General features: G+C 47.0%; 1 protein-coding gene across 1 annotated transcript; it reads left to right on the top strand.

Moving 5' to 3' along the window:
- Nucleotides 1-13,157: 13,157 nt before the first annotated feature.
- Nucleotides 13,158-69,761, top strand: CRADD (CASP2 and RIPK1 domain containing adaptor with death domain). Its single transcript, XM_054386975.1, has 2 exons — nucleotides 13,158-13,472; nucleotides 69,477-69,761. The coding sequence occupies exons 1-2, from the start codon at nucleotides 13,158-13,160 to the stop codon at nucleotides 69,759-69,761; spliced, it is 600 nt and encodes a 199-aa protein (XP_054242950.1).
- The last annotated feature ends 984 nt before the right edge of the window (nucleotides 69,762-70,745 follow it).

Raw genomic sequence — 70,745 nt, 5'->3', positions numbered from 1 at the left:
AATTGTTCACTAGGAGATGGGGGCAGAGTGGCTTAGTTTTTGTATCTGAAAACAATCCAGAACTTGCTCCTCACTAAAAACTGTGGAGCCTTGGAATCTGAGACTCTTTTAAAGTCTTCCCTTCTCAGGGAAACAGAATCTACATGATAGGGAGTTCTGCAGTTGCCTGAGTTGCTGTGTCTTAATCATCTCTCATGTGCTAGCAAAGTGTTCCTGGAGGTAAATCACCTTGTTAAATAGCATAGGAAAACTTAATTTAATTACATGCCCTATTCAAGAGCCTCTTCTTGTATTCCTGACAAAATTCCTATGGATTTTTCCTTCAAAACTAGCAGAAAGTTAGGTGAAGTGGTGTGAGGGCTTTGTTCTCCTTCAGCCAAAACACATGGTGGAAATGGGGTGAGCTACCTTCAGATGAGGGTGTTGTGTCTTAACAGTCATTTCAGATCAAATAAAATGAAACTTCTGCTGGCTTTGCTGTCATTAAAATCATTCCAAGCATCATCTTGACTCTTAAGAGGAAGCAATGGCTTGAGAGATTCTAAACAGCTCCTTTATTGATTCTCAATAGGAAACTTTTCTGTTGATTAGGTTTTTTATAAAAGTGTGCTGGGTTACACCCATCCTTGATGGGAGCTGAAAAAGGAACCCAGCCCCAGGTGGACAAAAGAAACCTGATCCAGGTGGACAGAGAGAGACTTGGTTTTCTCCCTCCCAGGAGGAGGGGTCCCCAGGGTCAAAGGTGCTCCTCTTTCCTGTTCAGCAAAGCCTATTTAAGGAGAGACACATCTGAACTCTTCTTTCTAGAGAGGTCATCTACTGCTCCTGCCTCCTGCATCAACCACATGCTGGAGGCCTATTTTCCAAGCTGCATCCATGCTTTCTAAAGAACTGAATCCACTTACACCCAGGGAATACAAGGCCATCTGGGCTTGGTTCTGTGTATTTTCCTATTTATCCTTATCCTGTACCTTTGTAAACTCTCCCTGTTATTGCTGTATATATATTTTGTTAAAAAATTACCTCTTTTACTTCCAAATCGATTCCAGACCATTTCTTTAGTGAATTTACCTCTCCTTTCCCCTACCTGCTTTTGTTTTACCTTACCAGGAAAGGGAGGGGGGGAGGAATCTCAATCTGTTACCGTTTGGGCTTTTAGACTCTGGTTAAAGCTCAAACCAGCACAAAAAGCTATACAAGGAAAAGAAACTTTTAGTACTTAAACTATAAAGGAAACTTTTAGTGCATAAACGATAACATTTCCAAATAGAATAACTGGAAATTACTGGAAAGGTCTCAGCTGCTTAGTGCTGTGTGCACAAAGGAAGCGAGGATGAGAAGCTCCTTTGGTAGCTCCTGAAAACCACTTCTTTAGCTTCAGCAGGTCTCAGAATTGACTGAAAATGCCTGGAACCAACATTCCTTTGATATATAACAGCTCAGCATGGTGGTTTGCTGAACTGGTCTAATTTCTACAACAGGCTGAAGATCACTCAAAAGAAACTGGGAGGCAGGGTTGGTGCTGCTATGGAGGGCATTGGTGCTGACCATCGCTAGTCCTTTATCTGCTGTCCTACGCAGAGGGCATGCTATGAGCCAGGGAAACACAGCTGTCAGGAAAGCAGAGAAGCTGTTCTGCTAGCTGAGGAGGGATTTTCCTATCCAGCTTTTGGTGTCTGAGAAGGGACTAAAGGGAAAGAACATGGCAAACCCAGTGGCTCCTGTGAGAGGTGGTACTTCTCACAAGGTGTGCCCAACAACTACCCATCAGGGCTAGCACAAAGCTGAAAGGTGCATGAGTAGAGCTTAAAGGTCCAGGAAATTAACTAGGATCAGCAGTTTGAAACCACATACAAAGAAACTCTGGAAATAAAATTATAGCAAAATCAGCCTGTTCTGGTCCCAGGGTTGTCGGGGGTGGGCTTTATTAGTCAGGTCATCTGCCAGTGCCTCAGGAAATCTAGGGAAGTGTTAAAACACTATTACCATAATCACAGTGTGAGGTAAATCGTGGACCTCTTTCTGCTTAAACACCATTGGGAAAAAAAAACAACAAAACAACAACAAACCACTGCACCTGTGTTTTGTTTTGTTTTCCTCCAGAGCAGGAACCACTAATTCCTCAGGAACTGAAAGATGAAATATTAATAACTTTCTCTGCTACTAAGGAGGAATAAAATGCAGGAGCAAACCCTATTTCTAATAGCATAAAGAATGAGCTGGCATTTGATGGGAAAAAGTTCCAACAGCTAATACCCAGGAAAGTTCAGTGCTGAGTGCTGCAAAGAATAAAATAAACTTCAAATCCCTCAAATTCCATGTTCCTGCCTTCATTTTTGTTTCAGTGGCAGGCAGGGTTTATGTAAGTGAATCCTTTTCTTTTCTTTTAAGTCAAATTGTTCCATAATTGATGTTTCCCAGCTGAGGACTGCAATTTGGTGAGCAAATAGGAAATGCAGATGCACGTTCGATGTGGAAAAAGACTCCAAGCCCAGTGCAAATTCTTCTTGTTTAACTTTATTGGGGTTATTTGGGTCAGGTTTGGTAACAACGGTTACATCAGAAACAAGTTGCAAGACTGACAGTGGAAAACTGGGCAACACCTTTTCAAAAGGCTCTGTTACAGTATAATTGCATCTCTTTAGGTTTTCCCCCTGGAAGCAGGATCTGCCTAGCTCAATCTTGGCACCCAGGCTCGGTGGTTCTCAGGGTTTAGTGGGAGGTGTCCCTGCCCAGGGCAGGGGGATGGATCTAGATGATTTTAAGTTGCCTTCCAAACAAAACCATTTCCTGCTCCTCTCCGAGCAGCACCCTGAGATTGCACTGCCACAAAGGAATGACCTCAACCTGCACCAGGGTAGGTTTAGGGGTTGGGAACCTTTTTTTCACTGAGAGAGCAGACAAAGCTTTGGAACAGGCTGCCTGGGGAGGTGCTGGAGTCACTGTCCCTGGAGGTGTTTAAAGGTTGTTTCAATGTGGTGCTTAGCAATATGGTTCAGTGGTAAACTCAGTAGAGGAGGGTTAATGGTTGGACCTGGTGATCTCAAGGGTCTTCTCCTCCTAAGCAAACCCAACCTTCCAGCCCTTCATCTATACAGTTTATAGGCTGCCATTTGCAGACTAAAGTTACTGTGGGGAAAAGGGTTCAGGCTCGATACTTAAATTCTTCTTCTTCATTTGATTTTTTTTCAGGCTAATTTGTGAATTTGCTTTGTTCTCACATTATTAAAAAGAGCTGCTTAGCATTAAAAAAAAAAAAAAAAGGTTTCCTAAGCCTGGAATAAATATGCAGGAAGTTTGCAGTATTTCATCTCCTCAAAGCATCTCTCAATTAAGCTTTAAAAGCAGAACTAAATTAATTCATATATTTAAAGGACTAAAAACGATGAGAAATACTGAATCACATTTTGCAAACATGAATTGTAGGTCTTTTATTATAAATTCACTGCAGAGATTCTTTTTTTCCCCCTTTCCCCCCCCTTTTTTTCCCCCTTTCCCCCCTTTTTTTTCTTTTTGTTTTCCCTCCTTTCCCCCTTTTTTCCTTTTTTTTTGCTTTTTTTCCCTTTTTTCCTTTTCTCTTCCCCCCCCTTTATTTCCTTTTCCCTTTTCCTTCCCCCCCCCCTTTTCCTTTTGTTTTCCCTTTCTCCTTCCCACCCCCCCCTCCCTTTTCCTTTTCCCTTTATTTTCCTTTTTTCTTTCTCCCCCCTTTTTTGGTCATTTTTTCTTTTTCCTTTTTCTTTTTTCTTCCTTTTCCCTCCCTTTCCCACCCCTTTGTTCTTCTTTTATTTCCCTTTTTTCCCCTTTTTCCTTTTTTCCCCCTTTTTTTCATTTTTTAATTAAAAAACAGTCCCTGTATTTCACCTTTTCCCTTATCCTTTCTTTCTCTCTCCTCTCCCCTCCCATTTCTTTTCTGTTCTTTTTCTTTTGTTTTCTGGAACAAATACAGACGTTTCACATTTGATGCCTGCTTCTTAGAACTATTCTGCATTCAACTTTTATTCTGGAGATTACTTGTATCACAGTGGTGAGCATTAAGACTTAATTAATTGTTCATAAACACTTTTTCTTATTGAAACAAATGTGTAAACACTCCAGAGTCACCTCAAACCCCATGGTTTAGGATGGTTTGAAGCTTTGTGCGCTATATTCTACCTACATGCTGGACATGCCTTTTAATGGAAGGATAATTTTAAGGCCATTCCTGATGTGCCACCTACATTTTTCTATTCATTGCTGTCTTTGAACTGCTTTTAATTTAAAGCCTTGTTTATTTCAACAAAAGGGAAGTTGTGAAGTATCAGAATCATCTCAGCAGCAGTCCGGGGGTGACCCTTTTCAGTGATGCACTTCAGTCCTGCCCATTGTTTGTTTTTTTTTCCTCTCAGCAGCAATAAAGAATCAGTTTGGGTGTAACAAAAATGTCACTGTCCTACCTGAGGAGCGATATCCCCCAGTAACCTCAGACCCTACCAGCACACCCAACCTCCACTGGGTACTTTTTTCCCTTCCTTGGCATCAGCCTGGGTTTTGGTGGCTGGCACAGGAGACCTGGATATTAGCATTAGGGAGGGTCACCCTCTTGCCAAGGGAAATGCAGTGGAGACTAGGGTGAGGAGGCAGAGGTGAGGGAGGAAGGGAAGTGATAGCAGTGGATGGCAATGGCTTGCAAAATTTCAATCTGGTTTTCAGGCCACCAAGCTTGGCCCCCCCTGAGATATTTTAACAGCGTTTTTGAGATACATCATATTTAGGAATGTTTTCTGTGCTCTCCTTTCTTGACAAACATAGAAGAGATGTTTCTTTCCTTCCCCTCAATCTTCATTTCAGAGGTTTTGTGAGAGATTTAACCAATTAGATGTGTTTTTAATAAACAGATCTAGAGGCTCATATTTTTCTTTTGTCCTTAAAGTTGGAATGCTGTCCTCCAGACAATTGAAAACAGCATAGGCCTAATAGATTAAATCTGCTTGCACTACTTTTAAAGCCACATTTGGGCTCTTGTTATCAGCAGAAACAAATTAGTCTGCAGAAGCAAAAGAAACTGCTAGTATATAATAATGACTCCAACATAAAGCATCCTCTCAAAAGCTTTTTTTTTTCCCTTTTAAAATCTCATTATGCATCTACAAAGTCTCTGAAAAGATTTGAGACTTTGAAGTGAGCTTTAAAAAAAAGGTCTATGGTAAATCTAAAAATTAGTATTCAGACCTGGTAGAACTCACATGTAAAGAGAAAAGCATTGTCAAAAGAGGTGCTGCTTAGCTTGGTTCCCACAGGCTTTAGCTTGCTCCCCTGAATTCAGCAGCCCTCAGAAGTGTGGCCTGCCAAGCACCGGTGATTTCCCAGTCCTCAGAGCCACAGAGAACAAGGTCTGAAGTCCAAAAGTGATGAGAGTGATGTATGGGATTGGTGGTGGGCTCTTGATCTACAAAGCCTAGGAAATATTATTGTAATCTGACAAGGTTAGCTTTGAGATTTGAGCAGTTAGTGGGGAGCTGAGCTGAACCCAAACTGGCTCAGAGATGTATATCTATAATGTACAGATATCTGTTCCTAAAACTGGAGTAGTACTGAACCAGCCTCCTAAACATCTGCTGAACGTGAACTGGCAGAACTTCAATCAGGGGTGAACCCAAACAGAACTGAAATGAAGACTTTAAAGGCTTCTCTCCAACTTAAAAGTGTTCCCTGTGCACATCCTCATTCTGTAGCTGCAAAGTATAACCAGCACCTGAGGAGTGTCACTGAAGATGAGCCCAAAACACCAGTAGCACATCCAGCTTCTGCAAGCGGATTTGCACAGTCATGAACATGGGAAGGGAAAAGGAATCACCAGATTTTGCCTTTATCAGACTTGGACCTCTGCTGTCAACTTGTTCCTTCCTAGCATTATCTGTTTCCTCTCACTGCTCTCCTTTGCATCTCTGTTTAGGCTGGAAGCAAAGACATGACTAAAGCTGGCTGTGGGACAGCTTCCATTTGCTCCAGTGGGATCTGGAGTTGCTCTGTGCGTATCCATATGTTTTGCTAACTTTCTAAGATGTTCTTGGACAGTATAAAATAAATAATCCTCATTGCCTCATCTGGCAAAAGAAGATCTAGTGAATGCAAGTGATGTAACTGCTTGTCTTGGTTTTCTATTTTAAAATACAGGCATATTATCTGCAATTAAATGCAGCTGTCAGGATGACAATGATGTGATATTTTAAGTCTCCAAGCTTGGTCACTAATTCCAGATACAACTCACTTCCTTAGAGCAGGACTGAAAAGAAAAAGGGAAGGGAAAAAAAAGGCAAAAAAAAGCAAACAATCAGAAACAGAAGCCAAGAAAGGAAACTTTCAGTAGCTGCACAGTGCCGTGCTGAAGATCATTGAGGTGGTTTGTGGTGTCCTCTGCTCCCTGGTGCTGGTTTGGGTTGTTTACAAATGTTTTCTCACAACCTGTACTGCAAACTACCTGTGACATAAACATTGAAAAGCACTGCATCTGTGCTTTGGCTACAACAGCAGCGTGCTTCTTGTCTTAGTTACTGCACCTCTCCTACTAGGACAGGCTGGGAGAGTTGGGGCTGCTCAGCCTAGAGAAGAGAAGGCTCCAGGGAGACCTCAGAGCTGCATTTCAGTATCTGAAGGGGACCTACAGGCAGGCTGGGGAGGGACTGTTCAGGAGGGGCTGTGGGGGTAGGAGGAGAGGCAATGGTTTGAAACTGGAGCAGGGCAGGGTTAGGTTGGACATCAGGAGGGAGTTCTGCACAGTGAGGGTGGGGAGACACTGGAACAGGTTGCCTAGGGATGTGGTTGAGGCTCCATCCCTGGAGACATTCAAGATCAGACTTGATGTGTCCATGAGCAGCCTGCTCTAGTTGGAACTATCCCTGCTGACTGCAAGGTTGTTGGACAAGATGACCTTTGAGGGTCCCTTCCAACCCAGTGCAATCTGTGACTTGCTTGTGTGGTTTGCAGTGTCCTCAAGGTCACAGTAAATATCTTAATACATCCCTCTGAAACAACCCATGGGGTATTTTATCTCTGTTCCTAGTAGTGCCTGAGACAAAAAATATTTACCTTGGCTCACTAAGTGCATAGAGATAAAATATTATTTATCAATTATTTAAAAAGAATTCCTTGTATCAAATTTATTACCTGGAAATAAAAGCATTATGCCAATTAAAATACTGCTTTAAAAGCACCAAATAAGCAGCAGCACTGCAGAAGCTGGCCACATGATAAATGTATTTTTATATATATATATATATATATATCAACATTTCTTAAATCCAGCATAAAAAACTGTGCCTTTTAAGACTGTGAGGTTACATTCTGTGTCCATATAAATTCTCAGCTTTGCTGTCAAAAGTCAAAATGAAACACCAAAAGGATCTAAACTTTCTGAGCATGACTAAGTGTGCATCTCTATGCACAATCCTGTAGCTACACAACAGCTGAAGCACCTGAGCTCTACCAACATTTCTTTCAGTTCTATTTTCCAACGTTAAGTATTTCCTGGGCACTCTACCTAGGAAAGGCACTTAAAGGTTTCCGTAACTGACTTCCAAATACCTTTAAATCTTCCAAATGCCTTTTACATCTTCTAAACACCCTTAAATCTGTACAAGGAGTCTAAACTGACTGTACCAATGGGATCCACACAGTAGCAACATTTCTAGCAGCAGCTGCAGCAACCACCTTTGGCAGAGGGCAGGCGGCAGCAAGTGGAGCAGACGACAGCCAGCAACCTGTGGTTGCCTGCAGCTTCAAGGCTGCATCTTCCAGCTCTGCAGGATCTTTCTTTTCTTTTTCCATCACTATTCCTGACACTGCTCCAACCACCTCACACTGATGTAAAGATGGAAAAAAAGTTCTTTGATGATATGCTAGGAAATGACACTGCACTGTTTTTATGTACCTCTATGAATTTTCTCTCTTCTACCTTACTTTGGCTTCAAATATTTGGACAAAACGATGTGAAAGAGATGGTTTTGTATTCAACAGATGAATAAACCAAGGAGAACGTGCCTAGCACTGTGGTAGGCACAGGCTGGATCTTACTATACTAAATGGTTTTCATCTATGAAAGATTCTTCATTTTCAGGCTGTTCAGATGAAAGTAATAAAGTTAAACATATATATGGTATTCAAAAGAATATTATTGTGTGTTTGATATGCTGTGATAGCAGCAGCTGGATGGTGTTTGCTGCAGCATATCCCTGCAAACAGGAACCAGTATCCCTAGAAAGCAACGAGATCAGCTCTTTCTAAGGAAGATGATCTTAAAGGTCCCTTCCAATCGAAACAATTCTGTGATTCGACAATATCAGAAAAACACCATTTTTGCCAGTTCCAATTTAATTTCAGATACAGCTCCTTCAATCGCTAAAAAAATACCCTTCCCACCCCGCACATGCCGAGAACGCAGCGTGTCCTCCAACCCCCTGGAAGGGACCCTCTCAGTGGGGACCCCTCCTCCGTGGAGACCCCCATTCCTAGCCCCTGCCCGCAGCAGCGTTCAGCTGTGGCCCCGCCGCGGCCTCTCTCCACCCGGGCTGGCTGGGCGCTGCCGCCGGCCCTCCCCGAGCTTCGCCGCCCTTTGCCCGCCCGCGAAGCTCGCCGCAGCCGGGCTCTCCCGCCAGCCCCCCACGGCCGAGGGCTCCCTGCACAAACCCCTCCACCGCCACAGCCATCCCCGGGCCCACCTTCCCTGCGGCGTCCCGCCGCGCTGCCCACAGCTGACATGGCAGCCGCGGCTCCCTCTCCCCTCAGCGGGGCCCTTCCTCGGCCGGCCCGCGGCAGGGCGCTGGCGACGGCTTCCGGAGAAGCCTTCTTGCCTGCAACAAAGATGGTGCTGCCCGCGCAGGCTCCGCGGGCGCCGGGGCGCGCCCTGTAGTCCCCAAGCTCCCTGGTGTAAGTACGGGCTGAGGGGGTTCTCCCCTCGCAGTTTTCACCGCCCTGATCCTTCCTCTCGCCTGCTCCGCAGTGCGGTACCAGCGGCTCGGCTCGGCTCGGCTCGGCTCGGTCCGGCCGCTGCCCCGGCTGTCACTGAAGCAGAACTGAAACCCTCAGCTCGAGCGCTGCCTGAGGGGCCCCGCGGCGGCGGCCCCCAGGGCGGCGAAGCTGGGACAAGGGAAGGGCTTCGGCGGGGCGGGCTGGGGCGCGGGCCTGGGCGGTGGGTACGGTGGGGTGGCGGCAATGTCTGCTGTGGCAGCCGCAGTGTCTGCTGTGGCAGCCGTACCGGGGGGAGAGCCGGGGTGCTGCTGCTGGAGCCTCGGCGGGAGGCTCCCGGCTGGGGGGCAGCAGGGCGCGTAGCCGGCCCCGGGCTGCGGCAGGAGCAGCATCTTCCCAGAGCTCGGCTATAGGGAAGAAGTTAAAAGCAAAACTTAGGGTTTTTTGGGGGGAGTTTGTAGGGATGCTGTGAGGAGCCAGACTCACTCAGGGATTAGGTAGGGGGACCTTACTCTTAGCTAAGCAGGCACATGGGAATGATCTCAGAGCCATGAGCAGTACAGTGCAGCCGGTGTTAGGAAAAAGGCCAAAGTGCTTCTAGCCAAGAACTAAGTGAATGTGCTTTTTAGGATCAGAAGGAGCCTTTTTCAGAGTCCAAGCTTTCAGAAGTCTTATCCCCAGTCACGGATAAATGATGTGTCAGATGCAGGAAAAATGCAAACCTGCCGGTGTTGGTGTGGGATAAAGCAGGGCCCAGGGATATGTTTCTTGAAATTTGGCTCTGCAGTGGAAATGGTGCAGTTTTAGAACTGTCTGTGGAAGGTTTGAGCCATGTAAACATTTCAGTAAGTGGATGGCTCATGGAATCACAGAATTGTTTTGGCTGGAGAAGGCCTAAGACCATCCAGTCCAACCTTCAACCCAACACCACCATGGACACTAAACCCTGGCCCCAGGTGCCATGGCCACAGGGTTCTGAACACCTCCAGGGTTGGGGACTCCACCACCTCCCTGGGCAGCCTGTGCCAATCCCTGACCACTCTTACAGCAAAGAAATTTATCCTCATCTCCAACCTAACCCTCCCCTGACACAATTTCAGGGCATTTCCTCTCATCCTATCTCCTGATAATAGGGAGACGAGCCCAAAACCCACCTCACTGCAGCCTCCTTTCAGGAAGTTTATTTTCGTGTTTACTTTGGATCCCTAGATACAGGCTGTGATTAACATTAATGTAAATCAATAGTATGGTGCACTAAACTCCATCCCTACTCTCTTAGGCACCAAAGTCTGGATACATTTCCATATCTAACTGCTTAGTTCCTGGCTTGGACATTTCCTTCTCAAACGCACAGAGAAATACTTAATTTTTAAGAAGACCTTAAAAATCAATACATTCCATGCTGGAAATTTACTGGGCTGGTAGCCTTGCTGTTGGTGGCCTTAAAATGGGTGTTCAGGGAATCACAGAATGGGTTGTTTTGGAAGGGACCTCAAAGCTCTTCCACTTCCAACCTCCCTGCCATGGGCAGGGACACCTCCCACCAGCCCAGGTTGCTCAAGGCCTCATCCAGCCTGGCCTTGAGCACCTCCAGGGAGGAGGCAGCCACAGCCTCCCTGGGCAACCTGTGCCAGTGTCTCACCACCCTCACTGGAAAGAATTTCTTATTCTTGCTGTCAGTGAGCAAAAAGCCTTTTCAGCAGAAGTTCCCTCTTCAGATTCATGGCCTGAAAGGCATTTTTCAGCCCACAAAAGTAGGATGACTTGAAAGGGCTTTGTTTTTGAAAAGTGTTGACCACTTTGGTCTTTAAGAAGGGAAATACATCAAGTGTTGTAAAGTGGTGGCTGGAGAAGTTGATGTTCCTCATCTGGCACACAGGAGAGGAAGCTCCTGGACAGGGACTCTTGGTAGTCAGTGCAGAATGGAAGCTCAAGTAGAGCCTTTACATCATCTGAAAGAGTTTTCTGCCTTGGTTGAGATAAAGCTCTCAGGGCTGCTGCTGGGTGACTCTCTTGAACTCTGCAAGCCCTCAGGGGCCATCAGGGAATCCTGGAATGGGGAAATGGAGACCTGCTGCCTAAATTTTATCTGGTTTTGCTTTAGTCCAGTAATTGCTCCCAGGCAGTCCATGTCAGAGGCTTGACTCTGCAGCTTCACCTGGCCAAAAGGAGCATCCTGACAGCAAATGGGGAAACCCAGTCCTCTGGCTTGGTTGCCTTTTATCCTTCTTCTTGCTTGTGTTCTCATTTCACTCCTTGGTGTGCTTAGCAAATCATCATTTTTGAAGGACCTATGCCATGACAGCTGTTGTTTGATCCCAAACCAAGTATCAAACAGAAGGGGTCAAAATTCACTTTGGTGTAGGAGAAAGGTACTGAAGAACCCAGGAAAGATGGAGTCCTCCTGGGAAGGTGCCCTCCAGCAATGCTTTCAACACACAGGAAAGTGGCTTTACTGGAGAGTGTCACAGCTGTTGTTTTCCAGACTCTCTCATGGTCCTAGGCTCTTTGCATTCTATCCAGGATGCCCTTTGCATGCCCATATGTTCTGTTGGTTGCCTGCCGTGGATTTTAACAGCCAGACCAACCAACCTTTGATGGGTTCTCGGGAGTCATCTCATGATACAAAGACTTTAGGAGGTTTCTTACAAAAGCTTTGACATTCTCTGCCTCTCCTTGTGTCCTCCAGCTGAATGCAGTGCAGTTTCTGCATGATCTGGCTGTTGGAACAGCAGCATCTCCTTTAATTATCAGCAACTCTCTTGGTAATCACACTCAACACCTGCTGCAGGTTTTTTGACTTCATTATTTTGTCACCAGAAAGCATTTAACTGTATTACTCTGAGATTTTTTTTTCCTTCTCAAGTGCCATGAATGGGTCTAGGGATATGTTTGTCATTAAGTACTAGACTAGACATCTTAATTCTCTTCATAGGTCTGCCACAGACTCTCAGTATGATCTAGACTGACTTGCTTGATCTCTCTGCACCTTGATTTCTCTTCTGTAGAGTGGCTATAAAATGCTTTTCCATTTTTTCTTCCTGTTCAGAGTGTTCATCAAGTGAAATGGAAGCTAGCAGAGGGCATCCTGTGAACACATTAGAAGGGTAAATTCCAGGGAGGGAGAAGAGCTACTTAAGCTGCAGGACAAATAGCTATTAATAGAAGGTGGATACATTTGAGATGGAAATTCAAAGAAAGTTTCTCACCATCAGATCAGTCAAGTTCCAGAGCAGCCTCCCAGGATGAGTCAGAGGGGAAGACAACCTGTTTCATAAGGTACATTTCTACCCCTCCTCAATTAAAGTGCATCGCGTGTGGGCCAAAGCTACCTGTTGAGTCCTTCCCTGCTGCTGCTGCCTGGTTGTTTAGTCTGGAGAAGAGGAGGCTGAGGAGAGACCTCATTGCTCTCTAGAGCTGCCTGAGGAGGTTGGAGTGAGGTGGGGATTGGTCTCTTCTCCCTGGTCTCAGGTGATGGAAGGAGAGGAAATGGCCTGAAATTGTGTCAGGGGAAGGTTAGGTTGGAGATGAGGAAAAATGTCTTTGCTGCAAGAGTGGTCAGGGATTGGCACAGGCTGCCCAGGGAGATGGTGGAGTCCCCATCCCTGGAGGTGTTCCAGAAACCTGTGGCTATGGCACTTGAAGCCATGGTTTAGTGTCCATGGTGGTGTTGGGCTCATGGTTGGACTCAACTATCTTGGAGGTCTTTTCCAACCCAAACAATTCTATGTTTCTATGACTCTATCAGGTCTGCTGCAGCTTTTGTGGTACTGCAAAGAGTCATCAGTAAGAGAGCTCAGGTGTGACATCTCTCTAACTTTTTAGGGATAGAGTCTCTCAAGTACTGGCAAATGCTCTAGCTGCCTAGGATGGACCTTGACTGGTTAGTGAGCAGGATTATTTGGCTTGGCTTTTATTCTAGCAAAGGACTGGTCTGAGCAGAGCCAAAGGTTTTCTTCCTGTCTAATGTTTCCTAGAAATGCCTGCATTTTAGCTCTTGAGACAGGGAAAGAGGAGGGAGTGGAAAGAAGATGGTGGGGGTCATTAAGAGTTTTCCCACCCAGGCTGGTGATTCTCAGTTTGGTTTTCTTTCCAAAGCTTGCTAAGGATCAAACATCACTTCTGGGTGTTCTAACATCACTTCTGGGTATTAAAGGTTGAAGTATTTTAATCTTTACACATTTCCCTACTCCTTTTCTCGTGCTGCAGGTTACCAGATGGATGCCAGAGACAAGCAGCTCCTACGCTCGATGCGCCTGGAGCTCTGCACAGAGGTGCTGGTGGATGGAATTGTGATTCAGTATCTCTACCAAGAAGGGATTCTCACAGACAGTCATGTTCAAGAAATAAAAGCCCAGACCACCACCCAGAGAAAAACCATGATGCTCCTTGACATTCTCCCCACCAGAGGACCCAAGGCTTTTGATGTGTTCCTGGATTCCTTGCAGGAGTTCCCATGGGTTAAAGACAAGCTGGTGATGAAGCGTAAGGAAATGACAGTGCAAGATCCTGCAGGTGAGGCCAGGGTTGGTGTAGCTGATACTTTGAAGCTTGTGCTGAAGCTGTGATTTTGAAAGTATTGGAGATGCCAGGAATTTCAGGTTGTGCACCATGTAGATACTGAGCATGGGGCCAAGAAAAGGGAACAGGCTGAATTTCCTGGAAGCCAGGAAGTGTTGCAAAGTTTGGGGAGTGAGCAGGGCTGAGCCCTAGGAGAAGCTGTCTTGGGGGAGGCTGGGATGTAGGAGGACCTAGGCTCTATTGCCTCAAAGGGAATGGACTATAAAAAGCAGTTTCAAGAAGGTGCAGAAGAATCTCTTCACCATCCACAGCTCATCATTGTTTGGTTTATGTGTGTTTTAGAGTGCTTTGTTTCATAGGCTGGACTTGATGATCTCAGAGGTCTTTTCCAGCCTCAATAATTCTGTGATTCTGTGTCTCTGGATTGTTTTCAGAACTTGTATTTATTTACTTTTATTTAGGTTTTAATATAATTTCGATTTAGTAGCTAATTTAGATTTATTTTGTTTATTCTCTTTGTGGGAGTGCAAATACCTAGGATCATGACTTCCAAAATGAATAGCCCTTGCCTAGTTTTAAAACAAATTTAGGAGCTAACTGATTGAATGGATGTTTTGTAATCTTACTTACTCAAATCTTGGCTTTCTGGCATTTCAGTGTACTTTTAAAATGAGCTTTCTCGTCTTGATGCTCGTTCAGAAGTGGTTTCTTTACCACTATGTCCATGCAATTGTTGAGCAGTTTAAGTCAGCACAACAGGTCAGGCTGCTTGGGGCTCTGAGCAACCTGCTCAAGTTGCAGATATCTCTGCTGACTACAGGAGGCTTGGACTAGATGACCTTTCCAAGTCCCTTCCAACCCCAAACATTCTATTGTTTCTATCATTTTTGGCCTTAAATCCTGGCAGCATGCCCTGGCTGCTAACCTCATGTTACCAGCAAGTCCTCACTTGGGAACATTGTTTCCAAGCAGCTTGATTAACCTTTCTCCAAGCCCTCCTCTCCCCTTCCCTCCCCTCCTCTCTGTTTAAGTTTGGTCATCTTAGAAGCTGGACAGGAGCCAGCTATGGGCTCTGGCAGCCCAGAAAGCCTTCTGGGCTGCCAGTGCCCATTGCCAGAGATGGAGAGAGGGGATCCTGCCCCTCTGCTCTGCTCCCCTGCAGTGCTGTGTCCAGATAGGGGACCACCAACATAAGAGAGACATGGACCTGGTAGAGAGGGTCCAGAGGAGGCCATAAAGATGATCAGAGGGCTGGAGAACCTCTGCTACAAGGACAGGCTGAGAGAGTTGGGGCTGTTCAGCTTGGAGAAGACAAGGGTCCAGGGAGACCTTAGAGCTGCATTTCAGTATCTGAAGAGGACCTGTTCAGAAGGGGCTGTGGGGATAGGAGGAGGGGCAATGGTTTGAAACTGGAGCAGGGCAGGGTTAGGTTGGACATCAGGAGGGAGTTTTGCACAATGGGTGGTGAGACACTGGAACAGGTTGCCCAGGGATGTGGTTGAGGCTCCATCCCTGGAGACATTCAAGATCAGACTTGCTGTGTCCCTGAGCAGGCTGCTCTAGTTGGAGTTGTCCCTGCTGAGTGCAGGGTGGTTGGACAAGATGACCTTTGAAGGTCCCTTCCAGCCTGATGCATTCTGGAGTGATTCTGAGGTGTGGTTTTTCCAGTGTCACTGTGCTTTTGCTTTGTATGAGACTGAAAGCCTATGGAGATGGCTGATTCAGACCAGTTGACCTTTGAGGGTCCCTTCCAACCTGATGCAGTCTGTGACCATCCTCTGCTCCCCTGTCCCAGTTTGCTGCTCACTCAAGAATGTTTTGTCAAGATCTGCTGGACAAACCTGACATTATCTTACCTGTGGAGATTTTGAATGGAATGTGAGTGACAGCTTGTCTTTCTGTTGGGTCTCTGTGGCCATTGCTTTGTGCTTGCTCCAAAATGGGTGCACAACTTTTAGAATTTGGGAAATAAATGTCCTGTGCTGCCCAGAGAGAGGAGTACACAGCAAGCCCTCAGCACAATTGAGTGTGCTGAAGAGACCTCGCTTGCTGTTATGACAAATCCCGTCATGCTAATTCTCTTTATTTGCCTTTCAAATCAGCCTGCTTGTTTGCTAATTGCTGGTTGAGCTGTTGAATCATCCTCCCAGTTCCAGAAACTGCACATGCACAGAACCATCACACACAGTCAGGAGCAAGTGGTTTGTTACTAGAAAAATGGTTTCCCATTGCTGCTCTCTGGATTGTTTTGGGGGTTGCTTGGTCTGGTTCATGAATGGCAGGTAGGATTTATTCATGTCAGGTCTTCTGGCTTCCACTGGGCTTGATAATCCTATTGCCAAAGTTTGGCTGCAGCTTAGGAAAGGCTTCCAGATGAGATCAAAGGTTACTGTTAGTTTTGCTGTGGCAATACAGAGCAGAAGAGCAGGATCAAGAGGCAGATAGCCAAGTTTGTTTGAATATTTAGGGATGTTCTTTAGATGCCAAAGGAAGAGAACACCATCTGTGCCCTAATAAATGCTGAGTACACCATGGAATGAACTGGAAACTGTAAGCAGCAGCATCTGTGCTGATTACATGCAAGGAAATGTGGTTTGGGATGAAAAGCCTCTCTTTGCATTCTAAACAACAAACTTGTAAGCTTTTGTCTCAGCAGAGTGCTCCAGCATGTTCTTGGCCTTAAGCATGGAAAAAGCCATTGGCACCAGGAAACCCATAAGCATCCTTTCAATGAAATGTGTTCTTCAGTGCCATGCTAGATAGCTTCACTTCTGCCTCCCTGGAAGCAGATGATGATTTGTCAGTGACAATGTCCTTGAAAGAATCCATTTGGAGTGAAACAAAGGCTGCCACATGTACACTACCTTTCTTTGCACTTTGAAACTCTTTACATTTGGGTCAGTATCATGGTCTCAGATTTTAAAGTCGTGCTTTCTTTTTTCCCTTTGACTCATCCATAGTTGTGGGAATCTCATGCTTGTTGTTCACTTCTTTATGCTCCACTAAAATTCTCTTTTGTCAAGCAAAATACCCTCAATTTTTGCAGATCTTTTGCAGGACTAAGGGCTGGTGGCAAGTTGTTCCTTGAAGGTTCCCTGGAGGTCTTCAAGGTCAGGTTGGATGAGGCCTTGATCAACCAGGGCTGGTGGGAAGTGTCCCTACCCATGGCAGGGGGTTGGAACTGGATGATCTTTGAGGTCCCTTCCAACCCATTCTGTGAATCTGTGATGGTTTCATTTTATAGCCTTTCGCTTCTCACTGCCTTTAAGCTCAGTAAAAGCAGGCTATTAGTTTTCTTTCTCTCTGGATGTCAAAAAGTGAGGCACATGCACAGGGATTTTTCTGTGTAGAGCATTGGATCATGGTCTTTCTCAACAGCTCTTGCAGAAACAGCACAAACTCAGCACTGTTTGGTGAGAACTGAGACAGAGCAAGGTGCCAGGAAGCTCCCCCACACTGTAATGCCAAGAACAGGGAAAGCACCAGAAGGAAATGAAATCAGATTGGCTTGGATGTTCCTTCCAAGAGGATGGGTGGGACAAAGCTTAGTGTCTGATTTGGGAAGGAAAAGCTGAGAGCAAATGGTCACAGTCTTCATGGGGCACGAAGGTGAATGTCTGCAGAGGGGAGAGTGCCCCTGGCCTGTACACCAGTGGGACTCAGAGGTTGGACGGGGTGATCCCAGGGGTCTCTTACAGCCTCAACAGTTCTATGGTGCATTTTGTTCAAAGAGATCAAGCTTTCCAGCCTTGCTTCAGCTGAGAAATAGAGTTTGTTGGTTCCCAGTCAAAGAGAACAAAAAAAATCAGCACTATAATTCTTAAGCATTTCATTTATTTCCTTCCCTTAGTAAAAAACCAAACCAAACCCAAAAAATTCTAACCCAACCCAACCAACCAAAGACCCAACAAAACAGAAAGAACCCAAGCCAACAGAACCAAACAAACAGCAATTTCAGGACAGATGTAAAACCATTTTTGATTGTGTAGTGTCAATATCATCTGTTGGATGGAACAGCTTTGAAATGGAAACCAAAGTCAGACCTAAATAAGACACTGCCACTGACTCACCAGGAGCCTGTGGGCCGTGGATTTATTGATCCCCAAGTTGTGTAACTGGGTGAAATGGTCATGGAGCAGCTTAGAGTGTAACAATAAATTGGCCCCAGAATCAGCCCAGAGTGTGCTGTTTGGCTGCTTGCAAATAAATGAACTTTAAAACCTGTGATATCCTGAGTTTTATTGCTGACTTAAAAGAAGAAGTTCTCTGCTGTAGCTCCAAGGAGCACAGAAGACCCTAATCCTGCAGAGCACAAGGAACAGTTCTTCCAAGGGAATCAGGAGAGTGATGTGCAGGCAGATAGGGCCACCTGCATCTTTAGAATTGCTGAAGATATCCAAGGTGGAGTCACCATCCTTGGAGGTGTTCAAGAGACGTGTGGGCCATGGTTCGATGGCCCTGGTGGTCTTGGCTTGAAGGTTGGACTTGGTGATCTTAAAGGTCTCTTCCAGCTGAACCAGTTCTATGATTCTACAAGATTCCTTCCCCTTGCTAGCTCACTTCATGCACAGGACATTGCTTTTGCCTAGAGTCACCTTTCTCCTCTCTTATTTGGACCTGTCAGATGGTCACAACTCTGAGGAAACCTTTTCTTAAGGAAGGCAAAGCATCATTGTAAAGCTCCAGAATTTCAAGAAGAAAATGTAAAGTCTTGTGCTTTGGGAGGGAAATATTTCTGAGCTTGACTGATTTCAAGGTGACAGAGTGACAGGGTGCTGGGCCAGCTGCTTTAACTACACCAGCACCTAGAAAGGTTGGACCAGATCATCCTTGGGGTCCCTTCCAACCTGGCCTTCTGTGATTCTATGTGATAAAACACTCTGCAGAGTGGCACTGCAAGACTTAAATCGTTATAAACACCATTCCAAGACTCAAATCATTATAAACACCACCTCAAGACTTAAACCATTATAAACACCACCTCAAGACTTAAATCATTATAAACACCACCCCAGGACTTAAACCTTTGTAAACACCACCCCAAGACTTGAACCATTATAAACACCAACCACAGCTTCAATTCCTGCTTTTGAAGATCAAAACTTCTGCTGTAGGAAGAGTTAATAAAAATAATCTGAGTCTGTTTTGTTGGGGGGAAAAAAACAATTCCCTTTTTTTCTGCCCTAGTTTGAATAAGGTTTTGCCTTTGTCAGGACCATAAATCTTCAGTATAGTATTAGAATTCTTATGAGAAACTGCAGCTGTTGGCACCAGAATTCCATTCTTTCTAGGAACAGCTAACTGCTACCCAGTATTTTTTTGCACCAACTAATAATAATAATAAAATCAATCTATAAGCTTCAGCAGCATTTGTTTATCAAGATGCTTTTGTCATCTCCCCCCATGCTGGAATTTCTCTGCCCAAGGATTTGATTTCTCCCCCTACTGCTACAAATGATTTACTTGTAGAAGTGTTGGTACTGCACCTTTTTGTAGTACAGCTGCTTTCTCCACCCCGGATGAAATCCCAGCCTGTTGAGAAAGAGAAGAGTCTGGGATGTCAGCCTTTGCCTCTGCCAAAGGAATCCTGCAGCAGCCGTTGCTGCCTGGCAAGTGTGAGAGAGTTTGGGGCATGGAGTTGTCCTGGCAAAGCTCTCCTCTCACAGCTAGGCAAAGAGAACCTTCTGCTGCCTGGTTTTCTGTTGTTGTTATGGTGCCTTGTCAGCAGCCTGCATTAAGGACCTGTTAGACTTGGGTGAGTTTGGTTGGGGGTTTTTGTTGGGTTTTTTTGGTGTGAACATATTTTAGTGTGGTTGGGGTTGTTCTTTCTCCCTTCCCTGGATGTGTGGGGAGTGTGTTGTGTCATATAGCTATATAAAGCTTCATGTTGTGTAAGACTTTGGATGAAGCATGCAAATGCAAAACAAAGCAAAAGATGGACTTCTGAGAGAGCCAGCATCCATCCTGCCCTCCCCCACAGCTTTCCCCACCTCCCTTTTCCACAGCTGGCTTGGAGGTTTCTAAGAATTGGGATTCAAATGCATTAGGACCTGGGGAAGTTTCATCTCTTCTTACCTTTTGTTGGCTGGTTCCTGCCCTCTTCCTATCCTGCTGCCTCTCATGTCTAACGCAGTGAGGAAACAGCCTGGTCTCTTGCCTTTTCCATTTGGGTGTCAGATAGGAGAGCAGCTGAGGAATTCCTTCTCTCTCTCTAAAATGGTGGACAGAAGACAGTGTTTTTTTTTTTTTCCCCTTTCTTCTCTTTCCCTCTCCTCTCTTGTACAGTCCAGTGGCAGAAGGAGGAGTTTCCTCCCATGAATGTCTGAAGGAAAGGGATGGGCTTAGCAGCCTTGGCTGCACTGGATTGACCTGGAGGCGAAGAAATGCCCTTGTGCCACATCCCAGTGCCTGGAGGCTATAGAAAACTGTTTCTGGAGAGATCCAGAAGCATCCTCAACTTTGCCAAAGTCTTTTCCACATTCCCATCTCCCCTGAAAATCGAGTGTTACATTTACAGCCTTGGCTTGGTTCCTGGCCACAGAGATCTGTACAGTCTGGATTAGAGGTTTGTGCACACACTCACTGCTAACAGCATGCACCATGGCATGGACAAGCAATCCACCCCCCGAGTCCTGCAGAGCATTCTGGGGGTGGATTTTGGCTGGAATGTGGGTAGAAACCTGAGATTTTTTTTTTTCTCCTACAATTTGTTGTTTTGGTTTTGGTTTGCCACATCAGTAAGCAGCTGTGCTTATGCTGCTTACATCTCTCAGGTGATTCTCCCTCTCTACTCTGCTCTTCTCAGGCTGCACCTGGACTACTGCCTCCAGTTCTGGGGTCCCCAACACAAGAGGGACCTGGAGCCTGTTTAACCTTTTTGTTAGTCAGCTGGGTGCTGAGAGGGGCTGGATCTTGAGGAGGTTTGTAGGTGAATATACTGTGCACAGTTGTCAGTTTGTATTCTCAGATCTGAACTAAAGCAGGAAGGCAGGATGAGCCCAGACCTTGGGGATCATTTGACCCAGGAGAGCAGGACTGCTTCTCAGAGGGATCTCAGCCAGCAAGAACCACTTGATGTTCAGCAGAAGTAAGTGTAAAGTCCTGCAGCTGGGCTAGAAAATTCCTGCAGAAGAGCACAAGGTGGGCACTGATCAGTTGCAACTCTGCAGAAAACAAGCTGCATGTCTTGCTAGGCAGAAAGTGCATGGTGAAGATTAACCACACACAGGACTGCAGCAGCAAGAGCAAAGCCAGCAGGCTGAGGGAAGTTGATTATTCCCCTGTGCTTGGTACTAGGAGGGTGTATTTGAAATACTGCCTCTAGCTTTATGCCACTAGCACAAGGGAGACTGAGAAACCAGAGTGTTGTGCAGCACCCTTGAAGTGGTTAGCTTAACATGAAGTGCACTGCTAGGCTGAGGGAACAGAGTTTGTTCTTGGAGAAGGCCAAGCTGACTCAGAAAAGGTAGAGTAAGACTCTTCCAACAGGTGCACAGCAAAAGGAAAAGGAGTGGCAGCCACCAGTTGTAGCAAGGAAAATTCTGTTTGGGTATAAGAAAAAAAGAATCACAACACAGGTCAAGCAGTGGCCACCAGAGGTTTTGGCCCAAGTAGGGTTCATAGATTCATAGAATGGCTTGAGTTGGAAGGACCTTAAAGATCATCCAGTCCAACCAGCAACCCAACACCACCATGGCCACTAAACCATGGTCTCTGGGGATCATCAAGTCCAACCCCCCTGCCAGAGCAGGAGCACCCAGGACAGGTCATACAGGAACACAGCAAGGTGGATTTTGAAAGTCTCCCTATAAGGAGACTCCTCAACCTCTCTGGACAGCCTGCTCCAGGGCTCCAGCACCCTCACAAGAAAAAAATTTCTCCTCATGTTGAGGTGGAACCTCCTGGGTTCCAGTTTGTGTCCATTGCCCCTTGTTCTTGACACCCACCCCTCAGGTATTTGTAACCATTGCTCAGATCTCCTCTCAGCCTTCTCTTCTCCAGGCTAAACAGCCCCGGGGCTGTCATCCTTTCCTCATCACACAGATGTTCCTTTTCTCATGCTTTCAAAGCCTGATCCTGCCATAGTTTGAGGGTGGTAAACTCCCTTCCCCCTTTAAGACAGCTGAATTTACTCCTTGCCCTTATGATCACTGTCTATGTTCTCTCCAAAGACTTCCTCCTCAAACATCAAAACAACCCAACCCTAAGAGCCTTTTGCTTACATTTGCAGTGGCTGTCTTCTCCCAACCACTCCCAGATGTGCCGTCCATCCAAATGATATCAGGCTGCCTACTTCTAAAGCTTCTTGAGAAACATGAAGGCATTCTCATATTGTTGAGTTACAAATAAAACTTCTGCCACCCAAATTGTTTCCCTGCCATCTTAGGGTTAATGACTGCATTTAAAGTCGTGGAGCACAAGAAAACTGGGCTTTGGCATTTAAAACAAACAAACAGAGGAAACAAGAAGAAAATTTGCTGTGTGCATTGGTGCCCCCTTGGTTTCAGTTTGATGCTGTGGCAGTGCAGGACACGGCCCAGCAGAGCACTGAGGTTGTTTTCTCCTTTAATCCTTTACCTTTGCTGCCTCTTCACTGCATCTTCTCCTTTTAAATGGCTTTTAAGGATCCTCGTTCTGAGCAGCATGCCAGGATATTGAAACAGCTCCCCTGGCCCCTTCCACCAGTCCCTCCTGTGGCTTTCTAACCTTTTTTTGCTGTCAAGCTGGAGCTCTAATTTTCTGTATCCTACCAATACTGCATGCATCTGAACCTTGCTATCCCTGCTTGTTTCTCTCATCGCTTCAAGTGCTGTGCAGCTCCTTTCCACTTCCAACCCTGCTGGATCAGCATGGAGAGCTGCCTGCAGGCTCAGTGTGGAAGTGTAGGTCTGTATCTCCAAGTCCATATGCAATATGTACAGTGTTTGTAGTGGGGTGGTTACTGTTGGCTGTGCTGTGTTAAACACTTCCTTTTTTTTCCTTTCCCTGAGCTGCTTTGCTGATAATGCCCAGGCCTCCTAAAACTCCCCACTTTTCTTTGAGGCTTAGCAGCACTCCCACTTCAGGTAGGTGCTCTGAGTGAAGCCAAATGGATGTTCAGCTGCCCTCAGCCTTATCCCACTGCTCCTACCTTGAAACAATTTTTCCTTTGACACCAAGCTGCTGATTTTTGTCAGCCTGCCTGTTTGGTTTGCTGGGCTGCAGTCCCCTCAACGGTCCCCAAACCAGGAAAGCAGGATGATTGGGGAATTTTTATTCCCACTTCTAGTGCTAATTTGAAGCGTGGCCTTGGGCAAGTGGCTGCTGCTCTGCTTTCCCTTCTGTTCACTGGAGGCAATGATATTCATTTATGCATCTGCTGGAGCTGCTCAGCTGTGGTATGAAAGCAGAGGGCTGGTGGACCCACAGGACCTGCAGTAACTAGCTGCAGTGGGTATCGTGGAGCATTTCTTAATCACTTTCTGTATATTTTTATTGTCCCCCTCCCAGACCAGATGGATTTGAAATTTATAGTTCCAAGAAACTGGATTCCTCTCTTCATACTGTTCATACTCTATGGCTGCCTTTCTCCCCCACCCCACTCCACCCCCCCTCCTTTTTTCTTTCCCCCCCTTTTTTTTTTCAGCACAAGGGTATCTAATTTAGTAAGAGATTCAATCAGCTGGAATGTGCACATTGGGAAGTGACTGACAGCAGAGGCTTCCAAGGGAGACCAGGCATACCAGCAGACTTGAGAAGAGAAAAAGGAGGAGGCAACTGCAAAAGAGAAGATGTCTAATGCAGTTAACATACAAATAACACCCCCAAAATGAACAGCCTGCTCTCTTTCTCCAGCCTGCTGAATTGTGGTGGTGCTTCAGAAGTCATCACTTCCCTCTCTTGGAGGTTTAATGCTTTCTGACAGGTGACAGGTTTGATGGCATCTTGCTTTTCTCAGCTTAAAAATGAAATGAAATGAAATCAAATCTATCTGTTCACCCGCCTCTCAGCCTTCAAAGGGTTAAGGAGTGCTGAATGCAGACAGATACAGTGCTGTATTGATATTATGTACTTTGTAATAGAAAACAGAACTATCCAGGTCAAATATCAATAACATTCTATAAGCCTTTCTAGGAAAATATAATTAAAACCATTCAGAGCTGTTTCCCATAACTGAATTTACTGGGTCCTATTGACTTCGGTCCCACATCTCCAATGTGATATTATTATTGACTTTCAGAGTTCTGCCTGCTTTAAAAATAAAGAAAACACAAGAGCAGGTAGTGGCATTCATTTGATTAGAAATCTTGCCCTCTTTTTTTTGTGTGTTTTGGGGTTGTTTGTTTTTTTTTTTTTTCCCTGAAGCAGGGATCATATTGAATTGTTTGAACAACAAAATGGTGTTCAGTCCTTCAGCTGGTTTAAATTGTCACAGTCCCACTGAAAGCAGCTAAAGCAGTGGACCATCAACTAAGAACTTGTCCCAGGTGAAGCAGTTTATTCCTTTGCACCCAAGGCTACGACTTACAGCACTGCCTCTGATTTTATCATCAACCTATAGTGACTTTTTTTTTTTGTGGTTCTTTCCCCCCACCCCTCCCCCCATTGAGTAGGATTTAGAGTAGGAAGCTCACAAAATTGTTTAAATATTTCAAACTGAAAGAGTTTGCTTTTCTAATTCTGTCCTTCCCTCTCCTCAAAGCAAATATCTTTTCTGTCCTCTCATCCACACTGCAATCAGGAGTATGTTCCTCCAAGCATATCATTTTCATGATAAATATGTTTTGTATATTCTTAAAACCTATTTGCTAGCACAGCCTCTTTAAAACAGTGTTATCATAGTCTCCAAATGGGCATATTTCTATGAAATAACTGATATTATAGCCATTAGTTACAGTTATTCTGCAGGCTTGTACCAAATATTAGGTATTTTTTGCAGAGATCTGCTAGTAGAATAATTTTTGTTGTTGTTGTTGTTGGTTATAAATATGAAATATTCTGCAAATATTCCAAGAGCCTACGAAAAAAAATCTGCTCTGCAAATTGTTGTTGGCTGTAGGTAGCTTTAGCACTTCATGGCTGTCACACAATATGTGATCAATAGTGAAGATTCTGGAAGGAGGCAGATGTATGCGGATGTCTGAAAATAACCCACCCACGTCTGGGTTAGAGAGAGAAAAAAAAAAATGGATGGAGAAACTTACAAGGAGTTTAAAGGTTTCATTTCCAGAAAAATTCAGTGTGCAGTGGGCTGAATTTTCCTGCAATCTGAAGTTTCCTGAAAGTTGGTAGGGATCGTGTGGTAGAAGAGAGGGAAGAATTCGGACTGCTTCCTTTCTGCTTGACTTGCACTGCGTTGGGTATGCGTGTGCCTGAATTAAGAGGACCTAGATTGAACATGAACTCCCTCTAAAAACAGTCAGGAATGGCTATTTATTGGTTGTGACAGCTCAGAATATTTTTTTGAGTCCATTAATATTTACGTAGTTGGGGCTTAATTGTTCCAATAAGGAGCACCCCTCCTATCCCGAGGCAGGCAGTGGCAGCACTCAGAAAAATCAGATGGTTAAATGTGCTCCAGAGGAGATGAGGTAAAAAGAAAATAATTCTGAAAGTATTAAGAGCTCAGGAATATTGCATATGGAACAACAAAAATTAAAATAGTTGGCTTTTCCTTCAGCAAATACCTTTACAACTTACTCTAACTTAATAGATAGATGTGAACTGGGAGACAGAAAGGCTTCTTGTCTGAGCCATAATTATATTCCTTATGCTGTCAAAATTGCTGTAATTCTGGGGCTGAGCTTTAAACAAAAATTACATCCTAGTTATTATTTGAGCTGCTGGCCTTGCTGCTATTTGATCTGAAAACTAAGACATTCATTTGGGTGAATACTAGATTAATTTCTTTTTTATTTTTCAAGTAATTTTAAGTCACTTGCAAATTTTAGACAAGTCTGAGCCATTATTTTTGTATTTAACTTTTTTTTTGGGGGGGGGAATGTAATAAAGGAATCTCAGTGTTTCAGTTTGAATGCAGAGTATTTTACATTCTGGGTATTTGTTTAATATTGTAATAACTCTGGGGGTTTGATGTTTGTATTTTCTGCTCATGGTAGTAGAAACTACCTCAGGTAAAAGGGAACCAGGATAAATAATTGAAAAAGCTGTAGGGCTCTCATGGCATTTTCATTAGCTCATATAATTTGTAATTTTTATTTTCATGCCTAGCTTAAAAACGTCTCCACAGCCTGCTTTTGGATTGATGTCTGTCTTCTCTAAACAGAAAGGTAGTGGTTAAAATATTTGCTAAAGAGAGGGGATTTTGATGGACTGTCCTGTTGCTTTCTTGCCTGGAAACAATACTGTTTATAAACACTCAGGGAGAAGCAGGCAGGCTGGGCAGTGGCTGTAGATTTTTAATTCACACAATTCCCTTTTGCCCCAGATCTTATAGGGCTGTGCTGGGCCATTTCAAGGAGGAATATTGATTACAATCATTAAATGTTCTGCATTAAAACTTCACTGTTTTAGCATACAGGTGACAATAGGAAGATTAACCCAAGCAGCTACTAAAAGATGACAGGAAAAACAATCCTGATCCTGACCTGCATTGCTTCTTTTTACAGCACCTTCCCCCCTGACTCCTTATTTTTCACATAATCCATAAATACTTGGGGAAAAAAAAAAAAAACACAGTTAAATCACATTTTTACATGTATCTATAAATTTGGCAGGGCAGAGCCTGCTACTAGCCTGGGCCTGCCACTTTTCTATTAATTCTGTTCTTCCATGCTACATGAAAAGCATCACTGCAGTATGCAGAGAAATTGTAATTGAAGTAACATGTGCAGCAGCCTCTCCTTTAGTTGTTTTTTTTTTTTTTTCCAGCTGAAAATTAATTAGCCCCCTTATCTTTGGAATTATTGTGGAAGGCTGTGATTTTATGATGATTATCAGGGCCTCTTGAGGTAGTTAGAATATTGTGTAATACTTTTTGTTTTATGAGTTCAGAGACCGGAGTTGACTGTACCAGAGTGGTTAAGGCAGATGGATACACCCCCTAAAAGTTTCCAGCAACAATTACATTCCAAGAAAGGTGCTAAATATATTGCTACCAAGTAACTTTCGGGTTGGTTTTGTTGTTTTTTTTTTTTTTCCCTCCTCCTTCAATCTTTTTGATGTCATTTGGGAGCGCCAAAGAAATTTTCACTTCGCCTCCTTAAAAACATTTAACTGTCAATAGAAAAATTTGCTTTAGATTTAATTTTTTTTTTTTTAATCCTACCCCAGGAAGTTTGATCCTGTGGCTACCACCTGGTAATGAAAACAAAACAAAACAAAACAAAAGTAAAAAATTCCCACTCTGTTGAATGTGATTCTTCCTTATGGCAGGACTGCAGGATTTAGGGGCTGGAGTTACAGTCAGCCCTTTGTGGCGCAGTGATTCCGAGCCCACGCGAGGCTGCTTGGTGGTGGTGTTCTAGCTGAAAACTTCCCTTACAAAAGGCACAAACCCATGAAAAAAAAAAGAAAAATCAAGTTTCCAAGCTGGCTTGTTTACATTTTATAATTCAGAAGACATAAGCTGGTTGGTAAAGTTATGGTCAGTGTTTGTTGTAATGCAGAGATGTGCTAACCTTTTAAACTGGCTGCTTTTTTCCCCCCCTTCTTTTCTGTTGGGACACAATTTCTAACCGTAATTTGTTTTTATGTGCCCAAAATGAAAGCTGTAAATGGATTTGAAACGATGACATACATCTTTAGGTCAGCATTATACTTTACCCCAGACTCTTTTTTTTTTTTCCCTGCTCACAGTTGCTTTGCAAAGTCAGAGCAGATGATAATTGAGGCAGTTTGCAGGCAATAACAACCTGCATTTTCTCACAGGAAGCCTTAGTAACGGTGTGACATAATGAAGGTAAAAACAAATCGAATTAGAAAAACAGCAAACATTGTGTTTTATAACCCCAAAATAAAATTCTTCAGCAGCAACTAGCCCTGTAATGTAATCCAATCTGTTTTAATACTGAGATTTTTCCAAGAAAGCAGGAAACAGTAAAGGGTAAGGCTTTCAAACCTCTGCTGTTTCGTTTACAGATCCCTTGCGTTAATTTAATGCTTCTAGGGAACTGGGGCTCTTTCTTTTTTCTCAGAATCCCTTCTCTAGGAAATACTGAGTGGTGTGGCGCTTAGAAGCAGTCATGGTTTACAACAGATAAGCCAAAGGATCTGGCTTCAAATTCCACACTTCTCTGAGAAAACAAAACACGCCAGTGCGTGCTTCTCTCTCAAGCGGATGATTTCTTGCTAACAGACTACAGAAAATTTACCTTAGAAGGAGCTTAGCAGACAACCTTTGTGGGCCTTCAATCTCCTCCCCTTCTCCCATCCCTCCAGTGCATGCACCAGCATCTAGCAGTTCTGTGCAGTCAGGCTTTTTAAGCAGGAAAAAAAAAAAAGATAGATAAATATTTACAGCTCTTACTTTTGGAGCGTTAGCCTGAAAAAGTTTTACTGGCACAAAATTCCCAAGTCCTGCCGGTGTGGCCAGGCCAGCTGCAACCCCAGCAGATGCAGCAGCGCCTGCCCCTTCCCAAACCCTGCCAGGGGCTTTAACTCCTGCTTGAAAAACAAAACCAGAGACATCTACCTGGGCAACTGGTTTTTGTGGCTAAAAACTGATTTTGTCTGGGGGGGGAAAAAAAAAAAAAAAGCCCTGCAAATAGAACCATTTGCTTGTGAGAACCCAGCCTGGCTGATGGCAGCCCTGGGCTTGGTAGCAGCCCTGCTGCTGCAGCTGCAGGAGATGCCTGTTTCGGCCTCCTTGCTCTTTCTTTCCTCATTTGCCTGGTTCAGAAAAGGGTGCAGTGTGAATTTTGAAAGAACAGCAGCCCTGGATCCTGGGTTTTGTTGGCGGTGAGAGTCTGGGCTGCGAGTCGTGGGGTTTGGGCAGAGAGGGCTGCAGCGCTGCGGCGCTGTTGCCAGTCGCTCAGCAGCCTGGGCTGCTTGTGCTGGGGAAGAGCAGCCACCAGCAGCGAGCCCGAGAAGACATCCCTGGGGACCCACTGCTGGTCTTTGGAGGGGCAGGGGAGAGCAAAAGGTGTGGAGGAGAAGGAATGAAAGAGGCACAGCAGGAACAGCTGCCTGACCCCAGCTGCCTGCCCTTCCCACAGACCAAGCATGGCACTTGGGGAAAACAAGGGAAATGGAGGCTGGGAAGAGGGAAAAGTTAATTTCTTTAGGTTGGTGGGGTTTTGTTGGGTTTTTTGTTGTTGTTTGTGGTTTTTTTTCCCCCTCCTCAAGATCTGAATCAGTAATTAAAACTTTGTGTTAATTGGCAATAAAGTAAAATTCCTGGAATCGAGACTTTGCCTGCAAGAGGGAAGGAAAAGCAAACATTCACTCGCATGCTTTATCACCAGCAAGCTCTTCTATCTTTGCCTGTGCTTTGCCTAGCATGGGAGACTTTCAGGACCTTTGTTCTTCTGGTGGTACAGAACATGCTGATAGATGGAGGCTTTTCCTCTGGCCATTGATTTTTTAATCACTATGTAAAGGCAGGAAGAATATCAAAGGCTGAGCTGTGTCCTCTCCCGGTCCCTGCGTAGGCCCAAAAGATCTCAGATTCACGTGGTGGGAGCAGAAACTGGGCAGAAGAGAAGAGCATTGCCCTCTATAATATGTCCTTGGTCTCAGTACCACCTCTGGTGCCGTACAGCTTAGGGAAAAAAAAATAGCAAGTAGCTATAGCTGTGCCATTGATAGTCCTGCTGCCAAGGCAGGGCAGGTACGGCTCCCCTGGAGTCCTGCTCACAGTTTAGGCTTTGGTTGTGAAACTGGTACTTCATGGGATCTAGGCTGAAGTGGGCTGGTCATGATGCTCCAGAGATTCCCCGGGATCAGAGAAATCAAAGGAATCTTCTTCAGGGACATCAAAGTAATCTTTTTCAGGGACAGCTGTTACTGCCTTATAAGCAAAAGGAGACAAAGCTGATGCTGTGGTAGATTAATCACCACCCTGACTTTCTTCCTTTCTGGGTTTTATGTAGGAGGGAGAGCTCTGCATCCATTTTGTCAACAGGTTCAGTTTGCTTATTAGATGAAATCATATTGAGGAGTGCTGGCAGAGAAAAAAGAAGGAGTTTGTTCTGTGCTACTCTGACTTGTAGCAATTTTTAGAACTCCTTGTTTCATTTTCCTTTTGCAGAGGTCCTCGAATCCTGCAAAGAATTCTTGATTATGTCCAGGCAGACCCCCACCAATTCTGGAAACAAACTTTGACAAGCAAATTGGCCACTCTGTCAAAAATTTGCAAAGTAAACTTCCTCTCCTGGCCCTGCCATTTCCAGATTGTTCTTTTGTTTTGTCATGCTGGTGTGTAAGCCACTGAGGGTTGGCAGCCTTGTCCAGAGTATCGCTGGTTTCTCCTAACCCGTGCTCCTCGTTAACTTGTTGGAACAGCATTTTGGGTGGCTGGGTTGTTTTTACTTTGCCTGAGCAGGCTTTGGGAAAACATGAACATAGAAATAGTCTAAAGATGGGCATATGAAAGCAGAGCAAGGCCCATCTGTCTCAGCAGCCTGTTTCCTGTTCAGATCAGTGGCTGGGAGGCCAAGGGAAAGCTGCAAGAACAGGTCCTGCCCATAGCAGTAGGTAGCCACCGTGCTCTTCCTGCAGGCTGGGGCTTGGGGGCTTCACGGAATGCCAGGTGGGAAGGGATCCCAAGGATCACCTGGTCCAACCTTTCTAGGTGATGGTGGAGTTTCAATGAGCTGGCCCAGCACCCTGTCCAGCTGAGTCTTAGAGCTGCCCAATGGAGGGGACTCCACCACTTCCCTTGGGAGATGATTCCAGTGTCTGGCTGTGCTCATGGGGAAACATTTTCATTTGGAGTCCAATGGGAATCTCCCCAGCAATAACTTGTCCCCATCACTCCTTGTCTTCTGCTTGGGACTCTTTGTAAAAAGGGAATCTCCATTCCCCTGGAGCCCCTTTTATGCCCTGGTCCATGGCAACAAGGTCTCCCCTAAGCCTTCTCTCCTCAAGGCTGAACAATCCCAGCTCTCTTAGCTTTTCCAAAGGAGTTTGTATCTTGGTGTGGATTTTTCTCTCCCTTAATTTGCGAATGGAGATTGTGACTGCTGTAACTTTTTACCTACCTTCCCCTCAGGTGCATTTGATGCACTTGTGTTCCCCAAGCATGGCTGTCCTGAAGGAGAGAGAGCAGTCTGCTCTCTCTGAGGATGTAGCCTGTAATGGCCATGCAATAAAAACATCACCTTCAAGCACAAAGACAAATTCCAGCTCTGCTAATAGCTTTTCTCTTTGGCCTTCCTCTCTTCAATCCCCAGGGCTTTTCCTAGGCTCAGGAGACCAGTGAGCCTTTTCTGCTTTTAGAATTGGCTCTGTAAAGCCATGAAATGAGACTGTTCTAGCCTGACAAATCCTTCTGATAAGGACTAGTGACACCCGACTGCCTGAGGGTGTCTGCTTGGTGTCATTTACGTACAGCCTCTCTCAGAGACTCCAGGCATTTCCTGGTGTCAGTGTGCAGTGCACCACCAGCCAGCTTCACCCACAGAAGGGCAATATTTGGCTGGGTGTCTCTGCTGTGTAAAAGAGCCCCCAGCAGTGCTAACTGTGAGTGGTTGCTGCCTTCTGGCTGGCACAGCTTTCAACATTGATTGTTTCTTTTCTGCGTGGGATTAATCCGTGTGGTTCAGCAGCAACACAAACTAACACACACATGCCGTGGTGTGGAAGCTGCTTGGTGTGGGCAGTCCTCCAGATCTCTCAAAAGAGCTCCTCAGTCTGCTCTTCTGTTTAAATTAACAGAAGGTTAATTTAAATTAAGAGAAGGGGTTTAAATTAAAAAGAAAGTTTGTTGGGACGAGAGGCAATGGTTTGAAACTGGATCAGGGAAGAGATTTAGGTTGGACATCAGGAGGAAGTTCTGCACTCTGAGAGTGGTGAGACACTGGAACAGGCTGCCCAGGGATGTGGTTGAGGTCCTATCTTTGAAGACTTGATGTGTCCCTGGGCAGCCTGCTCTAGCTGAAGGTGTCCCTGCTGCCTGCAGGGGGGTTGGACCAGATGACCTTTGAGGATGCCTTCCAACCCAATGCAATCTGTGAAGCTGTGGAAGGTAGAATGGGTTTCTGTGTTGCCCTATGGGTTGTAATAAGGCCTCTGATTAAAAAATATGGACTAAAACAAGTCAACTTTTGGGCAAACGTGATAATCCTTGTTTTGTGAGGGGGTTTCTGCTCACACTGAGTAGAAATCCTTGGGTTTTACCCAGTTTCCTTTTGTTATGTTGTTGGGAGATACTGAAGTTAAATAAAATTAATGTTTTCAGAGAGACACCTTAAAATATAATTACAGAGTATGTTCTGTGACAAGTTATTAAAGATTAAGTTAAAATGTACACTTTATTTTTATTTACACCAAGTATAACTGAGTTTGACCTCTGAACTTGAAACCTAAGGGATTATTAATACAAAGGTTTGTGACTGCCCTTGTGAAGTGAAGTAACTCCATTGCAGTTCATTTGCATATAGTTAATTTATAAGCCAGAGGTTTGATCTTTCAAGTTGATAACAGATCTGATGTGGTTGATATTCTTTCCAGTGATGGTGGGGAGACTCTGGAACAGGTTGCCCAAGGAGGTTGTGGATGCCTCTTCCACAGAGGTGCTCAAGGCCAGGCTGGATGAGGTCTTGAGCAACCTGGGCTGGTGGGAGGTGTCCCTGCCCATGGCAGGGGGGATGGAACTGGATGAGTTTTGAGGTCCCTTCCAACCCAACTCATTCTGTGAATCTCTGAATGACACAGTACTAGGTGTACATTTCAGTGAACTACTGGATTGGTAGTGTTAGATTAATGGTCCAAGAGGCGTTTTGCAACTGAAAGAATTCTGTGATTCTTGTCAGTCACCATCTCCAGGTGTGGAAGCCCTGGTGTGTTAGGCAAGGGGAAACAAGAGAATTGTTTTGCAGCTAATAAATTCAGCAATAAAATGAATGGTTTCCCTAAAGTTTATGGCAGATTCAGGAACTGAACTATTAACTCCTAGTCCAGTGTCCTGACCACAGAAGGTTTTTCCTATCATCAGTTAAATGAAAAGATTAAAGCTCTAGGCTGGTTTCAGGGGTGCCCCAGAGCTGACAGTACTCATCCATCTGAACAGGTTACCCAGAGAGGTTGTGAAGTCTCCTTCTCTGGAGACTTTCCAAACTCCTCTGGATGTGTTCCTGTGTGACCTGCTCTGGCAGGGGGGTTGGCCTGGACGATCGCCAGAGGTCATGTCCACCCCCTACCATTCTATGAATCTTTGTCTCTTCTATGATTCTATGATTTCAACCTGTGAGTGGTTTAATATCTGGTATCTATTTTACTTAGAGTCACAGGAATTTTGTTTCTGAGATTGAAATCTCCTTTTAGATCACTTTTTAATTCTTCTGTAGCCCTAAAAGAGGAGAGGAATTGCTTTTCCCTGTAGAGAAGTAGTATTTTAAAGCCATCAAGGCTGGTGTTTTCCAGAAAACCGATAAAATAATTCTTTAAATTCCTGAAAGACTGCAAGCCTGTATTAAATCTAATTTTCCTTTTTTCCTATCATTCTTGCACCCCTCCTTATAAATCCAGGGGCTTACTCTAGCTCTGCAGATCACATAGCACAGAGATCAATGTGTTCAAACCAGAGAAATCCTTTTGCAGCACAGTTGTCCATCAGATTCCAGTAGGCATAAAGAGTAGGTATCAGATTATTTACACTGAATTTTCACTCAGAATCTGGAATTGAATTTGGGGAATTTGTCCAAAATACCTAACTGCAGCATGCCTGAACTTCAAACTGTTTCAGGATTTCCTCCTTTTTTTTTTTTTTTTTTTGGTTATAGTTATCGCTGTTCCTAATGAATTTGAAGAGCTTTCAGTGTCTGGCTGGGATTCCAGGATCCTCATTGTTGGGAGATCATAAAAGCACCATGCTGTCTTTCAGCAGAAAGGTCTGACTTTCTCACCAGCCTTTGAAGTGCAGTTCATGAAGTAACAAAGACAGCCACTAACAGACAGCATTGGATAAGCGATGCCAAGCTCCAGCGAACCAATTCTTATTTCAATTAGGAATGGAAAAGATTTCCTGAACCTAGCATTCGTTCTCTTGCTGTTCCAGGCAACCTCCTCCTGCTATGCCATTTGTACAGTGATCAAAAACCCACTTAAGTTCTTTGTCTTCACTACTGTCATTAAAAATATGTTCCAAAACCTCAGTGCGGTCAGGCTAGAAGCCTTCTTCTAACTTCAGCCTGAATTTCATTGTGGCCTCTTTTATATCCACTTGTTCTGTAGGCAACTTTGTCATTTTGCTTGAGCAGCTCTTTTACTTCCTCTGCAATGCATTTATAGAAACAAATCTTGCAGCCCCTTTCATTCTGTGTCTACTGAAGGTCACAGAAAGGCTCATGTTGGAAGGGACCTCAGAGCTCATCTCCTCCAACCTCCCCACCATGGGCAGAGAGGACACCTCTCAGCTAGACTCAGCTGCTCAAGGCCTCATCCAACCTGGCCTTGAACATCCCCAGGGAGAAGGCGTCCACAGCCTCTCTGGGCAAGAATAACCAAGCCAAGCTCCTGAGGTCCTCTTCTCCTCTAGGAGAGCTTGTCTCGTCTCTTGACCCTCCCAGTAACTCAGCTTTGCATCTGTTTGAAACCAGTTTCCTCAAATATGGGCAATGAAGACCTTTGCTCAGTGCTCCAGGTGAGCTCTTTGTAGAACAAGAGCACTGCAGTGATCTGTAGCTAGCAGAAGCATGAAGATGATCCAAGGGCTGGAGCAGCTCTGCTGTGAGCGCAGGCTGAGGGAGCTGGGGGTGTTCAGCCTGGAGAGGAGAAGGCTCCTAGTTGAGAGGTTGTTGGAGATGATCTCTGAAGTCCCTCCCAACCTGACCCATTCTGTGATGGTCCTATCTTCCACTTCATCAGTGTCTTTGTCTTTTTATGATTATATCAAGGCCTTTGAGTGTCAGGGGAAAATATCTTTGGGGAAAAATGAAACAAAGCTGCTGCAAAGGAACTGAGAGTCTGCTGCAGAGTGGAGTTTGTGTTATTGATGATGTACCTTCTTAGCACATTGCCACTGATGAGATTCATGTTCAGCTCTTCTCCATCATTTCCCCTGCTGGTTTTGCCTTTCCTGGACATAGTTCTGTTCTACTCCTGATTGCATTTTCTGGTTTTTTCTGGTTCACATTTGGCACCAGCAATTAAGATTCCACTTTCTCTTTTCTGGAGCTTAGGTATCAATACTCATACATTGTATTTGTTTCTCACTAACCACATCTGTTTCCCATGCTGAGTCAGGCACAGTATCTCCTGTCAGTTACTGCACTCTGCACTTCTGAATCTGATCTCTTTCTCATTTTTCACTCACTGACATTCCTTTGCCCATTGCCATATCTCTTAAATGCAAGACTTCAATAATTTCTGAACCCAACTCTGTAGCCTATATCCTTCTGATACTCCATTCTTATTTGTAGATCCAGTCAGAGGACAGGTTTTCAGCTCTTGTTAAGGACAGTCTCCCATCATGTCTGTCTGCTTCTGCCTGGTGTTACTACAAATGACCATGGTGGTGTTAGGTTGGACTCAAAGAGGTCTTTTCTAACCAAAACAATTCTGTGATTCTATGATTTTGTGATTCTGTGTTTCTATGATTCTCTGTTTCTTTGATTCTGTGATTTTATGATTCTATGAAATCTGACATCTTTTACTCCCACCCTTTCTTCTGAGAGAGAGAACAGGTCTTATGGGACATGGTTTAATGGCCATGGTGGTGTTAGCTTGATGGTTGGACTCAAAGAGGTCTTTTCCAACCAAAACAATTCTGTGAAGCTGTGATTCTATGAAATCTGACATCTTTCTTTCCCACCCTTTCTCCTGAGAGAGAGAACAGGTCTTATGGGATATGGTTTAGTGGCCATGGTGGTGTTAGGTCAATGGTTGGACTCAATGATCTTAAAGGTCTTTTCCAACCCAAACAATTCTATGCTTCTGTGGTTCCTGTGGAGCATCCTGCTTGCTGTGTTAGCTGCCCAGTGCCCTGCCAGCAACTAGTCCCTGGATGCCTCTGTTATTGTTCCTTCTTGTGTGATTATTTTACCCATGTTCCCTTTCCCTCCCCTGCTCTTAGGGCTCATCCCCTGCTTCCATGCTCACTCTTACCAAGGGGATTTTAGTTTTGTTTTGGCAAACCTGTGCCAAGTCCCTGCAGCAGTCTTGAGCTGTACTGTGTGAAAAATCATCTGTCAAGTACCCCACCAAGGGTACAGGGCACCTCATTTTCTGTATCCAGTCATCTCTGCTGGCTTTGTGATTGTCTGGCTCTGCCCACTGCTGTCCTAGTCACCAGCATTGTTTTCCTCATCCTTGCCCTGAACTCGTAACAACCAACCAATGAGAAAATCCTTTCCCTTCCAAGCTGCTGAACGAGCCTGCCCTCTTTCCTGCTCTCTGCTGCTGGCTCCAAGGCTGCTGGACCTGCTCCAGGGTTCCTGGCTTCTTTCTCTTGAAAATACATCTCATAATCAGTTGGTGAATTGCTAAAGAGAAAGACTTGCACTGAGTGGTTGCACACAGTGTAGTAAAAGCTGGTGAGTTTAATATTGCTTGTAGCTGTATTAAAGGAGACATCTGACTACAATGCATACCCAAAACCCCCAGCACAGCAGCAGCACTGCAAAGCATTTTGTTTGTCTGTGTGCATTAAGAGAGAGCCTTTCAAGCTGCAGTTTCAAAGAATGTTTTACTTTCCTGAAAAATTCACTTTTTCTGGTTGAAGCTGTCAAAAAGTCAAAGTAACAGAGAAAAGCAGCATAGTTCTGGTTCTAATCAGATAAATTCTCATTGCAATACTGAAAACAGTGCAGGTAGTGTCCAGAATAATTTTTTTATCATTGATACAAAAGATTTGGAGTAATTGGGAAATGATTAAAGTTTGATGGAGGTTTGGTGGAGTTACAATCAAGAGTGTTACATTTTTATGCATTCTCAAGACTGAATTTTTTTTTTTCCCACCTTAGAACAGTTTAAAGCTTTGGGAAAAAATAGTGAATGACCCTGCATCTCAATCCTCAATCTCTCTCCAGCTAAACCTGGGTTCAAAAAAAGCAGAAAAGGCTGACAGATTATTTCAGCCTGACAGTTGAATGAGAGACCAAAATGTCTGTTTCAATTGCCGGTGTTTCCTGCATCTGAGTATGAAATTCAATACACTTTAATTAAGTTACAGGTGCTATTTATTGAGCCTTTGCTATTCCTAGGGTTTGGGTGGTTTGTGTTTTTCTTTTTCTCAGTTACTCTTACTGTTTTCCAGGAATTCTGGAACTAAGAAATGTTCTACTCAGAATCTGAAAACATAAAGCCTTCAGTTGAGTGAGTTTGAAGTTTGGAAAAGCAGTGAAATGGAGGTTTCTCATTTGATGCTTTATGTGCTGTCTTGTCAGCTTGTTTAATATCATTTAATTGCGCTTCATGGAACAAAAAAACCCCAACCCCACAAACAATAACTGCAGATGAATTCTTCCTCCATTAAACAAACATTTTAAAAAACTGAATTTAAGAACAAAACACACAGAAAAAAAAAAAAAGGAAAGAGTAACTAAATAATAAAAATGGCATTTTTTGAAGCCCAGAGATGATGTAATATCTTATTTTCATTCTCCTCTGCCCTTGAATTAAACATATCTGCTGTTTATTCTCACTGGGAAAGTAGGAAGTTCCTTCTTGCCTCTCATTTTACTCTTCATTTCTTTTTCACATTAAACCTGCCCAAACTTGACCTTTCTCTCATTTCCTTCCTTTCCAGCTACTTCCTCAGAAGTATTCTATCTTTAGTACTTTTCTGCATTATTCATGCTTTCTCCACCCTCATCCTTTGGGTTTTTTTTTTTGTCTCAGGGCCCCAGTCCAGTGATGCTCAGGATTCAAAGGAAACCACAGCAGTGTTTTCCTCAGGCTTGCAAGTTCCATCCTGTTTGTAGTGAGGAAGAATGGAAGACATCCCTCCCTCAGTCACCAGCACCAGAGGCTGCAAGCAGGGATCTGTTATTAGTGCTTACGATTTTAAATTAAACAAACAAGGAGAGAAGAGGGAAGGAAGCACAGGGCTAGCAAATGAGAAACAAACAGATACTTGTTTGGGTGCTGGTGCAGGGCTGAGAGTTTGAGTTTGAGAGCTGGCTCTGCCATGAATCACAGGATCACAGAATGGTGGAGGTTGGAAGGGACCTCCAGTCCAACTCCCCTGCCAGAGCAGCATCACTTAGGGTAGTCTGCACAGGAATGCATCCAGCTGGGTTTGGAAAGTCTGCAGAGAAGGAGACTCCACAACCTCTCTGGGCAGCCTGCTCCAGGGCTCCAGCACCCTCACACCAAAGTAGTTACTCGTCATGTTGAGGTGGAACCTCCTGGGTTCCAGCTTGTACCTGTTGGTCCTTGTCCTGTCAGTGGGCACCACCACGAAGAGCCTGGCACCTTCACCCGGGCACCCACCCTTCAGATACTGATAGACATTGCTCAGATGCCCTCTCAGCCTTCTCCTCTCCAGACTCAACAGCCCCAGGGCTCTCAGCCTTTCCTCACAGCAGAGATGTTCCAATCCTTTCATCCTTGTAGCCTCCACTGGACTCTCTCCAGCAGATCCCTGTCTCTCTTGGACTGGGGAGCCCAGATCTGGACACAGTATTCCATGTGTGGTTTCACCAGGGCAGAGTGGAGTGGGAGGAGAACCTCTCTAGAGCTGCTGGAGGTGTGTCCTCCACTGTATGTGGTTTAGTGCTGCTGGGTTTTTCTGCTCAGCCCCAGGGAAGGGAAGGGTCCTGCTCAAGAGGAGCAAAAGCCTTCACACAGGGCCAACACTTGATGTTGTCAGTTGTCCACTCAGCTGTCAGCAGAGGACGCAGTCAGGACAGCACAAGGGAGCTGAGCAAGGCTTGCCTGGAGCTCAGTTGGGAAGCTGAGCTGTGCCCTGTGGATACACAGCCTGACCCCATCCCTCTGGGAAAGGCACATCTCTGCAGGTCAAACAAGGCTTTCTGCCAGCTCCCAGGTCTGCAGGAGGAGGGAGAACATGTTGGAACAAGTGGTCCTCAGGAGTGCCACCTCCTGAAGGGCTGCCCAAGACCCACTGTCTGAGGCCACAAAGGGAACTCAGTTACCCTTTAGGGGATGTGGGCATCTGAGGAGGGGAGAGGCTGAGATCCGGCTCAAGAGGTTTTCTCAGCTAATCCAAAAAATACCCAGCCCAGTCCCAGTCTGCTGGGTAACCTTGGCTGTTGGTTTGCTTCTCTGGGCTTTGTGCTTCCTCCCTGCAAAACAGGGGCTGATAATCCCTTCCAGAGTGGCATCCTGGAGACCTGCAGGCACAGAGCTACCACTGAGACTTTCAGCAATCTCTGTGTCCCAGGACAGTGAGTTCAATTAGGATGGTGACCCATCATAAAAGCTTTGTGGTCCCTTGAATAAACCAGAACCACTCACCTGTAGTTCCCCTTCCCAGCCCCTCACTAAAGAAGCCACAGGTTTGGTTTTGGGAGCTGAAATTCTCCTGCCCTGCTACCCCAGAATGTGTGTCTCAGCCTCTAGATCGATCTTGTTGGATTTTAGTGCCCAGTGTAGCTCTCCTCCTTCTCTTTCAGGATCACAATGGTTAGGGAAAGCTGGAACAAGCAGGCTCTGAAGTTAAATGTAGTTTCAGGTAAATAGGCTGGTTCCCAGCTCCAGTAATCCAGTTTGGGAGGACAACATCCAGTGTCTGCCATCAGAGAGAAGGGAGTGATGGCTTTGCTGAAAGGTTGTGAACTCACCTCAATTGAGTTGTCAGTCAAGTGCTGTCCCAGCAGTCAGGCAGTGCACAACGACAAACGCCTCACCTGGCACAGCCAAGCTTTATTGTAGGAGTAAGATTTTCAAAGAGGATCTTGCCCAACAGCCTGAAAGAGAGAAGCAGGTCTGATACAAGGCAACAACTGGCAGCAAGGTTGTCTCTTCTGCAGCTTTGCAGGGGGCTGAGCATTTCTCCTTGCATCAGACTTGGACCCCAGCAGATTTTCCTCCAGCAAGCACAGGCTGATAATTTAAAGCTGTATCTTGCCTCCCTAAAAAGACCCTCAAGAAACCAAGACTTGTCACCTTCCAAAGCAGTACCCTCCTACTCCTTGTCCTGGCATGCATCCTGGGGTGCAATCCACACTTCTGCCGTTTGCCACCCAACACTGGAGCATACCCTGGCTGGGTGCTGTCAACCAAGCAAGCTGTAAGCAAGCAGTACACAGGACCTGCACTTTTTAAGAGCAACAAAGCTGGGGAAGGGTCTGGAGAACAGGGCTGTGGAGGAGCAGCTGAGGGAGCTGGGGGTGTTTAGTGTGGAGAAGAGGAGGCTGAGGGAGACCTCATTGCTCTCTGCAGCTCCCTGAGAGGAGGCTGCAGTGATCTGGGGGCTGGGCTCTGCTCCCTAGTCTCAGGTGATAGAAGGAGAAGAACTGACCTGAAATTGTGCCAGGAGAGGGTTAGGTTGGAGATGAGGAACAATTTATTTGCCTGCACAAGTGGTCAGGGATTGGCCCAGGCTGCCCAGGGAGGTGGTGGAGTCCCCATGCCTGGAGGTTCCAGAAACCTGTGGCCATGGCACTTGGGGACGTGGTTTAGTGTCCATGGTGTTGGGTTGCTGGTTGGACTGGATGGTCTTGGAGGGCTTTGCCAGCTGAAACAATTCCATGAGTCTGTGACTCTTCGAGGCTTTGCAGCATGCCTTCAGAACTAGATAGCTCAGCACTCATTTGAAGATGTTTTGCTGCTCTTTTAGATTGAAAGGCCAAAGAATTGCTCTTGCTGCCACCTTCACCGTTGCCTTGCTCTTCTTTTTCTTCACTTGCCTTTTCCTGGATGGAAGCTTTTCTCCAGCTTTCTTCAGTAGATTGTCATGAGAAAGGGCAGTGTTCTTTCTTGATAGCTGGTGTGTGCTGTATGTCAGTCATATTAAATCAGATTTCAGTTTTCTCTGAGCTGAGGAGCCTACATTCCTGTACCTGTGCATGCTTTTGCTTGACCTTTTGGTGCTTGTAGTTGTGTGTGGAGAGAGGTTTGAGTGCCCTCTGCAGCAGTGACAGGTGACAGGAGTAGCAATCATTGCCTCACTACCTTGCACTACCTTACCCACAGGTAACTGCAATGAAACTCTCTATTTCTGCTTTCTGCTTCCTAACCTGCAATTTTCTCTCTACCAAGGAGCAGCAGACTTGGTCTTTTAGTGCAGATTTAGTTGTGCTGCCAATGGCAGTTGTGATTTTTTCTATTCCATCTGGTTCCTGTTCATAGATTCATAGAATCAGAGAATGGATTAGGTTGGAAGGGTCCTTAAAGACCATTCAGTTCCAACCCCCCTGCAGGGACACCTCCACCAGCCCAGGTTGCTCAAGGTCTCATCCAGCCTGGCAGCCTGGCCTTGAACACATCCAGGGAAGGGGCAGCCACAGCCTCCCAGGGTAATTCTAATTAAACAAACAACCCATGCACACACACAAAAAAAGAAAAAACAAACAAACAAACCAACCAAAGCCCCACAAAACAACAACAACCACCAAAAAAAAAAAAAAAAAGAGAAAAGGACATAGAATCAGTGCAAAAAAAGATTCCTCAACTGTGGATCAAGCATGCTAGCAACAGTCAGTTATGAGCCCTTCAGGCATTAGAGGGGAGAAGGCCACAGAACTCAGCATTGTTATTCCTTTTCAAATGTGACTTCATTTTCCTCCTACTCTAAGCTAAATCAGAGTGAAATCTGGAGTTTGCCATTTTCAGTCCTGTTTTGCTGTGCTACTTGGGTTTGGTTTTGGTTTTGGTTTGGTTTGGTTTTTTTTCTCTTGCTGCAGCTTAACTTTTTAACTTCTGTGGTAGTTAATGATTTGTAAGTGCTCAATACTATACTATACTACATTGACAGAGAGTACCTTTGGCTCACTGCCTGCATAAGTAGTGCTCTGGGTTTGCCTTTTTGTGTCTTTTAAAAAAAATTTAATTTAAATTTTAATGTGTTGCAACCCTGTGGCCACTGTTGAGTCATACTGTGTTGAGCAGGCCAAGCAGGGATGTCTTGCCTATTTCTGTCTTTCTAAGGAGATTTCTAACATTTGGCTCTAATTAAGAGGATGAAGAAAGGAGGGAAAACGTGAGATTTTTATATATATATATATATATACATGACCCCCAGACACTTAAGGAGAGAGTTAAATCTAACAGTTTGAGTTGCTTTGTTAAAATGAAAGTGGAGTGTTGGTCATTTGTAACCTGTGAGTACTTTCATGGGGAGAAGAGTACTTGATGCTAAAACTGGGGCTTACTAAAAGGTCACTTTAACAGCAGCAGAAGGCAAAACAGGAATCAGTGGCTGGAATTTGAGGCCAGGAAATTTCAAAGGAGTTGCAGCATTCATATTTTTAATAAGAGAGATGGCTAACCTTTGGAGGAAGTTGCTGGTTGACAGATTAATTTTTTTTTTTTTTTTTTTTTTTTTAGCAAACTCTGAAATATTTTCTGGAAGGTGCACTGAAGTCAAACAGAATTTTGTCCTGTATTCAAGCAGAAATTTCTCCTGTATTCACACAGAAATTTCTCCAGTCTTCACACAGAAATTTCTCCTGTATTCAAGCAGAAATTTCTCCTGTATTCAAACAGAATTTTGTCCTGCATTCAAGCAGAAATTTCTCCTGTATTCAAACAGAATTTTGTCCTGTATTCAAGCAGAAATTTCTCCTGTATTCACACAGAAATTTCTCCAGTCTTCACACAGAAATTTCTCCTGTATTCAAGCAGAAATTTCTCCTGTATTCACACAGAAATTTCTCCAGTATTCACACAGAAATTTCTCCTGTATTCAAGCAGAAATTTCTCCTGTATTCACACAGAAATTTCTCCAGTATTCACACAGAAATTTCTCCTGTATTCAAGCAGAAATTTCTCCTGTATTCACACAGAAATTTCTCCAGTATTCACACAGAAATTTCTCCTGTATTCAAGCAGAAATTTCTCCTGTATTCAAACAGAAATTTGTCCTGTATTCAAGCAGAAATTTCTCCTGTATTCAAACAGAATTTTGTCCTGTATTCAAGCAGAAATTTCTCCTGTATTCACACAGAAATTTCTCCAGTCTTCACACAGAAATTTCTCCTGTATTCAAGCAGAAATTTCTCCTGTATTCAAACAGAATTTTGTCCTGCATTCAAGCAGAAATTTCTCCTGTATTCAAGCAGAAATTTCTCCTGTAGTCAAACAGAAATGTCCCCTGTATTCAAGCACAGTTGAAGCTAAGTGCAAGAGAAACAATCTGAAATAAAATGGATTGGGTTAAATGGGCAAAAGGTTAAATGAGCCCAAAGGGGTTCAGCACCTAACTCTAGATCATACAGAGTCACAGAATGGTTTGGGTTGGAAGGGATCCTAAAGATCAACCATTTCCAAACCCCCTGCTTTGTGGCATTGCCCCAGGGCAGGGACACCTCCCACCAGCCCAGGTTGCTCAAGCCCTTATCCAGCCTAGCCTTGAACACCCCCTGGGAGAGGGCATACACAGCCTTCCTGGGCAACCTGCTCCAGATCTCACCCCCTTCACTGCAAAGAATTTCTTCCTAATCTCCAGTCTCGATCTATCTGTGTCCCCTCATCCAGCCTCCCACTCTGCAGCACTGCTCCATCATGAGATGGGGTGAAAAGCAGCGTGCCTCTGGGCAGATTTGTGGCTCACAGCTGCTTATGCTGAGACATGCAATTGCCCAGCCTGTAGAGCACTTTGCATCTGCTCCTGAGGTTTCAGTCAGGAAGCTGTGGATGTCCCCTCCCTGGAGGTGTTCAAGGCCAGGCTGGATGAGGCCTTGAGCAACCTGGGCTGGTGGAGGTGTCCCTGCCCATGGCAGGGGGGTGGAACTGGATGAGCTTGATGGTCCCTTCCCACCCAAACCATTCTATGGATCTCTGAACCCCAGAAGTCCTCTTATGAGACAGAAAAGAATCCTGTGATTAAGAGCTAGGAAGGAGCCATGGAAGATCGGGGTCCTGCCAGTGCCACTTGAAGGCTGGAGCTGGCAGAAGTGGGGGCAGTTCTGAGGTGCTGTTCAGCCTGCCCTGCCACCTCACAGCTCTGCTCTGCACAGTCATCCTCCTGTGAACCCTGCAACTTCTGCTGAACTCTGCCAGCCCTTGGTGCGAAAATAAATGGGAGGCAAGGGTGGGCAAGGAGCAGAAGTGCTGTAGCTCATCCTGGCCATGCATGAAGCAGAGACCGCATCTGGCTGGCTCCCAGAGGCAGGGCTGTGTGGCCAGGGCACCCTTTGATCCTTACACACAGTGTGGTGTTTCTTTCTTGTAATCCTGGCCTTGTGGAAGGCCCTGAAGATGAGTCAACTCTGAGCTACTAATGTGTGGAGCAATTCAGACAGACATCTAATTTAGTGGAATTATCTCCTTATGACTGCAGAAAGAAGACTGAGACTCCTGTAGCCAGGCCACAGCTCTCTCCCTGCTTGTGAGCCTCCTGCTGCAGTTCCTGTGGCAGTGCTGTGTCCCCAGCACCATGAAGCACAAGTGACAGACTCTTGTGAGCCAGGTCTGAGGCACCCAAAAGCATGTCCTGGGCTCCCCAGTTCAAGGGTGACAGGGATCTGCTGGAGAGAGTCCAATGCAAGCTGCAGGAATGGTGAAGGGATTGGAACATCTCTGCTATGAAGATTGAGAGCCCTGGCAGCGTTTAGTCTGGAGAGGAGAAGGCTGAGAGGGGATCTGAGTCATGTCTATGAATACCTGAGGGGTGGGGGGGCAGAGGAAGAGGCCAGGCTCTTTCTGGTGGCGCCCACTGACAGGACAAGGAACACTGGGTACAAGTGGAACCCAGGAGGTTCCACCTCAACATGAGAAGAAAATTCTTTGGTGTGAGGGTGCTGGAGTCCTAGAGCAGGCTGCCCAGAGAGGTTGTGGAGTCTCCTTCTCTGGAGGCCTTCAAAATCCACCTGGCTGTGTTCCTGTGTGACCTGCCCTGGGTGATCCTGCTTTGGCAGGGACTTGATCTCCAGAGGTCCCTTCCAGCCCCTGCTGTTCCATAATTCTGTGTTTCTGTGTCAGCACATTGGGGTTCAGCTCCCACTGAGCTCCTCTAGTCTTCTGTAGACATCACAGGCATGAATTGAGGCCTTGAGCAGGCAAGTCTAGCTGAGGTATCCCTGCCCATGGTGGGGGAGGTTGGAGTAAATGATCTCTGAGGTCCTTTCCAGCCTAAGCCATCCCAGGATTCTATGAATTTCCAAGCAGATCACCTGCTGTTATCTGTCCTACCCATAGAAACTCCAACAATGAGAAAAGTTATTTCTTGGAGTGACTCCAAGAAATATGAAAAGAAAAATGGTTTCCTGAAAGAACTAACCATAAGATCTGCATTTATGAAGTATTTTAAAGATCACTCAATTGTAACTCCTGGAAATTCATGTTCAGAGCACAGGACCAGCTCTTGATCCTTCTGTGCAGGGCTGGGAAGCTGACAACAAGTAAGAGGTTGTTGGGAGCTTGGTATTTGTGGTGAGATTTATTATCTGACTGTGAAACATTGCTTGGAGTGCTGGGGTTTGGTTGTTATTTTTCATTAGATAAGTTTTATGATGGGCTTAGGGACTGACCAGGGACCACGATGCAAATGCAAAGTCATCTTCCTTGTGCAGATGGCTCCTGCTCCAAGTCATGCATGGCATAAATTGTCATAGCACAGAAGAAATCATAGAGTCATGGAATTGTTTGGGATGGGAAAGCCCTCTAAGAATTGTCATAGCACAGAAGAAATCCATAGAATCATGGAATTGTTTGGGTTGGAAAAGCCCTGAGTCCCAGCCAGATCACTGAGTCCCAGCCAACAACCCAACACCACCAAGGCCACCAAACCATGGCCCCAAGTGCCATGGCCACAGGTTTCTGGAACACCTCCAGGGATGGGGACTCCACCACCTCCCTGGGCAGCCTGTTTATTTGCTACTTAAAGGCAAGTTATTGGTTTGTGTAAAGCAGAAACATTCTTTGTTACTAAAATCAAACAGATGCTCTTAAAATCCATAACTCCATCACCAACTTGAGATCATTTGCAAACATATTTTGGTCATCTTCCTCTGCTGGGATAAGGAGTCACCACTTTGGAGGAAAAGCTCCATATGCATGGATGGCCTTTTATAAACCTCAGAAGGAGAGGCAATGGCCTGAAACTGTGCCAGGGGAGGGTTAGGTTGGAGATGAGGAAGAATTTCTTTGTTGCAAAATAGTCAGGGATTGGAACAGGTTGCCCAGGTTACTTTGGCTTCTAGAACATCCTGTGTCTGTGAGCTTGGCAACTTTGTAGAGTGAGGAAAAAGCCTTATTCTTTCCTTGCTGGTTCTGACTTCTAGACATGTATAGTAAGCACCTGTGCTCCAGGGTGGCTTGCATCTGTCTTGCTCTTCCTTTGTTTTTCAGTGAGTGTTGCTGGCATGGTGATAGGTACTCAGTGTGAATTATTACCAAATGGGAAATAAGAGGACAAATAATCTTTTCAAGAAGATTATATATATTGTCTGTACAGATGGAGGCTTTTTAGTGCTCACAGACTCAGTTTCCAATAAAGGCTGTTCAGCCTGGAAAAGAGAAGGCTCCAGGGAAACCTCAGAGCAGCCTTCCAGTACCTGAGGGGCTCCAGGAGAGCTGGGGAGGGACTTGTGACGAGCTGGGAGTGATAGGATGAGGGGAAATAGACTGAAGCTTTAGGAGGGGCAGACTGAGACTGGAGATGAGGAAGAAATTCTTTCCAGTGAGGGTGGTGAGACATTGGCACAGGTTGCCCAGGGAGCTGTGGATGTCCCCTCCCTGGAGGTGTTCAGGGCCAGTCTGGATGAGGCTTTGAGCAACCTGGGCTGGTGAGAGATGTCCCTGCCCATGGCAGGGGGTTGGAACTGGATGAGCTTTGAGGTCCCTTCCAACCCAACCCATTCTGGGAATCTCTGAATGACACAGTACTAGGTGTGCATTTCAGTGAAATACAGGAAGAGGTGAGGAGACCTCGCTTGGGTTGCATTTAAGAGCTCAGGCAAAGGCAGGCAGCTCTTCAGTGACACTTGGGTACCCTGCAGGAAGCCTTCCCCTGCTTTGCTGTGTAGGCACAGCACTGTACAATGGGTTGAGGTGGGTTTTTTTCCCTTGCCTTGTTCTCCAGCTAGTATTCACACCCAGCTGAGGAAGGCTAGCATGTAATTTAAGATAATTAAGGTTGTTGCAGAGGTAATTGATGCATGGGTGATATTAAAGTAGCACTTTGCAGCTGATGAGCACTTTGCTTCCCCTTTCAAAGCTAAAAAACCCTCAGCTCAACAACAATAAAACAAGAGAAAGTGCAGAGTTTGGATCTCTTTGTAGGAAAGCATCAGAGCTTCCTTCAGTGTGAGCAAGATTCATCAGCTCTTCTCAGGTGGGAGCTGCTGCCACAACCAATAAAGGAAAACAAAGCCACCAAATGCTGTGGCTGCAGATCTGCTGGCATTGTAAACACCTCTGGAAGTTTGGGAATCACAGAATGCCAGGTGGGAAGGGATCCCAAGGACCATCTGCTCCAACCTTTCTAGCTGATAGTGGAGTTGAAAGGAGCTGGCCCAGCACCCTGCCAAGCTGAGCCTTCCAGCTGCCCAATGGAGAGGACTCCACCACTGCCCTTGGGAGATGATTCCAGTGTCTGTTCTGGAGTCCAATGGGAATCTCCCCAGCAGTATCTTGCCCCCATCACCTCTTGTCTTCTCCATGGGACTCCTTGTAAAAACAGTCTCCATCCTCCGGGAGCCACCTTTGATGTGCTGGTGCACGGTAATGAGGTCTCCCTAAGCCTTCTCTTCTCAAGGCTGAACCAAGCCAGCTCTCTCAGCCCTTCCTCCCATGGAATAAATGAGTTGACTTTTGTAGGCATTGGTGCACAATGGAGACTCTTCTGTACCATAACTAAAATTTGCCTTCATGTCATTAGTGCTGCTGATCCTGCTTGGGTTGTGGCTGGCCTCCTTTTGTGGGAGGAAGGTCTGATCTGGGATTAACAATAATAGTTTGGCTGTGCCCTGCTCTCCAGCTGGGACTCAGGGATGCTGTGTTCAAGTGTACATCACTCAGCCTGTGAGGGAGCTGGCTGGCTGTGATGGGGAGTCAGAGGGAAGATGGCAATTGGAGGGAACAGCTTCCAGTTTCTTGGCAATGCCTTCTCAGATTTTCTGCAAATCTGTTTAAGACCAGGCTGGATGAGGCTTTGAGCAACTTGGTCTAGTAGAACCTCCTTCTCTGAGGACTTTCAAGAGCCATCTGGATGCATTCCTGTGTGACCTGCCCTGGGTGACCCTGCTCTGGCAGGGGGGTTGGACTGGATGATCTCCAGAGGTCCCTTCCACCCCCTACCATGCTGTGATTCTGTGATCTTGTAAATCTCTGCTGACCTTACAGGGATGCCTAAAAGCCCATGATATTATCTGGAAGGGAAGATGCCTACATTGAAAACCACAGCAAATCCCAAATTATTCAGATTGTGGAGCTTCAGGGGGAGTTTAGGTTGTTCAGGGAAATGAGGTTGTTTGGTTGGTTTAAAATAGAGAAGATTGCAGCATTTCTCTTTATACTTCTCTGTGTCCCAGCTGCCAGCTCTCAGCTGCCAAGTTATAATTCAGATGAGACTGAATTTTAGTAACAGACACAATTATTCTTAAATACAGCTTGTTTGTGGACCTGTTTGGGACACATCAGGGCCTGTGAATGTTTTCTGTGAAGGCAGAGTGTTCAGGTCAGGTTCATTTTATGCTCTTGGTGTCTGCAGTGTAGGAATTCTCCTGCCTTCCAGCAGCACTGCCTGTCCTTGTATCAGGTTTGGAAGTGCAGCTGATAGCCATCTGGCTTTGCTTTTGAGAAGAACTCAGAATGCTTCAACAAATTAACAATTGTGAGGGCTTCCAAAGGGAAATTGCCCAGACTGGAACTTGTCTGAGGAGAGTTTGTCATCCTGGGAACTTCTCTGCCATCTAAGAAAAAAAAAATCTTCCACCAGCAGTAGACATCCCTGACACAGAAAATGCTGCCAAGCACTTATGGCAATGTTGGAAATGGAAATGAGTGGCTAATTGATTGCCTGGCCTTTTTCTGCCACAGCTGTTTTTTTTTTCCCTTTTAAAATCAGGCAGTTCAGAAAGCAAAGCCACTCCTGACTGCTTCCTTAATGGACTCAATTTCCCCCTTTCCTCCCTGGCTTCCGCTGGCTGCGCTGGGGCAGGAAGTTCTGCTGTGTCCTGCTCAGTGCTCAGCATCTTCTGCAGCTCAGGCCAAGGCTCTCACAGCCATGTGCAGGCCCTCAAGCCACCACTGCTTGTGAACACCAAGGCAGGAGGCTAGCAAGCCCTGCATGCGTTGGGTGCCTGAGGGCAGCAGGAAGGAGCCAGGCTCTTTTGGTGGTGCCCAGTGATAGGCAAGGAACGATGGACACAAACTGGAACCCAGGAGGCTCCACCTCAACAGGAGGAGAAAGTTCTTTACTGTGAGGGTCACAGAGCCCTGGAGTAGCCTGCCCAGAGAGGTTGTGGAGTCTCCTTCTCTGGAGAGATTCCAAACCCACCTGGCTGTGTTCCTGTGTGACCTGCCCTGGGTGATACTCGTAGCCTCCGTTGGACTCTCTCCAGCAGGTCTCTGTCTCTCCTGAACTGGGGAGCCCCAAACTGGACACAGCATTCCAGGTGTGGTGTCACCAGGGCAGAGCAGAGGGTGAGGAGAACCTCCCTAGAGCACCCCAGCATGCCATGGGAGAGCTTTGCTGAGCTTTCTCTGCCAAGTAGGCAGCTTGGAAGGGCTGTGGCAGAGGGCTGAGGACAGGTTGTAGTATTTTAAACTCTTAAGTTCCAAACCCAAATATTTTAATGGGAGCTTGCTTCTGAGCAGCAGCAGGAGCCTGGATTGCTCTGGCTGGAGGAACTGTAGAAGCTGGACCTGTATTTCTTTGGTGGCTTTCCCATGTATAGGTTGCAGTATTTACTGACACTCAAGTGCTGGTACCAGAGTTCAGATTCTGGTTTGCATCCCAGGGCTTGCACTCGATGGTCATGAAAGGTGGAACTAGCCTGGGCCACTTTCACTTTCCTTTTCCAGGGCTATTTATAAAGTGCTTCACTTTCTGGCTCCCCTCCATTTGACCTGTGGTGTAATGTTTGGACTAGAGATGCTTCTGGGGAAACATCAAATCCAAACAGACTCCCTTCCACCCTGTTTTTCATGAAATCTTTCTTGGATGGTCACTAATGCTCTATTTATTTTTCCATTACAGTCTCTATTAAATACAGACATGCTCTGGAGATCTCATGATTAGTAATTTCCCCAAACTAAAGCAATTTTAAATGCCCTTTTGGTTTGCTTGTTTGTTGTATTTTGGAAAGCAATTAGAAGCACCATGATTCTTACTTGTTTGGTTTGATTTTTCATTGCTTTGGGGGTTTGAGGGTGATTAATTTTTATTTATTTGTAATTTCTTTTGGCTTAGTTTTTCTTTTTTTGTTTAATTTTTTTTTTTCTCCCGAGGATGAGCTGGGAAAAGTGAGGAACTGGAAACTCCAAACCCTTGGCATTAAAATCAAAATAGAGATTTTTTCCCCTGTCTGGAGATGAGCTGTTGAAGAGTTGGTTCCTTACACTCTTGATTTATGGAGAGTTTTGGAAGTGACATTGACTTCAGTCATACCTAGGGGTGTGCAAGTTCCTTCTTTGACAGCATGCTGATGGTTTAGCTCATCCTGAAGCTTTGCAGCCCATGCAGGCAAGCTCTGGGAGCACTATTAAGAGAGATCTTTCCTTTTTGCAGGGTGCAGCAGAAGCAGAATGAAATAGTCACAGCTCACTGTTAGGCATTTGATAAATGGGTCCTGCTTGGTTGGTTCTCTGCTAGATTAACTGTTCCAGTATGGAAAGAGCAGAGATGGAAGAGGGCATCAAATGAGCAGGGTAGAACTGGTGTGAAGGTTTGCTGTGATCTCAGTGGGTCCTCCTTGGTTGATTCTCTACTAAATTTACTGTTCGAGTATGGAAGGATCAGAGGTGGAAGGGAAAAGGGCACCAAATGAGCAGGGTGAAGGTTTGCTATGGTCTGAATGGGTTCTCCTTCCATTTAAACCCATTGTCCCTTGTCCTGTTGGTGGACACTCTTGTGACAAGTCCCTCTTCAGCCTTCCTGTAGGATCACAGAATCATGGAATCACAGAACTGTCAGGGTTGGAAGGGACCTCAAGGCTCAGCCAGTTCCAACCCCCCTGCCATGGACAGGGACACCTCACACCACAGCAGGTTGCTCAGAGCCACCTCCAGCCTGGCTGCAAAAACCTCTAGGGATGAGGCTTCCACCACCTCCCTGGGCAACCTGTGCCAGTGTCTCACCACCCTCATGGGGAAGAATTTCTTCCTAACTTCCAATCCCTTCAGCTATTGGAAGATAGCTCTAAGGTCCCTCCAGAGTCCTCTCTTTTCCAGTCAGAGTTTCAGGAGCTGCTCCATGGGGACCCTGTCAGTGCAACCCCCCTTGTGTGGGGCAGGCTGAAGCCACACCATGAGGTGTAACTCCAGGTGTTCCCTACAACAAAACCCCCAAGCTGTGTTCTCACCGCAAACCAGAGCTGTACCATGGTAGTTTCCCAGAGGAACCAGGATTTCAGTTTACTTTGGAAGATGCTACCAGTATGTAATTTCATAGGTGGGTTTTCTGGGCTGCTAAAACTTGTCCAAGCAGACTTCAATTAGTCCAGTTACTGGAATTCCCTGGAGGAAAACAGCCTTCAGAGGAATGAAAACCACGAGGCACCAGCACAAAGAGTTTTCCTGTCTCTTGCATAATAGGGTTGCCTTGCTTGGTTATTCCATGGCTGGCCCTTGCCATGCAGGAAGAAGGCTTTGGAAGAAAAGTTCAATGGCCTGATCTTCTTTCAAATGTGGGAAGAAAAAAAAAGTAAGGGAAGCTTAGAGAATTTCCTCAGCATCTCATCCCCTAAAGGATGGAGGAGGAAAGCAGAGTGTGGACAGCAAACGGAGAGAGGGGATTCTGTCCTTCTGCCCTGCTCTGGGGAGACCTCACCTGCAGTGCTGTGTGCAGCTGTGGGGCCCCAACACAAGAGAGACATGGGGCTGATGGAGCAGGTCCAGAGGAGGCCACAAAGATGATCAGAGGACTGGAGAACCTCTCTAACAAAAGGACAGGCTGGGAGAGTTGGGGTTGTTCAGCCTGGAGAAGAGAAGGCTCCACGGAGACCTCAGAGCTGCATGTCAATATCTGGGGACCTACAGGCAGGCTGGGGAGGGACTGTTCAGAAGGGGCTGTGGGGGTAGGACCAGGGGCAATGGTTTGAAATTGGAGCAGGGCAGAGTTAGGTTGGACATGAGGAGGGAGTTCTGCACAGTGAGGGTGGGGAGACACTGGAACAGGCTGCCCAGGGAGGTGATGGAGGCTCCATCCCTGGAGCCATTCTAGATCAGCCTGGATGTGTCCCTGAGCAGCCTGCTCTAGCTGGAGCTGTCCCTGCTGCCTGCAGGGGGTTGGACAAGATGACCTTGGAGGATCCCTTCCAACCCAATGCATTTTGTGAAGCTGTTCTTTTGCTGTGTACATGGAAGACAGGAAGCCTGAATTTGCAGCCTGTAGCCCTGCCACAGATCTGTCACTATCCCCACATCTCCTTGCCACAGGTAGTATTAAAATCATGCTGAGAGAACCCTGGAGCATTATGAGGAAGAACCCACACTGTCTTTTCTGCCTGAAGTAGGTGGGGATTCAGATTTTCCTGGTAGCCTCAAAATAAAGCAAAACCCTCCACCACCATCAGCAGTTAGAACAGGAAGATTGATGTAGGTAGTTAATTAAAAATTGTGTAATGTTGATTCTGTAGTCAGGCTAGATAGATGTTCCTGTGACACATGAAAGGAGGGCTGGAAGGAGGGATTTGGAGGGGTGGCTATTTTTGCCTTGCTAAAGAGAGCAGCACTCCTGAGAACAGCCAGGGGCTGGCTTGGCAGCAAATCTTCACCCAGCAGGCATCCTGCTTTGCCATCTGCTCAGACAGAGCTCTCCTTCAGCAAGGTTGACTCCTGAGCAGAAAGAGAGACAGCATGGGCTGTGTGCACACACTCCAGGAGTGAGCCTGGCACTGGCACAAGCTGCCCAGGGAGGTGGTGGAGTCCCCATGCCTGGAGGTGTTCCAGAAACCTGTGGCCATGGCACCTGGGGCCATGGTTTGGTGGCCATGGTGATGTTGGGTTGCTGGTTGGAGTGGATGATGTTGGAAGGCTTTTCCAACCCAAACAATTCCATGACTCTGTGATTCCATTCCTATCATGACCCTACATAGGGTCCCAAATCTCCTCAGCCCCCTGCCCATCAGTGCCTTTGGAAACAGACTCAGTGCCTTTTCCTTCTCCTCTCTCAGTGCATGGGAAGACTGTCCTGGCTTTTGGCCACTCCAGTCCTCTCCTTGCTCACCAGAGCTTCCCTCCCTCCTTCCCAAACATGTGGAGTAACAGTGGGGGTGTGCAGAGCCAACTGGCAGAAGCAAAGCCTCCCAAGCTGTGCATCCACACTGGGCTCTGGGGTTTGATTTATGCAGCTGCAACCTTGAAAAGAAGTTTGCAGAGATACAAGCCAGAAGAAAAACTCAAGCTGACTTCTTGCCTGACACTTCAGGCTGGGATCTGTGCTAAATGAAACAGAGGTGCCAGCTCCCTGATAACTTCCACACTATTACATGGACACCTGTTTAGGAAATTTTAAATTAAAGAAATGGCTTCTGAGCCTCATGGAATGAAAAAGAAAAAAAAACCAAAGCAACCCAAAAACCCCAACCCAAAAACCCCAAACCAAAACCAAAACCAAAACCAGGACACTGTCTTGGTGGAAAAAAAATACAACACAAAACAATAAAACAAAACAAAACCAACAAAACAAAACCAAACCAACAAACCAACCCCACAAAACAGACCATCCAAATAATAATAGTAATAGTAATAGCAATAGTAATAGCAACAAGAACAACAGCTGCCCTTGTGTGATGGTTGGGAATCTGAGGTAGCAGCCTGCCCCAGCTCTAGGATTCTCCAAGAGGGAAAAGGGAAAAGAGAAAAAAGAAGAGAGATGGGGGAGGAGAGGAGAGATGAAGGAGATGTCAGTGCTAAGAATGGAAGAGCAGAGAAATCTCCTCCACGGATTACCCTTTGTGTAAATGCAGACATCAGAATATGACTCAAAAGTGGTTTTTTTTTTTTCCAGGTGAAGTCCCACACCTTAAATTCCACGTGAAGCAACAGGCAGGAATGGGAATAGGTTGCCCAGGGGGGTGGCCCAAAAGTCATTTGTCCCAAGTGCCATGGCCACAGGTTTCTGAACACCTCCAGGGATGGGGACTCCACCACCTCCCTGGGCAGCCTGGGCCAATCCCTGACCACTCTTGCACCAAAGAAATTTTTCCTCCTCTCCAGCCTAACCCTCCCCTGGCACAATCTCAGGCCAGTTCCTCTCCTTCTATCACCTGATAATAGGGAGCAGAGCCCAACTCCCCACCTGGCTTCAGCCTCCTCTCAGGGAGCTGTAGAGAGCAATGAGGTCTCCCCTAAGCCTCCTCTTCTCCAGACCAAACCACCCCAGCTTCCTCAGCTGCTCCTCCTCAGCCCTTTTCCCCATCTCTGCTGCCCTTCTGTGGACCTGCTCCATCCCCTCAGTGTCCTTCTGGGAGTGAGGGACCCAAAACTGACCCCAGGACTTGAGGTGCAGCCTCAGCAATGCCCGGCCCAGGGGCACCATCCCTGCCCTATGTCTCCAAGCAGTGCTCACCAGTGGTCCTCCAGCACAGAGGAGCTGCTAGGCTGTTGGAGCTTCTGATGCTTTCCCTTGTTGACCTTTTTGGAGTTACTTGAAGGGCACCATGGCAGCTTCTGTGGAGATGAACCACCACATGCAGAGCCTGCACCCAAGGCTGCAAACCCTGCTGGGGAGCCTCTCCTCCCTATGTGTTTGGCTTGAACACCACGTGGCCAATCCCACAGGGACTTTCCAGACAGTACAGTGTGGAAACCATAAAATACAGTAGTTGAGATATGAGAGAGGCTTGGAGGCTGTTCCTTCAGAGTTCCTGGAAAGCCTGGGATAGTACAGAAGTGAGCTAATACCTAAGACATCTTCAAGTCTGTTTCTAAAGCAAGTGTTGCACAACTGAATTAAGGCTTCAAGAGGAATAAAAAGCAAAGGCAGATTTGTTCTGCTGTTGAACAGGACAAGTGTGGTGTGGTCAGTGATTCCCACAGAAGGATGTGGACTTCAACATTAAAGCCACAGCCATGTTGTTATTCTAGCAAAGGAGATCAGGTTGGGACATATCAGCCTGGAGAAGAGGAGGCAAAGGGGAGACCCTCTGGCTCTCTACAGCTCCCTGAAAGGAGGCTGCAGTGAGGTGGGCATTGGTCTCTCCTCCATCACTTCTATCAAGTGATGGAAGGAAAGGTAGTAGCCTCAAGTTGCACAGGAGAGGTTTAGGTTGGAGATTAGGAAAAATTTCTTTGCTGCAGGAGATTGGTCAGGAGATGGCACAGGCTGCCCAGGGAGGTGGTGGAGTCCCCATCGCTGGAGGTGTTCCAGAAACCTGTGGCCATGGCACTTGGGGCCATGGTTTAGTGCCCATGGAGGTGTTGGGTTGCTGATTGGACTGGATGATCTTAAAGGGCTTTTGCAACCCAACCAATTCCATGAGTCTGTGATTTTGTCCAGAGGTGCAGCCCATTGCATAGCACCTAAGGAGTCTCTGCCACCTCTTTCTAGCAGAGTTTTGTCTTAGGCTCTCTCTGTTGGTCCAACGTCTGCATCCATGCAGTAATTGTATTTTTGCTCAGGGTCAGAGACTGCTGAGCACCAGAGCTGCTGAGATTGCTTCAGCTGCCTCCTGCTGTCCCCTCATGGAGCCCTGATCTTATTTGGTGGGTATTAACAAGCTGTGTTTTCTAATGAAACTGTTTGAAGATGGCAGTCCCTGGGCTTGCAGAGGTACAAATCTCTTACAGTTGTGTTATTTGAGGCAATTTTGTCTGTTGTTTGAAACTACTCCACTAAGCTTCTGTTCAGCTATTCCACACATCCTTCTGCTTCCTGTAAAAGGTTTGCTCTTGCCACACTTCCAGGCACAGGCTGCTTTAGTTGACCAAATTTCTCTCCTTGCTGGTGGATATAATTGCATGACACCAAGACCAGCATTAAAAATTGCTTCTGCATTCCTTGCTTGCTTTACAGAAGGGGCCTGTTGAGTCTCTGTCAAATGCTTTACATTTAAAAAAGACTAATGGCTTCTTGTGGGGATCCAGGGATTCTTCTCCTGGCTTTCATATTCTGCCTGCACAGAGCTTGCTGAAAGCAGTGAGGCTCCTCACACTTTCCAGCTGGATTATCCCCATGCACTTTGCGACTTTGGAAATGTGCAGTGGAGGCTACTAGGATGATTAAGATAGAGTGGAACATCTGTCTGATGATGGCTGAGAGAGCTAGGACTGTTTAGCCTGAAGCTGCTGTCAGCTTCCTCCTGGGGAGCTCTGCTGGCAGTGGCAGAAATCACCCCTCAGAGGTGGGACCTCAGACCTGCATAGAATCCTAGAATGGCTCAGGTTGGAAGGGACCACAGAGATCATCTGCTCCAACCTCCCTGCCATGGGCAGGCTCACCTCTCAACCCCCCAGGCTGATGTGACAATGCAAACTGGTTTCTTTCAGATCTTTAAGCAGCTTGGCACTTGAGAGGGCTGCTTGTGATGCTAAGCCTCCCACTGGGCTGGAAATGGAGAGAAGAGGTTTAGGCTGGAGATTAGGAAACATTACTGTAAGGCTGCTGAGGTGTTGGAACAGGCTGCCCAGGAAGGTGGTGGAGTCCCCATCCCTGGAGGTGTAGATGTGGTGCTTCAGGGTATGGTTTAGTGGTCATGGGAGTTGGGTTACAGTTGTGGAGTCAGTGATCTTAGAGGTCATTTCCAACCTTAATGATTCTGTGCCACCTGAAGATCTCCTCCCTGACACCTGTGGAAAGCTCTGACTTCATACTCAGGCTCTTGGATTGCAGTTGGCATCTAGGGGCAGTGACTGCCTGTAGCTGAGCAGCTTTAGACCGTACCTGGTTTTGTTCCTGTGGGTTTGGAAATGCTGAAAACTCTCCTAAAGTTACTAAGCCTTGAAGGCACTGACACAGAGGGAAAAGGAGAGCAGGGAGGGATCTAAGTCCACGTTGCTTATGGCATTGTGTGAAGAGACACTGAGCTGAGCCATTGCATTTTCTTGGTGGGTGTAAATGCTTCAATGAAATGCCAGGCAGAGGAGGATTCAGCATAATGTTCTAGCTTGTTCTGCAGGGCTCATTCTATTAATAGATGTTTGTGGTGAGGAAGGAATTCAGCCTCATTTGGCTAAAATCTGCAGCTCAGTAAAGAATTATATCTGCAGTATTAATCCTGGTTTGACACCTGCCAGGCAAAGATCCTCACCAGCCAAAGGCATTCCTCCCAATCGAGCTCCATCTGTTGTGCAGATCTTTGCTTCTGCTATTTCAAACTCCTCCAGCCAAAGGGAAAAAAAAAAAAGGCAGAAGAGCCAACTTGAAGGGGAAAATAAACATAATAATATCAAGGAGGAATGAACAGGTTTCTCAAGGCTGCATATGATGTCTTGGTGTCATGCTTGCTTTAAGCCCTGTGAGGAAAACTTGTTCAGTTGGTTGTGTTATGTAAAGAGTCCTGCAGAGCAGCTGTAGGGTTTCTGTTGTTGCTTGAAAGGAACATCATCAATTCACAGAACAGTTGGGTTGGAAGGGATCATCCAGTTCCACCCCCCTGCCATGGGCAGGGACACCTCCCACCAGCCCAGCTTGCTCAAGACCTCATCCAGCCTGGCCTCTAACATCTCCAGGGAGGAGGCATCCACAGCCTCCTTCAGCAACCTGTGCCAGTGTCTCCCCACCCTCACTAGAAAGAATTTCTTCCTCATCTCCACTCTGAGTCTCCCCTCTTCAAATTTAAAGCCATTTCCCCATGTCCTATCACTCCAAGCCCTTGCAAAAAGTCTCTCCCAAGATTTCTTGTAGGCACTTTAAGGTACTTCGAGAATTAAATTTCTAGTATTTAAGATTAATCATTTAAACCTTAAGAATTTTCTTACATATCCTGACTCTGTTGTTCAGTAGTCTCTGGTTAGCCTCATCCCTGGAAGTGTTTAAGAGGCAAAGGCTCCAAGGAGACCTTCTTGTGGTCTTCCAGTATCTGCAGAGGGCTACAAGAAAGCTGGGGAGGGACTTCTTAGAGTGTCAGGAGGGATAGGACTGGGGGGAATGGAGCAGAACTAGAAATGGTAGTTTCAGATTGGATGTTAGGAAGAAATTCTTCCCCATGAAGGTGGTGAGACACTGGCACAGGTTGCCCAGGGAGGTGGTGGAAGCCTCATCCCTGGAGGTTTTTGCAGCCAGGCTGGAGGTGGCTCTGAGCAACCTGCTCTGGTGTGAGGTGTCCCTGTCCATGGCAGGGGGGTTGGAACTGGATGGTCCTTGAGGTCCCTTCCAACCCTGACAGTTCTGTGATTCCATCATTCTGTGATCCTACAGGAAGGCTGAAGAGGGACTTGTCACAAGAGTGTCCACCAACAGGACAAGGGACAATGGGTTTAAATGGAAGGAGAACCCATTCAGACCATAGCAAACCTTCACCCTGCTCATTTGATGCCCTCTTCCATCTCTGCTCTTTCCACACTGGAACAGTTAATCTAGCAGAGAACCAACCAAGCAGGACCCATTTATCAAATGCCTAACAGTGAGCTGTGACTATTTCATTCTGCTTCTGCCATGATTCTGTGATCTTTAAGATCCTTTCCAACTCAACCCATTCTATGAATCTTTGATGATGGAGTCCAGCCATTACCTAATCTCCAGTCTCAATCTCCCCTCCCCTTCAATGGCTTCAATCCATTCCCCCTTGTCCTGTTACTGCAGGCCCTCTTCTCAAGCCCCTCCATAGCTAACATCCAGGGATGTGGTTTCATTGTTGAAATGCTGCAGCCTTTAGAGATGTCTTGGTAGGAAAGTTGCTAGTGAAAAAATGCCTCCCTTACTGTACTTAGCCAATAAAAAGCTCAAGGAATCTACCACGAAGGAGCCACACTTGCCTCAGCTCTCTGAAAGACAGCTCAGGCTGTTTGCAGGAGGCATTCAAGTGGTGTCTGCTGAAAGCAGCTGACTTCCAATGCCCTGCTGAAAGGTTGTGTGATGAGTTTGTCACCCAGCTGACAAAATAATCATTAATTGTTCAACTTCTCTTTGTTTGGCACGTCCAGTGGGTGAATAATTCTGTCAGAGCTGCCCAGCCCACCCAGGTAAACATTTGCCTGCTGTGAAACCATGAGAAAGATGCTGCCAGTCTGAATGTTCTTTGTGATCCTCAGGACTTCCTGCAACCACCTGCTGCTTGCTGATTATTGTTTGTGAGGGTGGGGAGAAGAAACTCAGCTGAGGGCAATGATGGCTTGATGTGCTTGGAGACCAACAATGATTGGTTGAAAGTACTGTGAGGGTTCTGGAACTCACTGAATTCACTCAGGACTGCAGAGCATTCCAAAGTCATTCTTCAGGACTGGAGATTTTCAGCATTATTTCTGGAGGTGGCTCTTGGTGTGACTGCCAGCATGAAAACCCAGAGTCTCTCTGCTCTGGTAGCCTTTGTGCTGCCTAACAGCTGGTTGCACCTGCCTTCCAACACCTGCATCTTCTTTCCAGAGAACCTTTTCCAGTCATAGTTGTTCACCTGGCAAACCCAAATCTCTGGCCAGTGTCTGAGTGTTCAGTACCTGGATTTGAGCAGATGCCCAAAAACTCAGGTGTTCCTCAGAACCACCCAGATGAGAGAGAATTCTTTTCTCCTTAGTGCAGTGCTGCATGCTGAACCTGCTCATGCATGCCCAGGTGGCCAGGAAGGTCACCAGCAGCCTGGCCTGGATCAGCAATGGTGTGGCCAGCAGGAGCAGGGCAGTGATTGTGCCCCCTTGGTACTGGTGAGGCTGCACCTCAAATCCTGGGTTCAATTTTGGGCCACCCACTCCAGGAAGACATTGAGGAGCTGGAGCAGGTCCAGAGAAAGGCAACAAAGCTGGGGAAGGGTCTGGAGAAGAGGGCTGGGGAGGAGCAGCTGAGGGACCTGGGAGTCATTAGTGTGGAGAAGAGAAGGCTGAAGGGAGACCTCATTGCTCTCTGCAGCTCCCTGAGAGGAGGCTGCAGTGAGCTGGAGGTTGGGCTCTGCTCTCTAGCATCAGGTGACAGAAGGAAAGGAACTGGCCTGAAATTGTGCCAGGGGAGCGTTAGGTTGGAGATGAGGAAAAATTTCTTTGGTGCAAGAGTGGTCAGGGATTGGCACAGGCTGCCCAGGGAGGTGGTGGAGTCCCCATCCCTGGAGGTGTTCAGAAACCTGTGGCCATGGCACTTGGGACCATGGTTTGGTGTCCATGGTGGTGTTGGGTTGCTGGTTGGGCTGGATGGTCTTGGAGGGCTTTGCCAGTCCAACCAATTCTATGATTTATTTAAGATAAGACAGAGAATCTTTTTCTACCAGTCACAAATGTGGAAGAATGCAGCCAGTCCTGAACTTTGGCCTGAGTGATCTGTGCTGTTTGCAAATGTAGAGAAACCATAAGCAGATGGTGATACATCCAAGAGGCATAGCTGTGCACCTTCCCTGAGGCAGGAGTATTTGGAGCTGTTGCAGAGCACCAACATTCCCTTCCCAGCCTTTGAATCACTCTGGTGTTTAATTAACAACCAGCAAGTGAAAATCAACACCCAAGTGATGCAGGAGGGATAAAAAACAACACCCAGATGATGGTGAAGAGATAAAAACAACACCCAAATGATGGAGTAAGGGTAAAAATAACACCTAGATGATGGATAGGGATAAAAGCAACACCCAAATGATGGAGGAGGGATAAAAGCAACACCCACATGATGGAGAGGGGATAAAAGCAACACCCAAATGATGGAGAAGGGATAAAAGCAACACCCAAATGATGAAGTAAGGATAAAAGCAACACCCAAATGATGGAGGAGGGATAAAAGCAACACCCAAATGATGAAGTAAGGATAAAAGCAACACCCAAATGATGGAGAAGGGATAAAAGCAACACCCAAATGATGAAGAAAGGATAAAAGCAACACCCACATGATGGAGAAGGGATAAAAGCAACACCCAAATGATGAAGAAGGGATAAAAGCAACACCCAAATGATGAAGAAAGGATAAAAGCAACACCCAAATGATGAAGAAGGGATAAAAGCAACACCCAAATGATGGAGAAGGGATAAAAGCAACACCCAAATGATGAAGAAGGGATAAAAGCAACACCCACATGATGGAGAAGGGATAAAAGCAACACCCACATGATGGAGAGGGGATAAAAGCAACACCCAAATGATGGAGAAGGGATAAAAGCAACACCCAAATGATGAAGAAAGGATAAAAGCAACACCCAAATGATGGAGAAGGGATAAAAACAACACCCAAATGATGAAGAAAGGATAAAAGCAACACCCAAATGATGGAGGAGGGATAAAAGCAACACCCAAATGATGGAGGAGGGATAAAAGCAACACCCAAATGATGGAGGAGGGATAAAAGCAACACCCAAATGATGAAGAAAGGGTAAAAGCAACACCCAAATGATGAAGAAAGGGTAAAAGCAACACCCAAATGATGGAGTAGGGATAAAAAACAACACCCAAATGATGGAGCATGAATCTGCCATGATCTGGTCCTTGACTTTAGTGATCTCCAGCACCCACCCATTTGGGATCCCTCCAAATGCTTACTCTCTGTTTTCCCTTTCACCCAGCACCTCTTCTTGCTCCCCGGGGGCTGCAGCTCTGTGAGGTCTCCAGTCTCTCCATGTCTGGGAGTGCTGCATGCTTGCCTTCCAGCTCAGGTTTTGCAACCCCACCTCACTGCTCTGGAGAGCTTGTCCTGACCTGAGCTGCCAAGTGTTGTTCTGCTTTGTGACCCACTTCTCCTGTTGTGCTCAGGCTGAGGGGATTTCACTCTAAAGCAGATCTCCCTGGTCATGTACAAGGTGGTTGTGACATTCAGCCATCAAATAATGTCTGGTCAGGCACAGCTGCCAAAACACACAGCACACAGCCTGGCACCCATGGCCATGCCTCTGCAGTCCTCACTGCTGGGGCTGAGGCTCAGGATGGTTCAACAAATGCACCACGCTCCAAAGGGGCTGGAGGGAAGGAGAACCTGGCAGCAGATTTTGTGTTATCAAAGGGTCACAGAGTGGTAGAGGTTGTAAGTGACCTCTGGAGATCATCCAGTCCAACCCCCTTGCCAAAGCAGGGTCACCTAGGGCAGGCCACACAGGAACACATCCAGGTGGGTTGGGAAAGTCTCCCTGGAAGGAGACTCCACAACCTCTCTGGGCAGCTGTTGTGGTCGGGGGGAGGAAATTATTAATTAGGTACCCTCACAACAACAATGGCAAAGGGGTATTAATAACAATAGTAACCCTTTATTAGTGCAGTATGGCACACCTCACTGAACAGGATCCTTGTGTGGTTGGGAGATAGATTTACAGCAGGGGTGTGCAGTCTTAGGGCAGATATCAACAATTCACTGCCAGCTGGGAGGCAGCAACCTGGACAGAGAAAGTCCCTGAGAGCAGACAGCACTCGATTTGCAGCGGGGGAGGCTCAACAGGAGCCTTTCAACCCAAAGTGCAATGAATTAATCACTTACAGCTGGTGTTACCCACACGGGGATCCTGCTGCTGCTGCTGCTGCTGTGTGAGAGTTCCCTGCCTGGGCCCAGGCTGCTCTGGCTGCAGCGGCCGGCGGGCAGTAACGACGCTCTTGTGACGGGCACTGGCTTGGTCTCTGGGGAAACTGAGGCACGGCACGACTCTGGTGGCAAGGGGAAGCAGCCTGGGTGGATCTGGCTGCTAGGCTCGTGGCTTCTCTGGCTTGCTGTGTATGGCTCGTGGCTATACCCCAGGCTCTGGACCAGCCACTCGAGGCAGGGCAGGGCAACGCGAGGCAGCTTCTACGCGACAGGTCCAAGTAGGCTTGAAGCGAGGTTTGAAGCAAGGCTTAGAGCAAGGTTTGAGCAAGGCTTGAGGCAAGGCTTAAAGCAAGGTTTGAGCAAGGTTTGAGGCAAGGCTTAAAGCAAGGTTTGAGGCAAGGCTTAAAGCAAGGTTTGAGGCAAGGCTTAAAGCAACGTTTGAGGCAAAGCTTAAAGCAAGGCTTGAGCAAGGTTTTTGAGGCAAGGCTTAAAGCAAGGTTTGAAGCAAGGCTTGAGCAAGGTTTGAGGCAAGGCAAGGGTGACTACCAAGTCACTTGTCTATAAACAAAATGGCAGAGATCAGTTGGGCCAGTGGGGCACTGAAGCTAACCTGAAGCTGCCCAAAGGAAAGGTCTTCTGCCAGGCTATAGCCATAAAAGGCAGAAGCAAGGACCTTGTCTCTGGGGCAGCAGTGGTCAGCTTAGTGCTCTCACCCCAGGTAAACATCCTGTTTACCAGCCAGGCAGGAGTCCTGTCCCCTTTGTTCCTTTTCCCACCTTGCCCTGTCTTTCTGCAGGAAGGAGGGGAGAGAAGGGACCTTGTCTAGACATCTTAAGGCCTGTCTGGGTTTGTACCGGGCCATGTCATGGCCCTACCATGACAGCAGCCTGCTCCAGGGCCCCAGCACCCTTGCACTAAAGAAGTTTTCGTTCATGTTCATGTGGCACAGTAGCCTCAATGGTCCTGTGGAGCTTCAGAGTCCCTTTTAGCATCATTTCCTATGGTGACCAAGGCTGTGTGCTCCTCTGCTGCAGGCCACTGTGTGCATGCATCCACCCCAGCATGACCACCTGTTGGCCAAGGTCAAAAAACCTGCCTGGCTGTTGTGGGAAGAGCTGCAATTTCAGGAGTGCCTTTAGGATCAGTGAGCAGCTGGAGGAGAGAGGTCCTGAAGCCGGAGTCAGATGTAGGACTTGCACCTGGGGGAAACAAGGCTCCTCTGTTTTGCTGCTGGTGGGACTGCTTGATCTAACTTTAGCACTGCTCAGGGAAGAAATGTTCTCCAGATGCCAGGGGAGAGGATTAAAGAGGACTCTGAAGTGCTTCCTTTGAACTCTTCAGAAATGATGAGCAGGATCTGGTGAGAGGGCCAAGTGAACAGCAGTTAGGGACTTGAGACCACTGAAGCACTCTGTAGAGCTTGCAGGAGATGCTGGGGCCAGATGCCTGCCTAGGCACTCACTCCTTTGCACAGCTCCTCTCCAGCTGGGCAGGGTCTGAAGCCCAGAGCCACCCACCTGTTGCTGATGTGATTACACAAAGACCAGAGCATTTCCCTGCCGTTGTTTCTGCTGCTGTGTTGCTCAGATCACCTCTCAGCCTTCTCTTCTCCAGGCTAAACAGCTTCAGGGCTCTCAGCCTTTCCTGATCACACAGAGCTTTCAGTCCCTTCAGCATCCTCAGAGCCTCCATTGGACTGCTTTCCAGCAGCATGGAGGGTGGGAGGCAGTTCCTCAGTACTCAGAAAGGTTTTCCCATGGCACAAGACAGCCTAAGAGACCATCTCAGCTTTTTTCCTAGAGATAGTTATGAGAAAACAAGAGCAAAAGATTTCCTCAAGTGATTCAAAGCCCCTTGTCACTGAACTTTCTCTTGCATTCTCCTACTTGTGCCAATCAGGACAGAGCTGGAGTGAGTTTTCTTTCCATCCCTTTGATTGTTGCAACATCTTCTTGGAGTCTCCCACTTAAAACTGGAGAGGTCCTGAAGAAAAAGGAATCCAAAAGTGGTGGTCAGCTGCCTTTGCCCCATATGTAGCTCTGGCATCTGGGTTACTGTGTCTGGTCTGGTCCCTATCTGTGATGCTATTTATATCCAGCCCTGTTTCCTGTCCACACTCTCCAGACTCTCCCAGTCTGTGCAGTGGTCTGGAAGCACAGATGTACACACAAGCCAGAAGGTGTCAACATCTCCCATTCTCCAACTGGGACAGCCAGGAGAGAGACTTGGGGGGTGTGAGCTGCCTTGCCCAGCTGGAGCTATGGGCAGGGAGAAGTCCATTCCATGCTGCTGCAGCTTTGAGCTGAATCAGAGAACCATGGAATGGGCTGGGTTGGAAGGGACCTCCAAAAGTCATCCAGTGCAAGCCCCTCTGCAGTCAGCAGGGACATCCTCCCAGGATCAGGTTGCCCAGAGCCCTGACCAGCCTCACCTTGAATATCTCCAGGGATGGGGCCCAAACTACCTCCCTGGGCAACCAGTTGCAGTGTTCCAGCAGCCTCCTGGTGCACAACTTGTTCCTAAGATAGCATGAGCTGCAGGTCTTTCTCTGGGTCAGTTTCATCTCCAACACCATGGTGTGGTGAGTGTCCTCCCAATGCCCAGCCTGGAGAAAGGGCATTCCCCTGGCCTCAGTCCCCATGGCAGTGAGCTGGCCAGCAGTCCCGGAGAGTAGCCTGGCCTTGAACACCTCCAGGGAGGGGACATCCACAGCCTCCCTGGGCAACCTGTGCCAGTGTCTCACCACCCTCCCTGTACAGAATTTCTTCCTTATCTCCAGTCTAAATCTGCTCTTTTCCAGCTTCAATCCATGCCCTCTCATCCTGTCACTCCCAGCCCTTGTCAAAAGTCCCTCCCCAGCTCTCCTGGAGCCCCTTCAGGTACTGGAAGGCTGCTCTGAGGTCTGCCTGGAGCCTTCTCCAGGCTGAACGGCCCCAGCTCTCTCAGCCTGTCCCCATAGGGAGGTTCTCCAGCCCCCTGATCACCTTCATGGCCTCCTCTGGACCCTCTCCAGCAGCTCCAGGTTCTTCTTGTGCTGGGGGTCCCAGAGCTGGAGACAGTGCTGCAGGTGGGGTCTGAGCAGAGCAGAGCAGAGGGGCAGAATCCCCTCCCTGTGCTGCTGCTCTCCCTGCTCTGGATGCAGCTCAGCACACAGCTGCCTGCTGGGCTGCCAGGGACCACTGCTGGCTCCTGGGGAGATTGTCATTCCAGCAGTGTGGGTGCTGAGCACAAACCCTCCTTTTCCTTGTACCTGCAGTGCCATTATATTTATTAAATCAAGAGTGTCATTAATCCTAGAACACAGCCAAACCTTTTTGTGCTTTTGCATTTGCTATCATTAGAAGATCTCCCTAAATATTTCTCTCTGCCTGTCCATAGTTTTGCCCATCCTGTAACACTTGTCTCAGATTTCTCCCCACTGACTTCATGTCAGAGCTGCAAAAGAGCTATCAGAGGAAATAAAATGGGACTAAAATAACAGCCCTTTGTATTAGACTTAGCACTTGGCTTCTCTCCCAGAATTTCCCCCCATCCCTATTAGAATCAGATGGTAGTGTGAGATGAAAAGATTTCCTGGGATGGGTTTTGTTCTTATTTGTTTTATAAAAGGGCTGATAACAGGCTAAAGGCAAGAGACTTGTTGTAGTAAAAGCATCCAGCTAATATCAAAGGCTGGATGGACAAGCTGACATGGATTAGTGTTAGTCCTCCCTGCTTGATCACATTTCAGCATCATAAAATCATTCTGCTGCTGAACATGATGTGTACAAATTCCACTGGGAGAGCAAAGAGAAGAGCCCAGGTTGGCAGGTAGGATCCCTCTGGGCATGCCTCTTACTCTGAGTAGCTGCCCATAAGCCAGGGCAAGGGGTTGATATCACAAGGTGTGGATGACAACAGCAGAGTGCAGCTGTATTGGTTCCAAATTGTGGTTATTCCCAAGTATTTGCATCCGTGGAAGGCACTGCCTCAGCCTGACTCACCTGTGGAGCTGGTGTCACCTGTGGTGGGACAGCAGAAGGCAGCCCCACCAGTGTTCCTCAGCCTGCTTCATAAGGACACAGAGCTGCTGGAGAGAGTCCAGAGGAGGCCCCAAAGATGATCCAAGGGCTGGAGCAGCTCTGCTGTGAGCACAGGCTGAGGGAGCTGGGGGTGTGCAGCCTGGAGAGGAGAAGGCTCCAGGGGCACCTCAGAGCTGCCTGCCAGGACCTGAAGGGATCCTGCAGGAAGGCTGCAGAGGAACTTTTGCTGAGGGTGTCTAGAGACAGGCCAAGGGGGAATGGATTTAAATGGAAGGAGAATAGGTTTAGATTGGATCTTAGGAAGAAATTCTTCACTCTGAAGGTAGTGAGACTCTGGCACAGGCTGCCCAGGGAGGCTGTGGCTGCCTCCTGCCTGGGGGTGCTGAAGGCCAGGCTGGATGAGGCCCTGAGCAGCTGAGTCTAGCTGAGAGGTGTCCCTGGGCATGGTGGGAGGTTGAAGGAGATGATCCCTGAGGTCCCTTCCAGCCTGAGCCATTCTGTGATTCTTCAGGAGCTGTCCATCCTCTGCTCTGTCCCCAAACCAGCCACTTGCCCTGGGTTCCTTTGGCAGTCTGGAGACAGATCAAAGGGACTTCAATGCTCCTCAGAAAGCAATTTCCCCTTTACTCTGAGCAGCTTTGTGTGGCACTCATGCATGAGGGGGCTTAAAGTGTGCAAAGGGTTGCAGGCTGTGGAGACTCTATGCAAAGACCAATTCCCTGTGACAGGATGCAGGAGTGGTGCTTTCCAGTGCTGCTGTTCTGCTGGGCTGCAGCCTGCCAGCATGGTCGGGGAGCTCTCAATTAGATTTTGCAAAGCAGCTCTTCTGCAGGGAGCCTTGTGCTCCAGACCAGCAGGCTGTCATTAGCCTTTTCTGAGGGATATTTTTGCTCTGTTTTGACACAGCATCTTCACAGCAGCCAAAGTAGAACAGCAGCTGCAGGCTGCACTGCTCCTTGCTTTCAGCCTGTGCTCACCAAGGCTGGCAGAGCAAACCTGCTTGGTGGAGACCTGACACTGCTTTGCTAAATGCTCCTTTTGAAAGCTGCTGCTGCAGAGAATGGTTTCATAGAACCACAGGATGGCAGGGGGTGGAAGAGACCTCTGCAGAGCATCCAGTCCAAACCCCTGTCAGAGAAGGATCACCCAGAGCAGCTCACACAGGAATGCATCCAAATGGGTCTTGAAAGTCTCCAGGGCAGGAGACTCTACAACCTCTCTGTGCAGCCTGCTCCAGGGCTCCAGCACCCTCATAACAAAGAAGTTTCTCCTCATGTTGAGGTGGAATTTCTGGGTTCCATTTTGTGTCCATTGCCTCTTGTCTATCACTGGGCACCATTGAGAGGAGCCTGGCCCCTTCTTGCCCCCTACCCCTCAGCTAGTGATAGACATTGCTCAGATCCCCTCTCAGCCTTCTCTTCTCCAGGCTGAACAGTCCCAGGGCTCTCAGCCTTTCTTCATCACACAGAGGTTGCAGTCCCTTCAGCATCCTCATGGTCTCCATTGCACTCTCTCCAGCAGTTCCCTGTCCCTCTTGTCCCTGCTGTCTGGGCAGCCCAGAACTGGACACAGTACTCCAGCTGTGGTCCCAGCAGGGCAGAGCAGAGGACCAGGTGTTTACAGCATCTGAGCTCATCCCCAGGGCTCCTTCTGCAGCCAGTGGAGAGAAGCCTGCATGTTTGGGGGGGGGGTAATTAATATGATTATCTTAGACATCCTTCCATGAGATGGCCTGCAGCCTGGAAGATCTTATTTCTCTCCTTAGCAATAATTAATCCTGGCATAATTAGTTCAGGAGGGGCTGTCTGTAGTGAGGTGAGGCAGATCCCAAATGAAGATTCTGGCTTCTCACTCTGCAGTGAGCAGTTTGTGTTAATGGGGTTTGGCAGGGAGAGCACAGAGAGATCACTTGAGTGTGTCAGGCTCAGTGGAGTCCCTGAGGGATCATTCCAGCTGCCTTCATGCCCCACATGGAAGCTGCTCTGGCAGCTGTATTGATCCAGTCTTTGGTGACTCAGGGACCAGTTTGGTGCTCAGTGCCAGGGGAGGTGATGGAGAAGCTCAGCTGGGTGCCATGATGCAGCATGTGCAGGGCAAACAGCCCAGCAGCATGGGCTCAGGAGGGGCAGGTCCTGCTTGAGGAACCTGATCTCATTCTACAACAATATGAGCCACTTAGTGCACCAGGGGCAGGCTGTGGATGTTGGTTACCTGGACTTTGGTAAAGCCTTTGAGACTGTCTCCCACAGCATCTTCCTGGAGAAGCTGGCTGCTCATGGCTTGGGAGGGTGGAGGCTTCACTGGGTAGACACCTGGCTGGCTGGCCAGAGCCAGAGAGTGGTGGGGAATGGAGTTAACTCCAGCTGGTGGCCTCACAAGTGGTGCTCCCCAGGGTCAGTACTGGGGCCAGTTCTCTTTAATATCTTGACCAATCACCCTCAGTAAGTCTGCAGATAACTCTCCAAGCTGGGTAGAAGTATTGATCTGCTTGAGAAAGGCTCTGCAGAGGGACCTGGCCAGGCTGCATGCATGGGTTGAGGTGAGCTGTGTGAGGTTCAACAAGGCCAAGCTGCACTTGGGTCACAACCACAGGCAGTGCTCCAGGCTTGGGGCACAGTGGCTAGAAACTGCCCAGCAGGAAAGGACCTGGGGTGCTGGGTGACAGCAGCTGAGCATGAACCAGCAGTGTGCCCAGGTGGCCACTGGGCCTGGATCAGCAGTGGGGTGGGCAGCAGGAGCAGGGCAGGGATGGTGCCCCTGGATGGGCACTGCTGAGGCTGCACCTTCAGTGCTGGGTTCAGTTCTGGGCCCCTCACTCCCAGAAGGACATTGAGGGCTGGGGCAGGTCCAGAGAAGGGCAACAGAGCTGGGGAAGGGTCTGCTGAAGAGGGCTGGGGAGGAGCAGCTGAGGGAGCTGGGGGTGTTTAGTGTGGAGAAGAGGAGGCTGAGGGGAGACTTCATTGCTCTCTACAGCTCCAGTTCCTTCACCTGAGCTTTGCCTGTTCCCTGCTCTGCCAGGGCCCTCCGTGGGTGCCTGCAGCAGTGCCCATGCCCTGCATGTCCTGTTCCTGTCGTTCACAGGTGTCACCGAGCTGGCTCCTCCTGTCCTGGAGGCCTCCCCGACAGACCAGCAGCTGAACAGGCTGGCCAGGAGGCTGGGAGCCGAGTGGGAGCACATGGCCCTGTGCCTGGGTCTGTCCCACACTGACATCTATCGATGCAAGGTCCAGCACCCTCACAACCTGCAGTCGCAGATCCTGGCTGCCTTGGTGCTGTGGAGGCAGCGGCAGGGGAAGGCAGCCACCATCGGCAGCCTGCAAGCCAGCCTGCTGACAGAGGAGGGGGATCCTTCCCTGATCCACTACATGCTGGAGTGAAGCCCTCCAGCCCTGTGTTGAGTTGGATGCAGAGGATTCCCTGAAGCGTGTGAGGGAGCTCTGGCCTCTCAAACTGGGCACCAATGGGCTTGGGAGCTGTGATTTCCAGGAGCTTCAACATTCCACTTCTGGGTGCCACCTGGAGACTTGGAACTCTTCTTCTCACACCAGATTAACGTTTAGCAGGCATTAAAGAACTGGATCAGCCTTTCCTGCTCACTGCTGTGTGATTCCAGTGGGGCTATAGGGTGACACTTGAGGTCCTGGCTAGCAGGAGGCTCAGCACGGTTTCTGGTTTCACTGCAGAGCAGCACTTGGTTCAGGCTGCTCTCTGGGCTGGGCAGGAGCCTTTTTTTCATTGCTGTTCCATGCTGGCTCCTGCTGTCCCAGCAAGAAATCAACATAACCACTGTGGCTAACTGCACAGCCTTACAGCAGTCCTTGCAGGTGGCTGACTCACACTCAGAAAAGTTTTAGCACCTGCAGGTTCTTGCTGGCATAGGTGGCTGCCACCTTGGGCTGCCTTTCAACCTGGCTCTGGGTGGAAGTAACCGGAGCCTGGGGGGGCCTGTGAGGGCTTCTCCTGTGGTTGTTGAATGGCTGTAATCTTCTGCAAGGAGACAGGCACCATGCACAGAGGCATGGCTGGGGGGTCTCAGGGAAGACAGGCAGTAAAAAAGTGAGCAGAAGATAGGCAGGAACAGGCCAACAGAACCAGAAGGGGCCTAAAAATGAGACAGCTTCTGATCTATCCATACTGGTTTCCACTAATGAACTGAGAGACAACCTGATGTGCCTGAGTGTTGATCTGTTGGAGGGTAGGAAGGCTCTGCAGAGGGATCTGGGCAGGCTGGATCCATGGGCTGAGGTCAGCTGTGTGAGGTTCAGCAAGGCCAAATGCTGGGTGCTGCACTGGGGTCACAACAACCCCAGGCAATGCTACAGGCTTGGGGCAGAGTGGCCCAGCAGAAAAGGACCTGGGGA

The sequence above is a fragment of the Indicator indicator genome, chromosome 14 (genome assembly GCF_027791375.1).
Source record: "Indicator indicator isolate 239-I01 chromosome 14, UM_Iind_1.1, whole genome shotgun sequence".
NCBI lineage: Eukaryota > Metazoa > Chordata > Aves > Piciformes > Indicatoridae > Indicator > Indicator indicator.
This window is presented reverse-complemented; position numbering and strand designations above follow the sequence as displayed.

Excerpts from the sequence above, each read along its gene's own strand:
- CRADD (XM_054386975.1), top strand. The coding sequence starts at position 13,158 with ATGGATGCCAGAGACAAGCAGCTCCTACGCTCGATGCGCCTGGAGCTC. Across the intron at positions 13,473-69,476 it reads CAGGTGAGGCCAGGGTTGGT|CTGGCTCCTCCTGTCCTGGA; the intron begins GTAGCTGATACT and ends GGTGTCACCGAG.